At 41.8% G+C, this 72,089-nt stretch overlaps 1 protein-coding gene across 6 annotated transcripts; it reads right to left on the bottom strand.

Annotated features, from left to right (window-relative positions):
- Nucleotides 1-23,305: 23,305 nt before the first annotated feature.
- On the bottom strand, nucleotides 23,306-68,431 carry LOC118641460 (zinc finger protein with KRAB and SCAN domains 1). Of its 6 annotated transcripts, XM_036278750.1 has the most exons (7): nucleotides 68,301-68,431; nucleotides 59,662-60,181; nucleotides 58,390-58,543; nucleotides 56,345-56,436; nucleotides 55,940-56,066; nucleotides 52,778-53,596; nucleotides 23,306-24,336 (listed from the first exon to the last, which is right to left on the bottom strand). In XM_036278750.1, exons 2-7 carry the CDS (start codon nucleotides 60,085-60,087, stop codon nucleotides 23,729-23,731), a joined length of 2,226 nt encoding a protein of 741 aa, XP_036134643.1. In that variant the 5' UTR covers nucleotides 60,088-60,181; nucleotides 68,301-68,431; the 3' UTR covers nucleotides 23,306-23,728. The 6 variants fall into 6 exon arrangements, with proteins under 6 accessions (XP_036134643.1, XP_036134639.1, XP_036134640.1 ...); XM_036278744.1 differs by lacking the exon at nucleotides 23,306-24,336 and having other exon boundaries at nucleotides 52,635-53,596; XM_036278746.1 differs by lacking the exons at nucleotides 52,778-53,596; nucleotides 55,940-56,066; nucleotides 56,345-56,436; ... (1 more) ...; nucleotides 59,662-60,181; nucleotides 68,301-68,431 and adding exons at nucleotides 25,995-26,184; nucleotides 26,471-26,949; nucleotides 36,004-36,055 and having other exon boundaries at nucleotides 23,306-24,567.
- Between the last annotated feature and the right edge of the window lie 3,658 nt (nucleotides 68,432-72,089).

Below are 72,089 nucleotides of genomic sequence, written 5' to 3'. Positions count from 1 at the left end.
GAGAAACCATTTTTGGTGGGAATGTAAAAAGGTTTGGCAGTTTATTATAAAGTTGAATATACACATACAATGTGACCCAGTAGTCCCAATCCTAGGTATTGATTGACCCTAGAGAAATGTAATTATGGTCACACAAAAACCTGTACACTGATATTATAGCAGCTTTATTCATAATCTCCAAAAACTGGATACAAGTCAATTGTCCAAGTGGTATATTGTACAATGAAGTTATTTAGCAATAAAATGGAAGGAGCTATTGACACTTGCAACAGCTTGGATGAATATAAAAGGCATTATGCTGAATTAAAGAAACCAGTCTCAAAAAGTTACATACTGTATTATCTCATTTACATGACTTTTTAAAAAATTGATTTTTAGAGAGAGAGAAAAACATCAATTTGTTTTTTCACTTATTTATATATTCATTGGATGCTTCTTGTATGTGCCCTGACCAGAGATAGAACCTGCAACCTTGGTATGTCTGGACCATGCTCTAACCAACTGAGCTACCCAGCCAGGGTAAATATATATGACTTTCTTGACAAAACAAAACTATAATGACTCAGCAGTTGCCAGGAGTGAAGAGTGGAGGGAGGCTGTGATGGTAAGAGGCTAGCAGGAGGGAGTTTTTGATGGAATAGTTCTGTATCGTGATTGGGTTGGGGTTCTACAAATATATGCATGTGTTAAAAATTCAAACTGGAAAACTCACTTTGCACAATAATTTTTAAAGGCATGATCAAGTTTAGGAACCTGGGACTTACATCTCTCTGGTCAGGTGGCAGTCCTCAAGAATGCTTGGATGGAAGTAGAAAGGAACAATCCTTTCACTTTCCTGGTCTGCAAACCCATTCCTTTCATGTCATGTGTGAATGCTGGCTATAACATGCAGCCCCTTTTACAACATATGAGCCCCCTGAACTCTGGCAGCCAAAGACCTGGAGCTCCCTTTTTAAACCTATCACATCATTGCCAGACAAGCTGACTTAAGTGCATGTACTGGGCGGATGTGGGGGCACAGCCCCAGATAAGAGCACTCACTACTTAGAACAGCGGGACTTCCAGTACCTTCAACCACTGCAAGTCAGTTTACTAAAGCAGAAATAATGGCTCTACTGGCCAAGCTGGAGACCCTCAGAGGAGACAGGGTTGAAGGGTGAAAAGAGGGGAGGGAGTCAGTTTTATGGTGGAGAAACATCAGGTGTACTGATCCCAGTTTCAAGAAGGACAGCTGGAGCAGGTCTGGGAAAGAGAGGGGGCGGTTGGGAGAGGAGAGGTCCTTCAAGAAAAGAGGTGGATAACCCTGTTTAGGATCAGATTGGAAAAGGACTTATGTGGCAAGCTGAGGACTGGTCTTTTTCCTACAGTACTGGGAATTCAAAGGAGTTTGTAAGCATGTTGATTGAGTGAAAAACATCAGGATGCTTAGTTATATCTGAGTCCCACCATACAGTGTGCCTGAAAACAAAGACACTGGGGTCTGAGGCTATGTAGATAGAATGTGGGAGGGACATACGTGGAGAATCATGCTTGGTTTGGCTACCACACTCATAGGGCATTAGAGTTGGCAGTACGCAGAGGTGTGAGAGTGCTCAAGAAAAACGGAGAAAGGCTATGCCAGAAAAGTGATGAGGGCTGGACAGGGTCAGGGACCACGGAGGTGAAGCTGGGATGAGAGATGTTTGGTCCAATGCTCACGTTGTCTGGAGGTAAAGGGATGAATTCAGAGAGGTCATTCCTGTCACTGAGCCTTGGGGCTTGGGAGTCTGGGAATGCTGAAAAGGAGACCGGGTGATGGAGCAGACATTTATGCATCATATGAAAGGTTGCACATTCATTTAGTAAATTAATATTTATTGAGCAGCTGTCTAGATACAGCTTGCAGGTACAGCAGGGAACAAAACAGTCTCTGGAGCCTCTGTTCAAGTGGGGACAATACAGGTAAGCAAAGATGAGAAGGTAAAGTAGTAGAAAGTAAGGTCAAAGAGGTAAGGGTATGTGGTGGTTTCATGTGTCAACCTGGCCAGGTTACAATCCTCTGACATTCAATCTAGATGTAGCTGTGATGTGTATTTAGTTAATGAGAAAATTACTTGATTTTAAGTCAATGAGATCATCCTAGGAATCTGGGTGGGACCGATTCAATCAGTTGAAAGGCCTTAGGAGATCTTTCCCAGAAGAAAGTCTGTTGGCAGCAGTTTCAGCTTGAGCCAGGAAGCACAAGCCTGCCTTCCTGGTGGTCTGCCCCCATCAGCTAAGCCACTTCCTTGTAATGAACCCCTTAGTCTGTCTATTTCCTCTGATGCAGTGGGGCATGCTATGTAAGGCAATGTCAGCCACTGTCAGGAGTTATACCTGTTCCCTGAGTGAGCTAGAGTCATGGGAGGGTTTAAGCAGAGTGACCATGGTCTCACTTCCATCGACAAGTGCTCACTCTGACACCAAGGAGTCATGTTGAGAGCAGAAAGGAAAGGTCTGGATTAGGAATGAAACTGATGTGCCCTAAAGATGGGCTGTTACTTTGCTGTGGGTAGAAAGGCAACAGGGACTCAGTATTTTTAATTATTTATTTTGAGTAAGCAAATAGTATAATGAACTCAAAATGTGATCAAGTTCTGGTGGAACTGAGACAAACTAATGGGTTCAGACCCTTTACCTCATGGGAGATTACCTATGAAGTCATTTCTTATTTCTCTGGACCTCATAATCCATTTTCAATATGCTATTTTACCAGAATCCTAAACAGGTTCTCTGATGGTCCTCTAAACTGCTAGTGAAACTTGTTTCGTTTTGTTTTTTTCATCCTCATCTGAGGACATTTTTTTCATTTTTTGTTCAGATAGAGTGGGAGGGAGAGAGAGGAAGAGAGAGAGAGAGCGAGAAACATCGACGTGAAAGGTACACATCGAATGGCTGCTACCTGCACTACCCAACCGGGGCCGGGGACAAACTGCAACCAAGATACATGCCCTTAGCGGGAACCGAACCCAGGTCCCTCTGAACCGCAGGCCGATGCTCTAACTGCTGAGCCAAACCAGCCAGGGCTTGAAACTTGTTTTATAAAGAGATGGTCCATATATGTATGGAGCAAACATGTGGGTTATTGACTCAAATATTCTTGGCTTTGCCCCTTGACTTGCTGTGAGTGACCCTTTGACAAATTACTCACCTTCTCTAAGCCTCAGTTTTCACTTCTACAAACAGTAGTTACTTCATAGCGTTTTGTGAGGCTTAAATGAGAGCATGCCAGTAAATGCTTACATAGAGACTGCACAAGGTATGTGCTCAGGAAACATTATTAATCATTTATATCACTAGGAGGACCTACCAGGAGCAATTCATGGTTCAGGGAGATGCCAGACAGGTCCCGTGGTATCTTCCTAGACAGAAATGACAACCCTCAAACAATTTTTAAAGAGTGTCTACAAACTCTCAGATTAATATTATAAGAGTAATTTTTAGTTTAGATATATTTTTGAACTACCATAAAATATCTTTTGTCTTTAACATACTCTAAATTTCCTTAAAAATGGACTCCATAGTTGCAGAATATGATTCAAACATCTCTTCAAGCCTTTTTTTTTTTATAAAAAAAAAATAGTATTTATTGCATACACCAAATAAAACATACTTTTTAGTGATATAAAAATGTGGTAAAATAGCCCTGGCCGGTTTGGCTCAGCGGTTAAAGGGTCAGCCTGCGGTCCAGAGAGACCCGGGTTCGGTTCCCGCTAAGGGCATGTACTTCGGTTGCAGTTTGTCCCCGGCCCTGGTTGGTCGTGCGGGTGGCAACCACTCGATGTGTCCCTTCACGTCGATGTTTCTCTCTCTCTCTCCCTTCCTCTCTCTCCCTCCCACTCTATCTGTACAAAAAATGGAAAAATATCCTCGGGTGAGGATAAAAAAAAAAAAAAAAAGAAAAAAAAATGTGGTAAAATATAGTTAAATTTTACTATTTTAAGTGTATAATTCAGGGACATTAAGTACATTCATAATATTGGAGTCTTTTTGATACATCAAACTTACAAGGTTTTCCTGAAGTTTGGGTGACTATATGCCCGATGTAGGATGCCTCCCATTTTATAACAAGTACAGGGCCCCTCTTTGGTGTGGAGATCCTAAATTATAACAACCTGATATAACATATATACTGTACATAACATAAAATCCTAACTGTGCTCGAAGGCTCTCTCAAGGTTTCCTTTTAGATGAACACTCAAGTGCTTGGTAAGATCCCTTCTGAGACAGAAGATTCTCTCACACTGACCACATGCATAGGGCCTCTCTCTCTAGTGTGGCCACTCTGATCATTGATAAGGCTTCAGCTCTCTCACATATATGGCATTGATAAGGTTTCTCTATATAGCGTGGACACTCTGGTGTCTGCTGAGATCCTTGCTAAAGTGGAATGCCTTCTTACACTTTCATAAGGTTGTAAGGACACAATCACCTGTTAGTCTTCACACTGATATGTGAGAAAATCTGAACTTTTTTTAAATCCTCAACTGATAAAGTGAGAACAAAGAAGAGAAAGAGAGAGAGAGAAACATTGATGTGAGAGAGACACATCAATTGGTTGCCTCCTGCACAATGCCAACCAGGGCCAGGACTGAACTGCAACCGAGGTACATGCCCTTGACTGGAATTGAATCCTCGACTCTTTGGTCTGTGGTCCAACACTCTAACTGCTGAGCCACACTGACCAGGGTGAGAAAATTCAAACTTTGACAAAAACTTCTGTCACAGTGTTTGAATTAAGAAAGGTGTTTCTCCAGTGTGAACAGCCTGGTGTTTGATGATATCCCTACTCAGACAGGTTTTCTCACACTGATCACAAGCACGGGAATTCTCTCTGATGTGAGTATTTTGGTGTGTGATAAGGTTTGAACTTTTGCTTTTCCACAGTCATTGCATTTATAAAGTTTCTCTCCAGTGTGGATTTTCTGATGTGCAATAACACTTCATGGCTGGTAGAAATTTTTTTCCACAATGAATCCATGTGTGAGGTTTCTTCCCAGTGTGCACCCTATAATGTGTGATCAGACTTGATTTCTGATAGAAGGTTTTCCCACAGTTATTGCTTTGATGAGGTTTCTCTCCAGTGTGGAACTTCCGATGTTTAGTGAGATCTGTGCTAAAACAAAAGGTGTTCTCACAATGATGACAGGAGTAAGCTTTCTCTCTGGTTTGTTTCTTATGTTGAGAAAGCTGTGAGCAATTCCTGAAGGCTTTTCCACACTCAGAACATTTATATGGTTTCTCTCTAGATGAATTCTCTGATGTATGTTGAGGTGAGAGTTCTATCTTAAGGGTTTTACACAGTCACTGCACTTATATGTCATCTCCTCAGTATGGATTTTTTGATGATGAGTAGGGGCAGAGCTCCCAATGAATGTGTTCCCACATTCAGTACACACAGAGGGCCTCCAGTATGTTTTTCTCATGTGCATTGTAAGATGGCATTTCTGATGGTAGGTTTTGCCACAGTCACTGTATACATAGGACTTCTTTTTTTTTTTAATCCTCACCTGACAATATTTTTCCATTTATCTTTAGATAGAGTGGGAGGGAGGAAGGGAGGGACGGAGGGAGAGAGAGAGAGAGAAACATCAATGTGAGAGAGACACAACCGATGTACCGCAACTGAGGTACGTACCCTTGGCTGGAATCAAAACCAGAACCCTTTGGTTTTGGGGCCAATGCTCCAGCCGCTGAGCCAAACCAACCAGGGCTACACAGGATTTCTTTACCCTGGAGATTTTCTGATGATTACCAATGGCTGAGCAACCCAATTTATATTTCTTACAAGATCTTTCTCATTGTAGAATGTTGACATTTCTGTCAACTTTCGTATGGTGATAGGCTTTTTCCAGTGGGGGTTTCCATTTTTCCTTTTCTTTATTGATTTTAGAGAGAGAGAAAGGGAGAGGGAGAGAGAGATAGAAACATCCATGAGAGAGAACATCGACTGACTGCCTTCTGCATGCCCCTCACTGGGGATTTGGCCCACAACCTGGGCTTGTGCCCTGACCAGGAATCGAACCAGTGGGTCAAAGCTCAACCACTAAGCCACACCAACCGGGCTCCAGTGGGATTTTCTGGGGATGACTGTTGCTCTGCTAGAACATAGCCTACAGGATGGGATACTTTTTCTCTCTCTCTCTCTTGTGTAATTTTGCTGCTCTGTTTCTTAACAGCTCATAGATTTATAAGACTCAACAAATCTTCTGTTCATATTTGCTGTTTCACTATCACCCCATCATGGAATACTCAGCCCATTCTTGGTTGTTCACTTTGGACTAAGACAATAAATAGAAGACAAATGTCATTAATCTCTGTGGTCAGGAAAAGAAACATTCTACAAAATGTCTGCAATGATCTACATGGCCCTTAGGCAAATAAGCAGGCAGCCTAGGTGTTGCAGGCAGACAGAGCCTCATTGAGAATTCTAGTCCCACCACTTAATTGGAGGCCTTGAGTCTGTTTTTTCATGTGTGAAATAGGGATATAAAAAAAATAAGGATAGCCCTGGCCGGTTTGGCTCAGCAGTTAGAGTGTCGGCCCGCGGACCATAGAGTCCCAGGTACGATTCACGCTAAGGGCACATACTTCGGTTGCAATTTGTCACTGGCACTGGTTGGGGTCGTGTGGGTGGCAGCCAGTCAATGTATCTCTCTCACATTGATGTTTCTCTCTCTCTCCCACTCTATCTGAAGATAAATGCAAAAATGTCCTCAGGTGAAGGTAAAAAAATAATAATAAGGATATGTCCTGGCCGGTTTGGCTCAGCGGTTAGAGTGTTGGCTCCACTGTCCTGAGTCACAGATTAGATTCCTAGTCAAGGGCATGTACCTGAGTTGTAGATTTGATCTGCAGCTCTGATAGGGGTCGTGCTGGAGGCAACCAATCCGTGTCTCTCTCACATTGATGTTTCTCTCACATTGATGTTTCTCTCTCTCCCCTTCCCTCTCTTCCAATCTCTAGAAATCAATGGAAAAATATTCTTGGGTTAAAATTAACAAAAAAAAGAGGGAGGAATATGGTCAATTTTATGTAATGTATATTTTACAATTGAAAAAATAATCAAAATGTAAAAATAAATTGGTTCTGATATTACTTGAAATGTAACAATAGGAGTCAAAATTGGTTTATTCAACCTGGCTGATGTGGCTCTGTGGTTAGAGTATCTGCCTGTGCACTGAAGGGTCTTGAGTTCAATTCCCAGTTAAGGGCACGTACCTGGGTTGCAGGTTTGATCTCCACCTCGGTCGGGGTGCATGCAGAAGGCAACCAATCACGATGTGTCTCTCTCACATCAGTCTCTCTCTCTTTCTCTCTCTTTATCACCTCCTTCCTCCTCCCTTCCATTCTCTCTAAAAAATCAATGGAGCCCTGGCTGGTTTGGCTCAGCAGTTAGAGTATCAGCCCACGGACCAGAGAGTCCCGGGTTTGGTTCCCACTAAGGGCACATATCTCAGTTGCAGTTTGTCCCTGGCCCTGGTTGGGGTTGTGTGGGTGGCAACCAGTCAATGTATTTCTTTCACATTGATGTTTCTCTTTCTCTTCTCCCTCTCTCCCTCCTGCCATATCTGAAGATGAATGCAAAAATGTCCTCAGATAAGGAAAAAAAAAATCAATGGAAAAAATCTTTGTGTGAGGATTAACAAAAAATTGCTTTATGCCCTGGCCGGTTTGGCTCAGCGATTAGAGCGTCGGCCTGCGGTCCGGAGAGACCCGGGTTCGGTTCCCGCTAAGGGCACGTACTTCGGTTGCAGTTTGTCCCCGGCCCTGGTTGGTCGTGCGGGTGGCAGCCACTCGATGTGTCCCTTCACATCGATGTTTCTGTCTCTCTCTCCCTTCCTCTCTCTCCCTCCCACTCTATCTGAACAAAAAATGGAAAAATATCCTCGGGTGAGGATAAAAAAAAATTGCTTTATTCATTTAGAATCTCATTTATGAATACTTGAACTATATATTTTAAGTCATTGTGGATAGACTAGCTAGGATGAATTTAAGACATTATATAGAATTATGGAGACAGCTGTTTAAATTCTTTCTTATCATCTGAAGATAGGTCAGACCCTTCTGTCTTCTAGTAGCTGACAATCTCCACCAAAGAGAATTCTGGAGATGGGTTGCAAGGAAAGAATAGCTGTGCTCTTTAATCCTCACATTTTTAGGCTAGCACTTTGAGGTTATTCTAGAAGAACTTATAAAGTCACATCATATTTCCTGGGATGCACAAAGCTACCACCTCATCAGCAAATACACATTTTACTGAGTTTCCTCAATTCACCAGATCATACTTTTTACTTTAAAAAGTAAAGGGGTGAAGGCATTGCTGCCCACTCATGCTGAGGGTAGGATTACCAAATAAGGTACATAATATCCAGTTAAATTTCAGATAAACATTGAATTTTTTTTTTTTTTATTCTCACCCAAGGACTTTTTTTTTTTTTTTTTTGCATTTATCCTCAAATAAAGTGGGAAGGAGAGAGGGAGGAAGAGAGAGAGAGAGAAAAAAAAACATCGATGTAAGAGAGACACATTGAGTGGTTGCCACCCACAGAACCCCAACTGGGGCTGGGGACAAACTGCAACCAAGGTACGTGCCCTTAGCAGGAACCAAACCCGGGTCCCTCCAGACCGCGAGCCGACACTCCAACCGCTGAGCCAAACCGACCAGGGCTGAATAATTTTTTTAGTATAAGAAGTATGTCTCATATATTGTTTGTCTGGAATCCAAATGTAACTGTAATCTTGTGCTTTATTTGCTGAATCTGCAGCCTTAGCCAGGGGTTCAGTGTACATGTGTGTGCGCGAACTTGTGTATCTATATGTGATATGGGGGGATACTCACAAGCATTTTCAGACCAACCCAGCCTCAAAGACTCCTGGGGACAATGTCCTTTCCAGTCTTCCAGGAATCCTCATTCTCTCTTTTTTCAAAATATATTTTTATTGATTTCAGAGAGAGGAAAGGAGGAGAGAGAGATAGAAACATCAATGAGAGAAACATTGATCGGCTGCCTCCTGCACAGTCCCCCACTGGGGATTGAACCCACAACCTTGGCATGTGCCCTGACTGGGAATTGAACTACTGACCTCCTGGTGTATGGGTCAACGCTCAACCACTGAGCCACACTGGCTGAGCTCACTCTCTTATTAAAATTATTTTTCCTGTAGAGTTGGGGAGCGGGGGAGAGAAACATTGATTTGTTGTTCCACTCATTAATGCATTCATTGGTTGATTCTTGTATGTGCCCTGACTGGGGATTGAACCTGTAACCTTAGCATATTGCGATAATTCTCTAACCAACTGAGCTAGCTGGCCAGGGCCCCTCATTCACTCTCTTGCAGCCAAACAGGCACTGGCTTCCTAACCATGGAAGGTGGGCACTAGGATTGGAGCAGTGCTTAGTATACCAGGTTCCCCCAATTGTTACATGATTTCTCTGAATGGCCACAACAGAATTGAGTACTAGTTGCCTACAGAAGTCACTGGTTTAAGCCCTGCTGGTGTGGCCCAGTGGTTGAGCGTCGACCCATGCACTAAGAAGTCGCTGGTTCGATTCCTGATCAGGGCACATGCCCAAGTTGTGGGCCAGATCCCCAGTGTGGGGTATGCAGGAGGCAGCCAATTGATGTTCTCTCTCATGGATGTTTTTATCTCTCTCTCCCTCTCCCTTCCTCTCTCTCTAAAATCAATAAAGGAAAAAAAATTTGTTAAAAAGAAGCCACTGGTTTAATAATGCACCATTATTGCCTTCCCCTTCTCCCCTTTCTCTCTCTCCCTTCTCCCTCACCCCTGTTTCCTCAAGTCACCTCCTTAAATAAACTCTATGCCCCTAAGTTCTTGTCCAAGAGGACTTGGAGAAATCCAAGCTATGAGTTGGTACTAAATTGGCCCTAGAAATCGAGCTCTCAGATCAGAGTCTAGAATATGTCATTTGCTGGTCAGATGGTTAAAAAAAAAAAAGGAGCCTGGTAATAAGTGCAGTAATGATAACACCTGGCTTGCTATAGCATGGCAATTACTAAGATACTCACTAAATATGGCAAGGGATGAAGCACAGGTAGAAGGGGAAGCATTAGCTTATGCGATAGTTCTGTAACTTGAACATTATTGGGATAGTGGCAATTAGAAGAACTGCAGAGTTTTTCTCTCTCTCTAGCTTTGAAGAGAGAAAATAATATGCTCAGGTCAGCCAACTACCAATTCAGGGCATGTTGTGAAAGCCAGAAATCCTCCCATGGAGGATTTAAAGAGATCCTCATCTTCTGCAGCAAGAGCAAACTGGCTTGAAAATCACGCACGGGATTGAATTGTAAGGGTGGCAGAACTACAATGACAGCTATGTGCAACCCTCGCCAAGTCATTTATGGCAAAATTCTGGGCCCTGATTGATTGAGTAAGGCTGGGATCCTGATATATGAGACATTTGGGTATGCGTGTTTGAGTACCTCAAACCCTAAATTCTTTTGAACCCTCTGGTCTAACAAAAGCATCTCTTTCCCTATTGCTGTAGGAGAGCAGCCTCATTTTGTTTGGAGACCATGCAAAGATCTCATCTGAGGCAGGTGCCTCTGAAGATAATGCTTGTGCCCTGGCCAGTTTGGCTCAGCGGTTAGAGCGTTGGCCTGCAGTCCAGAAAAGACCTGGGTTCGGTTCCCCCTAAGGGCATGTACCTCGGTTGCAGTTTGTCCCCGACCCTGGTTGGTTGTGTGGGTGGCAGCCACTCGATGTGTCCCTTTCACGTCGATGTTTCTCTCTCTCTCTCTTCCTCTCTCTCCCTCCCACTCTACCTGAACAAAAATGGAAATTTGTCCTTGGGTGAAGATAAAAAAAAAAAAAAAAAGATAATGCTTGTGATCCTCAAAATCTGTCCCCACCTCCTTCAATATGTGTAGACAAATAGCTGGGGTCAGGTGTCAGCATAGTCAAATGGAAAACAGTCCCTGCTGCAAGAAAAACATGATTTGCTCACTGAGAATGTTGCAGAACCTGGGTAAAAGTATTCGTAGGAACCAGAGGAGTATGTGTGAGAGTGAATCTTGAGGTAGTGGACTTGATAGTGGTGATGGTGGTGGTGGTGTGCTGAATATAAATCTGAGATAAAGCCTGGCTGGTGTAGTTCAGTGGATTGAGCATCGTCCTACGGATTGAGAGGTCTCAGTTCGATTCCCAGTCAGGGTACATGCCCGGGTTGTGGGCTCAATCCCCAGTAGGGGATGTGCAGGATGCAGCCCATTGATGTTTCTCTCTCACATTGATGTTTCTATCTCTCTCTCCCTTCCTCTCTCTCTCTAAAAAAAAACAAACCCAAAAACTTATTTTAAAAAAGATTAAAAAATAATAATAAATTGAGATAGGGAGAGAATATTGACATAGAAGCATTTTTCCATGCCTCAGGTTTCAATGTCCTGGCAAAGACTCCAAGCGATAGCATGTGATAGGTAGAATAATGGCCCCCAGAGATGTTTAGATCCTAATTTCTGAAACTTGTGACTAAGGCTGCAGTTGGAATTAAGATTGCTAATAAGCTGAGTTCAAGATGGGGAGATCATCCTTTTTTTTTTTTTTTTAAATCATTTAACATTTTTTTCAATTACAGTTGACAAACATTATTATATTAGTTTCAGGTGTATATCCCAGTGATTAGACATTATATAACTCACTAAGTGATCATCCGATAAATGTTGCACTCATCTGACACCATACATAGCTATTGGAATATTATCTACTCCATTCCTCATGCCGTATTTTACATCCCGATGACTATTCTGTAACAACCAATTTGTACTTCTTAATCTCTTTACCTTTTCATCCATTCCTCCAATCCCACTCCTATCTGGCAACTGTCAAAACATTCTCTGTATATGAGTCTGTTTCTGTTCTGCTTGTTCATTTATTTTATTTTTATTTATTTTTAAAACAAAGGCTTTATTTTCTTTATTGATTTTAGAGAAAGAGGAAGGGAGAGGGAGAGAGAGACAGAAACATCGATGAATGTGAACATCGATTGGCCACCTCCTGCATGCCTCCCACTGGGGATTTGGCCCACAACCTGGGCATGTGCCCTGACTGGGAATTGAACTGGTGACTTCTTGGTGCATGGGTCAACACTCAACCACTGAGCCACACCGGCCGGGCCAATTTGTACTTCTTAATCCCTTCACCCTTTTCACTTATTGTTCTCTTCACCTTTTTGGCCATCCCCCTCCAACCCTCTTCCCATCTGGCAACCATCAAAAAGTTTTCTGTATCTATGAGTTCGTTTCTATTCTGCTTTTTTATTTTCTTTGTAGATTCAATTGTTGATAGATATGTATTTATTGCATTTTATTGTTCATATTTTTTATCTTCTTCAAGAAGACCCTTCAACATTTCATATAATACTGGTTTGGTGGTGATGAACTCCTTTAGCTTTTTCTTGTCTGGGAAACTTTTTACATGTCCATTGCTTCTAAATGATGGCTTTCAGGATAGAGTAATCTGTGTTGTAGGTCCTTGCTTTTCATCACTTTGAATATTTCTTGCCACTCACTTCTGGCCTGCAAAGTTTCTTTTGAAAAATCATCTGACAGTCTTTTTTTTTTTTAATTAATTAATTTATTTTTGTTATAGATGTTTCTCCTTTTTCCCCCACTGATTTCCCCCTCCCTGCCCTCTCCCCAACTTTGTTGTCCATGTCCATTGTTCATGAATACATGTATGTAAGTTCTGTGGTTTATCTCCCCCTCTTCTGGGGATAGTCAGTCTGTACCTCACTTCCATGTCTCTGGGGCTACCCTGTTCCTCAGACTGTTATGTTCATTATATTCCACAAATAAGTGAGATCATATGATACTTGTCTTTCTCTGTTTGGCTTGTTTCGCTTAGGATGACACTTTCCACGTCCCTCCATGTCGTCATCTGAGAGTCTTATGGGAACTCTCTTGTAGGTAACTAACTGCTTTTCTCTTGCTGCTTTTAGGATTCTCTCTTTGTCTTTAACCTTTTGCATTTTGATTATGATGTGTCTTGGTGTGGGCCTCTGAATTCATCTTGTTTGGGACTCTCTGTGCTTCCTGGACTAGTATGTCTGTTTCCTTCACCAAGTTAGGGAAGTTTTCTGTCATTATTTTTTCAAATAGGTTTTCAGTTTCTTGCTTGCTCCCATCTCCTTCTGGCACCCCCACGATGCGAATGTTGGTATGCTTGAAGTTGTCCCAGAGGCTTATTACACTATCTTTTTTTGGGGATTAATTTTTCTTTTTCTGTAGTGATCGAGTGTTTTTTGCTTCCTTATATTCTAATAATGGTTTGATTCCTGGCTTCACCTACTCTACTATTGATTCCCTGTAAATTATCCTTTATTTCAGTTAGTGTATCCTTCATTTCTGACTGGTCCTTTTGTATGCTCTTCAGATCCTCACTAAGTTCACTGAGCATCCTTCTAACCAGTGTTTTGAACTCTGCATCTATTAGATTGCTTATCTACACTTCATTTGGTTCTTTTCCCGGAGTTTTGTTCTGTCCTTTCATTTGGGAAATGTACCCTTACCTCCTCATTTTGGCTGCCTCCCTGTGTTTGTTTCTATGTATTAGGTAGAGTTTCTATGTCTCTTAGGCTTCATAGGGTGGCCTATTATAGTAGGTGTCCTGTAGGGTTTAGTGGCACAGCCTTTCTGATCACTTCAGCTGGGCCCTTGAGGTGCACCCCTTGTGTGGACTGTATACCTTTCTGTTGTAATTAAGTCTTGATTGCTGTTGGCACATCAATGGGAGGTATTTACTCAGGCTGATCAGCTGCAAGAACCAGCTGTGCCCACTGACCACTGACTTCTGATTACCTTGGATGATCAGCTATGCTGGGCCCCACCACACAGAGTAAGACTTACTTCAGCAGGGTTCTTGCACCCACTGAGTCCACTCCTTGAGTGTGTCGCTTGTGGAGGTGGTTGGGTGGTGGTGCTTCAGCGTGGTCTGAGGCTGCCCACTGGGTGTGCTGGCTTTGGGGCAAGGTCAGACACTGCCTGTATTCTGCCCAGGGCCACTCAGCATAAGCTACAAAGCAATCTGCAAATGGCTACTTCTTGTGCTGGGCTTGGAGGTGCCCAGGCAAAACCAAGTTGTGAACCAAGGCTGGCTGCTTCTAGTGCCAGGCCTGGGGCCACTTAGTGAGTTGTATGGGGCTCATTGAGGCCAGATGCTGCTTGTTTGAAGGAATTTAGGAAAATCTGAAGCAGAAGCCAAAGCAGGCCAATTCTATGATAAAGCCACTAGGCCTGAAAATTGGGTGGGGCAGGGCCTCAGGGAATCACCAGGGTGGGGCGAACAGTGTGAGCCAGGTTGCTGGAGTGCCAGATATGGCACCCATCTGCCTGCCCTGTAGGGGAAGTGCTCGCCAAAGGAACAACAGCCTCCGCCAGCAGGTCTGTCCAGGAGAAAACTGCCTCCCCCGCTCTCTCCCTGATGCCAAACAACTCAGTTCTTCCCCATATGTCTCTGTTGTCTTTCAAGCTACCTCCCCAATGCTGGAGTCTGGAAGGGGTGGGTCCGAGTAGTCTGTGCTTAGCCCTTTAAGAGGAACTGCCTGTGGCTCCAGAAGCCTCAGCCTCCCTCAGCTTCAGTTCCCACTGTTTTATGTTTTTTTTTATTTTGAATCCTAACCCAAGAATATTTTTCCATTTATTTTCAGATAGAGTGGAAGGAGGAGGAGAAGTAGGAGGAGAGAGGGAGAGAGAGAGGGAGAGAGAGAGAGAGAGAGAGAGAGAGAGAGAGAGAGAGAGATGAGAGAGACACACTAACTGGTTGCCTCCTGCAGAACCCTGACCAGGGCCAGGGATGAACTGCAATCAAGGTATGTTCCCTTGACTGGAATCAAACCTGTGACACTTTTGTCCACAGGCTAACATTCTAACCATTGAGCCAAACCAGCCAGGGCAATTCCCACTGGTTTTTACAGCCAGAAGTTATGAGGACTTCTCTTCCTGGCACTGGAACCCTGAGCAGGGGGGCCTGGTGTGGGACAGAGACCCCTCATTACTCAGAGAGAACCTTCCAGCCAAGGTATCCCTCCTGATTTTTATCCACCACACATGGGTGTGGCACCAGCCTTTCCGTGTCCCCACCCCTCCTACCAGTCTTGATATGGCTTCTTTAATTTTGTAGTTGTAGGGATTCCATTCAGCTTAATCTCAGGTGGTTTTGAATGATGGTTGTGCTATACTTTAGTTGTAATTTTGATGTGGTTGTGGGAGGAGGGGAGTACCATGTTTACCTATGCTTCCATCTTGACTAGAAGTTCTATTTTGTTTTTAATTTTTTAGATTCAATTATTGATAGATATGTATTTATTGCCATTTTGTTTATCATATTTTTACTCTTTCAAAAATTCTTCTTCTTAAAGATCCTTTAACATTTCATATAATACTGGTTTGGTGGTGATGGACATCTTTAACTTTTCCTTGTCTGGGAAGCTCTTTATCTGTCCTCCAATTCTAAGTGATAGCTTTGCTGGATAGAGTAATCTTCATTGTAGGTCTTTATTTTCATTACTTTGAATATTTCTTTCCACTCTCTTCTGGCCTGCAAAGTTTCTATTGAGAAATCAGCTGCTATTCTTTTTTTTTTTTTTTCCTTTTGAGAGTATGTTTATTAAAGCTAGAGACAGTGAAACAAGGAAGGGCTTAGGATAGAAGAAGCAGCAGGAAAGAGCCTATGCAGGGCTGCTTTGGTTCCTTAGAAATGTTATAGGAAAGAAATGAGCCTAGGCACAGCTGCTTTGGCTCACTGAGAAGTCAGAGAAAAGGGGGCCTTGGAGACAGTTTCAGAGGGTTATCCTGCAACGAGCCTCTGCTGCCCATTACTCACTCCTCTGGTTGCAAGTCTCATGGGATTCCTAAGAGTTTAGGAAATGCACACCTGAGAGGAAAGAAGAGGGGGAAGGAAAAGATATGGGCATGCTCCCAGGAGGGAGAACATACCTCAACTGACAGTCTTATGGGAGCTCCCTTGTAGATAACTAACTGCTTTTCTCTTGCTGCTTTTAGGATTCTCTCTTTGTCTTTAACATTTTGCATTTTAATTATGATGTATCTTGGTGTGGGTCTCTGGGTTTTTCTTATTTGGGACTCTCTGTGCTTCCCGGACTTGTATGTCTATTTCCTTCACCAGGTTAAGGGAGTTTTCTGTCATTATTTTTCAAATAGGTTTTCAATTTCTTGCTCTCGCTCTCTTCTCCTTCTGACACCCCTATGATGTGAATGTTGGTATGCTTGAAGTTGTCCCAGAGGCTCCTTACACTATCCTAATTTTACTGGATCCCTTTTTTTTTTTTTAATCCTCACCTGAGGACATTTTTACATTCCTGTTCAGATAGAGGGAGGGAGAGGGAAGAAGAAGAAGGAGAAGGAGAAGAAGAAAACAAAGAAGAAGAAAAGGAAGAAGAAGAAGAAGGAGAAGGAGGAGGAGGAGAAGTAGGAAGAGGAGGAGAAGGAGAAAGAGGAGGAGGAGGAGGAAGAGGAGGAGGGGAGGAGGAGGAGGAGGGAGGAGGAGGAGAAGGAGGAGGAAGAAGAAGAAGAGAGAGAAAGAAACAGCAACACGAAAGGGACACATTGAGTGGCTGCCCCCTGCATGTCCCCATCCAGGGCTGGGGATGAATTGAAACCGAGGTACGTGCCCTTGACCAGAATTGAACCTGTGACTCATTGATTCACAGGCTGATGCTCTAACCACTGAGAAAACTGGCCAGGGCTGGATTTTTTTTATTTTTATTTTTTGCTGTTCTAACTGGGTGTTTTTTGCTTCCTTATATTCCAAATTACTGATTTGATTCATGGCTTCATCTACTCTACTGTTGATTCCCTGTAAATTATTCTTTATTTTAGTTAGTGCCTCTTTCATTTCTGACTGGTCCTTTTTTATGCCTTTGAAGTTCTGAGTTCAGTGAACTTTTTTTTTTTTTCTTTTCCTCTCTACCCTTCTCCCCTCCCCTCTCCTTCACTGAACATTCTTATAACCAGTGTTTTGAACACTGCATCTAGTAGATGGCTTATCTCCATTTTGTTTAGTTCTTTTTCTGGTGTTTTGTTCTTTTCTTTTGGGACATGTTTTTTTTTTTTTTTTGGTCTCCTCACTTTGGCAGCCTCCCTGTTTGTTTCTGTGTATTAGGTAGAGCTTCTGCATCTCCCAGGCTAGGTAGAGTGCTCTAATGTAGCAGGTGTTCTGTAGGGTCTAGTGGCACAGCCTCCTCAATCACCAAAGCTAGGCACTCGAGGTGCGAACCCCCCTTCCCATGTGGGCTGTGTACACCCTACTATTGTAGTTGAGCCTTGATTGCTGTTGGCATGTTAATGGGAGGGATTTACCCCCAGGACTATTGGCTGCAAAGACTGGCTGTGTCCATTGTGCATGATCAGCTGTGGAGGGGCCAACCCCATGGAGCAGGACTTACTTTAGTGAGGCTCTAGTACCTGCTGAGTCTGCTCCTTGAATGTGTTGCTTGTGGAGGTAGTTGGGTGGTGCTTCAACATGGTCTGAAGCTGTGTGCTGGCTCTGGGGCCTCTTGGGAGGTGCAGGCCAAGGTCAGCCACCACCTGTGTTCTGCCCTGGGCCACCCAGCATGAGCTACAAAGTGATCTGCAGATGGCTGATACTTGTGCTGGGCTTGGAGGTGCCCAGGAGAGGCCAAGCTGCAAACCAAGGCCAACTGCAGTTAGTGCCAGCATTGGGGTCACTTAGCAAGATGTACAGGGCTTGCTGAGGCAGATGGCTTGTTTGAGAGACTTTAGGGAAGTCTGAAGCATGAGCCAAGACAGGCCATTGTATGGAAAAGCCACTGAAAACACCATAGGTGGGCCTTAAAGTTGGGTGGCGCAGTGTCTCAGGGAATCACCAGGACAGGACAAACAGTGTGAGCCAGGTTGATGGAGTCTCAGATATGGGGCCCACCTGCTGGCACTGTGGGGGAAGGGCTCATCAAAGGAACAATGGCCTCTGCCAGCACTTCTGTCTGGGAGAAAGCTGCTCCCTAGATCTTGCGCTGATGCTGGATAATTCAGTTCCTACATATCTCTGGTGTCTTTCAAGGTGCTGCCTCAGTGCTGGAGCTCTGAGGGAGTAAGTCCGTGCACAGGCCCTTTAAGAGGAAAGCCTGGGACTCCAGCAGCCTGTCTCCTTCATTCAGCCTCAATCTCCGCTGGTTTTTACAGCCAGATGTTATGGAGACCTCTCTTACTTGCCCTGGAACCCTGGGCTGGAGAGTCTGGTGTGGGGCTGGGACCCCTCAGTCCTCAAGAGAGCATCTCTGCAGCTGAGATATCCCTCCCAATTTTTATCCATCATATGTGAGTGTACAGCTCATTCCACATCTCTGCCCCTCCTACCAGTCTCAATGTGGATCCTTCTTTAATTCCCTGGTTGTAGGACTTCCATTCAGCCAGCTTTCAGGCATTTCTGAATGATGGTTGTTCTGCAGTTTACGTGTAATTTTGATGTGGTTGTGGGAGGATGCAAATACCATGTTTACTATGTTTACCTATGCCATCATCTTGACTGGAAGTACTTATTAGCTAAATTTGATGTTACAATTTGTAAATTTAATGTGTATAGTGCATTATTGTAATACATTTATATATTGTAATATGACTGACATCAAAGCTGTTTTCACATTACATCATTATAGTACACTGTTACTGACTATATTCATTATTCTGTGCATTATTTTTTTTTATCCTCACCCGAGGATATTTTTCCATCTTTTGTACAGATAGAGTGGGAGGGAGAGAGAGGAAGGGAGAGAGAGAGAAACATCGATGTGAAGGGACACATCGAGTGGCTGCCACCCACCCGATCAACCAGGGCCGGGGACAAACTGCAACCGAAGTACGTGCCCTTAGCGGGAACCGAACCCGGGTCTCTCCGGACCGCAGGCCGACGCTCTAACCGCTGAGCCAAACCGGCCAGGGCTGTGCATTAGTTCTTAATGGCTTATTTACTACTTCAGATGGCTCCAATGTAATCAAAAGGGTCCTTATAAGTGGAAGAGGCAGGCAGAAGAGTCAGAGGGAAATGTGACTACTTACGCGTGGTTAGAGAGATGCAATTTTGCTGGCCTGAAAGATGGAGGAAGGAGTGGAGATGAGGGCTATGAGTCAAAGAATGTGCTCTAGAGGCTGGAAAAGGCAAGGAATAAGATTCTTCCCAGAAACTCCACAAAGAGATACAGCCCTGCTACCAGCTTGATTGTAGCCCATTGAGACCCATGTTGGAATTCTAAGCTACAAATCATAAAAGTTGTGTTGTTTCAAGCCACCAAGTTTGTGGTAATTTGTTACAGCAACAATAGTAAACTAATACAATCTTAATACACTTCTTAGATGGCTTATTAAAACTTGAACATAAATGGTGGCCCATAATAAATGATGTAGAGATGCTGGAACTAATTAGTAGAGAATTGAGAAAAGAGGCAGCAGGCTCATGATCAAATGAATTTATTACAAGTAACCAGAGAACCCAAGTATGTTACTCGGAGAGCCCAAAGAACTCCCTGTACACTAAGACAATAAGTGGTAGTAATGAGGGGAGCATAGATATTGCTGAAAGTTCAGTGGTGGCTGTCTCTAGGCTAGGATTCATAGGAGATGCTGTCATGGAACTGAGCCTTAGTGTCAATGGGGATGACTGATTTCTAGGAAAACTAATATGGTGAGCAACAAGGCTGGAATGGCAACTAGGGTATCTTGACTCACAGTAATCTGTGGTAATGGCTAATTCCTGGTGTTCCTAGGAAGGATTGAAAGTCAACAGGGTAATACTTGACTTGTATAAACAAAAAAATCAAGACCTGGTGAGAAGGTTGAGATCATTGCAATGGGAAATTTTCCAGATCTGAGCCAGTTCTCAGATCCAGAATCATCAATTGAAGGGGAGAATTTGGTTTCTTTGAGGAAAAAACTTACAATTCCACAACTATATGCAATAAATATTTCCCCAAAGAGTTTTGTGGCTGTTTACTAGGGTAGTATACTAGGGAAAGGGAATGCCCAGACCTTTGAGGCTACTGGATACAGTGTCTGAGATGACACACATCTAGAGGGTCTAAAACTCCCATCATTGCCACCCAGACAGAGGTCAGCTGATAAATGGAGTCCTGACCCAAATCTATCTCAGTGGGCCCAGAGATCCACCCCTGGTTCTGTTCCTGAGATAAATGGGTTGGATATAATTCAGCAGAGGGATGGCTGTTTAGCACACTGGTTCCTAACATGTAGCCTAAGTCATTATAGTAGAAAGGGCCAGGTGGAATCCATGAAATTCCCTTTTACCTAGGCAAGAGAGTAAATCAGAATAGGGCATACTGCATGGACTCGCTTAGCCCTGCCCTCAAAGATTTAATTAAATTCTCCTGTATAAAACAGATGAATTGTGGTTGATGATTGTTGTCTGCCCTAAGTTTAATCACAACTGTTGTACTATCTTTACTGGAACAGAGCAACATGGCCTATGGCTCTTGGTATGCACCTAGTGATCTGGTGAATGCATTCTTCCCATCCCCATCAATAAAGAGGGTCAAAGGCAGTTTACAATTAATTGGGAAGGAGAACAGAATATGTTCAATTTCTTGATCCCTGGGCCTGATCAATCCTCTTGCTACTTCACACAGGGACCTTGATTTTCTGGATATTCTGTGGAATATTATTCTAATGATGACATCATAATAATCAGATCTGGTGAAAAGAAAAGCAGTAAGTATACTGGGATCCCTTAGTAAAACATACATTACCAGAGGATAGGAGATAAACCCTACAAAGATTCAAGGGCCTTCTATATCAGTTTTTTTTTTTTTAATCCTCATTTTCAGATAGACTGGGAAGGAGAGAGGGAGGAAGAGAGAGAAACATTGATGTGGGAGAGACACGTCGACTGGTCGCCACCCACACAACCCCAACCGGGACCAGGGACAAACTGTAACTAAGGTACATGCCCATAGCAGGAACCGAACCCAGATCTCTCTGATCCACGGGCCAACACTCTAACCACTGAGCCAAACCGGACAGGGCTATATCGGTTTTTAAGGATCCAAATATCTGAGGCATGCTGGGAAATTCTAAGGTAAGGAGCAAAGTATTGCATCTTGCCCTCACTACTAAGAAAAAGAGTGTTTGGATAGCCTCCTTGGATTTTGGAGGTAAACATGTACACTTTCAAATGTGGCCCAGAATCATATAGCCAAAGTGCCATATGACCTGTAAGATTCATATGGTGTTAGGGGTATCTGTGGTAGGTGGAAAATGTTCTGTGAGGTCTTTAAGCCCCAACAGGAGCGTGCCAACAGAATTATAGAGCAAGGACATCCCTTCTGCAGCAAAGGATATTTTAGTTTGAAAAGCAGCTCCTGGCCCAGCTGGTGTGACTCAGTGGTTGAGCGTCGACCCATGCACCAAGAGGTCGCCGGTTCCATTCCCAGTCAGGGCAAATGACCAGGGTGCAGGCCCAATCCCCAGTGTGGGGCATGCAAGAGACAACCAATCAACGTTCTTACTCATTGATGTTTCTCTCTCTCGAAAAGCAACAAAGGGAAAAAAAATTGTTTAAAAAAAAAAAAGCAGCTCCTGGGATACTACTGACCATGAGACACCAAGTGACCATGTAACTGGAGCTGTTGATCACAGCTGAGTATTCTCTGATTCACCAAGTCATTAGATAGGGTGGACACAGCAACAATCCATCATATGAAGGAAATGTCACATTTGGGGTCAGGCATGAGCAGGTCAGGAAGTCACAGGTTATGTAAGCAGGAGGCTCTCACCCATCACCTGCCTTTGCTGAACTGACCCTTCCCTCTGCTTGTACCTGTGGACTCATTAAAGGCTCCCTTAGACTTGGTGGAATAAACTGCAGTCTGTTTCACAGTGGGGTCAGGCTCAGAAGGCATTGTTGCTTCACTATGTCCTTCCTCAGGAGTGGCCCTAGGGCCAGTGTGAGAAATCTGGTGGGCAGAGCTGTAAGCAGTTTATCTGGCACCAACTTTGTGGCGACAAGTGGCCTGAGATAAAGATATCACGGCCTCCTAGGATGCTGCAAACAGCTTGTCTAGACATGGGGCCTGCAAAGAATAAGGTTGAAAGTCTGAAGACAAGATCTGTGGAAGACTTCAGCTTAAGAATGGACGGACCCATGGGAGCCAAAACCTAGTGTGTAGATATTTGTGTCATACATCAATGCCCCTCGGAAAGTAAACACTGCACAGTCCATATGAGGAGAACAAGAGGCAGTACAGAGGTGGGACCCATTCACCTCTCACCAAAGTAGGATGAGGCAGGTCTTCAGGCTTAGCAGGCTCTTCCTTCATTTTCCTCACGTGAATTAGCTCCAGGAGGCTACCGATAATCAACTTCTTCTGCCTAATCACTAAATTCTCTGTGGTCTTCAATTATGATTATATATAAACGGAAGAGCTCACATGAGTTAAGATGCTGGCAGGACACCCAGATCATCAGCAAGCTACTGGAACAAGTAAGAACATTTCATATTTTAAGCACAATTAACTTTTTTTTTCTTTTCAGTAACAACTCCTTCCCTAATACATTTGGCTGGTGCATAAAGACTTGCTACCTGTAGTTTAATTTGATCCCAGGATGGCATACAGGCAGTTCCCAGAGATCAGACAGAACTGGTACTAGACATGACACTTTCTTGCTGTCTCTAATCCTGGCATATCGGGTTTGCCTGTACACTATGGCTGCAGCAGTAGACACTAGTGACTACTAGTAAGAGGTGAAAAAAAAAACCTCAGAATATTAAGATAAGCAAGTGATAAGAGGAAGGAGTGAAGTAGTTGGGTTTCTAGGTAACAGGAGGACCTAATGGCCAAATGACTTTTTATAAGGTGGAGAGAAGCACCTTAAGAAATCAAAAAGACTGCAGTCAGAAGGAAAAGATGGGACAGATTTAAGGTAATCAAATTGTATATTACTGATTTCTGGAGTTTAGAAGAAAGCTGCTCAGGGAGAATCAAATTTTCACAGACTTTGGCAGAGACAGAATATACACACCCAAAATGCACAGGAGGTTGACAAAGTGTTCTCAGTGATTAAAAAAAGGGGGGGGGGGCTCAGTATGTAGGGGAAAAAAGCACAATTTAGACCAAGATGCAGCTACTCTACACACTACTGCAATTTCCTAATACACATATTCATTTATAAGTACTAAATATTCTATTTACCCCAAATCCAAATTTCCCAAAAGCTAACCCAGTAGGAATAATTTTTTCTCTTTAGAATAGTGATCAACATACCATTTATTATAATAGTCCTGAAGTGTTACAAGATGTTAAATTTATTCTGTATGAGATTAGATTGTGTTCAAATGGCTCAATTCTTTACAAATCACGATTCTTAAATGTATGTTAAAACAGTTAAACAGTCATAATGTTTTTTCCATAATTATACTCAATACACATCATTTTAACTCTACAAAAGGCAATGCTGGCATTGTTAATGGGACCTGAAGTGTGGTGAGGGGATCCTGCCCATTAAGCTGCCAAGTGAAGAATCCACCACACCCTCCAGGACCTTCCTACCTACTGTGCCACCGCTCTCACCCCTCTAGTGTCCTTCGATGTTGCGTGAAACAAAATCTACCACTGAAGTTTGTTATAATTACCTGGCTTCTCCCTAGCACTCATATTCTAAAGTTAAAAAACAAAACAAAAAAACACTCAGAGAGCATACTTGACAGTTAAAGCACTTCTCCCTCTCCAGTGTGGACTCTCTGATGTTTGGAAAGATTTGACTTACTACAGAAGGTTTTTCCACAATTATTACACCAATAGGGCTTTTCCCCGGTATGGATTCTATGATGTTTATTAAAATTGGAGCTGTGGTTGAAGGCTTTTCCACACTCCTTACATTTATATGGCTTTTCTCCAGTGTGGAGTCTCTGATGAGAACTAAGACCTGCATGCTGACTAAAGCTCTTCCCACATTCATTACATTGATAAGGTTTCTCCCCAGTGTGTATTCGATAGTGTCGAATGAGGCTGCCTTTACCACTGAAAGCTTTCCCACAATCTTTACACTGATATGGTGCCTCTTCAGTGTGCATTCGCTGATGTTTAAGGAGATCTGAGCTCTGACCGAAGGCTTTTCCACACTTACAGTCATAGGGCCGGTCCACCAAGTGTGTTCTGTAATGAAGGGTAAGGTTTGAGCTGTGACTGAAGGCTTTCCCACATTTGGTGCATACATAGGGTTTCTCACCAGTGTGTGTTCTCCGGTGTTTAGTAAGATTTGAGCTATTACTAAAGGCTTTTCCACACTCAGCACATATGTAACGTCTCTCTCCTGGGGCAGGTTTAGTGGGCATTAATTCTCTACCTTTCTTGGAACCTTTGTCTAGGAGAGGGATTTTTGTTCCTTTTTCTTTTTCAAGGTTTACCCACTGCCTTTCTAACCTGGCCTCAAATTTATTGGCAATAACCATGGGAGTAATATCCTTTTTGAATTCTTCTGCATGAGACTCTTCAGAACTTTTCTGCATATATGTTGATTCCTCATTCTGGGTGTTCAACTTACAATCTGAAACAATAAGTAGAATAACGACATGTGAGTTGTTTCCTGTTCCAAGAAGAAACTGTTAAAGGACAAAGAGAATCATCAGGTGACATTGATGGGTTTTGAAGAGTAACCAAATATTGCTCTATGAGAGGTCACAATATCACAATGATATAAATGAGCCATCATCAAATCTAGTTTACAATACCAGATTTTCACACAAGCCCCTACCAGAAGCTATTATGGTATGAAGAGTACATGGCTTTTTCTGCCAGGAGGAGAACTTCATAGAGGGCATAAGGCAAAACCAAGCATATTGGGATAACAGCAAAGGGAGAATGGATGATGCTCAGGCAGAATGAAACAAGTTAAGAAAGATTGCTGAAGGGTCAAATTTCATTAGGGACAAAAAGAATAATTAAGGGAGAAGAGGCTAGTGGCAAACTCAGAAAAATCTATCTGCTCACAGAAGCTGAATATAAAAGCAATAAAAGAGAATGTTCAGTCCATTTATAATTATTCTACAAAACCCAGATCCTTCTTAATTTGAATGAAAGCACTTAACTCCCACCAGGGTTCAACTCATCATTTAATCTACAATGGCTATGTCTGGTAATTCTTGTAATAACACTGTTGAAACCAGTCTGAAGCAGTACATCTTTTTAGAGCATTTCACTAGGCAGTCACACTGCTAAAAGTCCATCTAACTATCCATACATGGAAATAGGGAGTAAGAAGTTTCTTCTGAAAAAATGGGCTCCTCTTGAGCATGGTCATCCCTCCATGAGTACAGAAGCCCCAATCGACCAAGGTACTTTCCTCTAACCCCTTTTTCCGTGTCCCTCTGTCTCCTGACCATCTATTTCCCTCTTCTGCCAGCAGTAACCACTTAGCTGCTTCCAGGCTCAACCCCTACTCACTGTCTGCTGATGACTACAGCAGTTGGAGCTAAAATCTCTTCACTCTCCATGATGAGCAATCACTTGGCTACTCATACAGGCTTCCCTTCAAGTTGCCATGAACTATGCCATGTGTGGGATATAAGTATGTAACTCAAAATTTTTGAGTAGCCTAATGAGGCAGAGGTTGAAAAAGAATTAATCAGGGACCATTTTCACATAACCCAAAGCTGATTATAACAGGTTCACCAAATCATTAACAAGTGAACAAGCACCATCTCTTATTGGTTCAATCAACCTGTTCACACGGCCATAAACAGTCCCTTTATTAAAATCACTTCAACTTACCTTATTAAAGTATAACATCTGTTCCCATGCTAGTACCCCAAATGAATCCCACCTGAGGGAGAGGACAAAACTCATTCTGCCTAGTTAGCCAAATCAGTCAAGTTAATCTTGGGGGTTACCTCACAACCAATAATTAGAATTAGTCTGTTTCTTCAACCACAAAGGCCTGGGGTACCAAGTGGGGGCCTGGCAGATGGTTCCTACCTTGATTCTGTCTCAGATCTGGAGTGAAATCCTGCTCTTCACCAGTCTCTTGGATATACAGGGGTCCCCAAGATTCATATTTGGGACTTGTCTCCACAGACTGTGGTTGTGTGCTCAGGGATTCCTTTGCCTTCTCTGAAGAGGACCTCTTCTCCCACACTTGTTTCTGTTCATTTGGAGGATGCGAAACCTAGAGACAATTAGGAATGGCTGGTTTTGTGCACAGCTCACTTTAAGGACTAGAATGAATGAAAATCTCAGGAGAGCTATGTAGAATCTCTAAGAAAAAAGAAAAAAAAAACACCCTCTGTTCGATTCTAAAGGCTAAAGCTAGTGTAGAATAGGAAAAAGAGGAGGAAAGATGGTCTAACTCAGCAGAAACTTCCATTCATATTCATAGTATGGACAAACCCATTCCTGCCTGGAATGGTATGCTCCCAATCTCAGAGGATTAACAAAGGTTTCCCCCAGCCTACCGGCTGTCCTGGTTCATCCAGTTCTCGCTCCAGGTCTTCTAGGAGAGTGACAGCCTCTTCAGCGCTCTCTGGACAGTGCTCCTGTACCCAGGCCTGCAGCTCCCGGGGCAGGATGGTCAGGAATTGCTCCAGCACCAGCAGCTCCAGGATCTGTTCCTTGGTGTGGATCTCTGGCCTCAGCCACTCACAGCAGAGCACCCGAAGCTGGCTCAGGGCCTCCCGGGGTCCAGGTGTGTCATGGTATCCAAACTGCCTGAAGCGCTGGCGGAATATCTCCAGGCTAGGAAAGCACTTTTCTTTCTCCTCCTCCTCGACTTTCACAATCACAGGCTCCACCTGCTCCCGTGGAGGCCTAGGGCCCAGACCTGTGGCCATGCCCTGTACCTTGGTCATCAAATGCACTCCAGAAACAGCCTCACTAAAGATGGGGCTCTGTGTAGCAGGAATATTGGTTCCTTTGGGTTTCTGGTTCTTTAGGGCTACAGGTTCAACCCAAGAAAATATGGTTACCATAAAATTACCAATAAGTATTTTTTTATTTTGGTTGTTACAGCCACACTTTTAGCACAAGAAACTGTGAACCAAAGAGTCATGGGTTCGGTCCCTGGCCCTGATCAGGGTTGAGTGGGAGGCAACCAATCAATGTGTCCCTCTCGCATCGATGTTTCTCTCTCTCTCCCTCCCTCCCACTCTATCTGAAGAGAGGTGGAAAAATATCCTTGGGTGAAGATAAAAAAAAAAACACACACACACACAAAATAAAATGTTGATATAATTAGTGCTGTAATTTTGGGCTTCATTTATCCCATTTTAAGACATACTCAAGTTTTTAAATGCCCTTTACCTTTTGCTTTCACAGAAAGGCAAGTGGCATGACAGAGATTAGACTAAAATTAACATACATTCTTAGAGAAGTACTTATTTTGATGACATATGTGTTGCTGATAAGAAATTGAGGAAAAATATGAAATCATAATAAATGATACAAAAAGTGTTTAAAAGTATTTTTTCCTTTTAAATTTTAAATATTCCAAATATTTCAGTCAGTCGATATATTAGAATACCAAAAATATCTGTAGTAAACATAATTACTTCTATTTTCTTCATCTACCAAAAAAGTGAAGTCCATTCATTTAACATTTACTAAATATTCGCTATGGGCTTGGAGCTAGGCTGCAGTGATGAGTAAGACACATAAACCCCTACCCTCACAGAGCTCTTCAGTCAGTGGGGGAGATGGAAAATAAGTAAACAGACAATAGAAGTAGTCTATCATAATTGGCACTCATTAAATATATTCTGAAAGACAGCTACATAAATTAGTAAATCTTACATGTTGTGACTGGCCTTCCAAGCATGTTTTCAAACTTTAAGCAGCACTTTTCAGTTTGGTTATCCTGGATTTGGATAATCTAGAGCAGGAAAACTCCAGCAGTCTCATTAAAGAGCCAAACAGATAAAAATCTACATGGCTGTTTGTTATATGAAATTATATTGATAATAAAGGTAGACATCATAGAAAGGATTCATAAATAGCTTATATAAGTTGAAGATGAGGGAATAGAAGTTGCAGATAATCTAAATCTAAGGCATTTAGAAACTTGAGTATGCTAACTTCTAACATGCATATTAATTTCCATGGCTCTGGCTTGATAGAACTTGAAATATCAAGTCTCACCCCCCACGACCCCAACACTATACACATACTCACAATGAAGAAAAAAGGACATAACATTAACAGTGACATTTCTGAATTATAGAACTAGAATTTTTTTTTTTAAATCCTCACCCGAGGACATTTTTTCGTTTTTTTGTTCAGATAGAGTGGGGGGGTGGGGTGGAGAGAGAAACATTGATGTGAAAGGAACACATCAAGTGGTTGCCACCAACACGACCCAACCAGGGCCGCGGACAAACTGCAACCAAGGTACATGCCCTTAGTGGGAACCAAGCCGAGGTCTCTCTGGACCGCAGGCTGACGCTCTAACTGCTGAGCCAAACTGGCCAGGGCAGGATTTAATTTTTTTTAATTTTTAAAAAATTTCTATAATGGGTATCACAGTACTTCTATATCAGAAAAATCATAAAGTCTTTAAAGTAATCATAAGCAATCTTTCAACAAAATAGGTTTTACTACTAATGCCCAACATTCAGAGCCTTCAAAAAAAACCCAAACCCAGGAAAACAAAAAAGCAGCAATTACAGCCCAGGCAGAACCCTCCCCCAACAAATGTACATTTATGTTATAGCTTTTATATTAGGTGTTTAGATTCACACATTTAGTGAATACATATTAAAAACATGTATTGTATATATGACTGTTCCCCTTCCTTAATTTTTATAATTTTTAAAAATATGAAGTGGGATTCTAGTAATAGAACCTCAATATGTAACCTTGCTTTTATGAAAAATTCAATAAATATTAGAATTCGAGGGATGCCAGTACTTGGACTGTCCTCCACTGTACCAAATCTGAAGCATTCTACGACATGCCAACAGGTGTCCCGACAGGGTGAACCAGAATCAGTACCATCTACTTCCTAATGCTGTGCTACACACCCAATTCGCGGCTGGAACTCCCAAGTTCAGGATTACTTGAAAAGTGAGCCTGAAAGAAGCACTGCCACCCAGTCTCCTAAAATAAAGGCACTAGTACCAAAGACTAAAATAACAGATGTAGTAGTGCTGGGAGCATTTCTTAGATATGCTTAAAAGTAGACCTCAGTGTTGGAATAACTACATAACTGGTTACAAAATTTCACACTCCAGCCGGAGGAGGGCAACCCAACAACAGAAAAGACACTGGAACCTGTTTGGGCTGCTCAGCTTCTGGGATCCAGCTGGGAAACTCAACAAGACACTAGGAGTTAGAGCACAGGTAGCATTAAACAAAGTGTCCTATATCACACTCATGTTCATCGGTTCCCAGAACTTGCAAGGCCACAAACATGCCACTGTATCACATGATTACCTCTTCAAAACATATATAGTGCCAATAAAGAAGAAAAAGTTTCCCCTAGATGATTCTTCTGCCTGCTGCTCGATGGGCTAGCTCACTAGCTAAGTGTTATTCCAGTGCATCAGTTCTGTAGTGCCCAAAATTCAAATTCATGTTTCAGCAGGACTACAAATGAATGGCAGGCTGGGCACTTGGCCCCCTTCCTCTTTGCCACATTCATTTTCCTTGGATATTTAATCCAATCATGTGGCTTTAATTACCATCTGTGTAATCACAACTGTCAATTTATCTCCAGCCTGGAGTCCAGGCTTACATGACCAACTACCCACTTGACATTGCCACCAGCCTGTCCAATGGCATCTCAAGCTTAACATGTCCAAAACTGTACTTCCTATCTTTCCCCTCGAAGCTGCTCCTCTCAATTAATGGCAGCTCCATTGTTCTGTTTTCTTGGACCAAAAAACTTGGTCATCCCTGATTCCTCTTTTACATTCTATATACAATTCATAAGCAAATCCCGTTAGTGCCACATCAAAGAGAAGAGTTTAACCACTTCTCACCTTCAACACTGCTGTCCCAGCCTATCACTTCTTGCCCGCAGTACTGCAATAGCCTCCTAATTGCTTCCACCCTTACCCCCTAGTCCATTCTCAACACAGCAGCCAGAGAGATCCTGTTAAAGTCTGATCACGTCACTCTGCTCATACCTCTCAAGGCTTTGTGTGTCATACAGAGTAAAAGCCAAAGAAATCATGACTCAGCCCATTGCCTGTGACCTCATCTTATACTTCTCTCTCTCTGATCATTCTACCTCAGCCACTGTTCCCTGGATGTGTGAGGCACACTCCCACCTCAGAGCCTTTGTCCAAGCTGCCCCCTTTAACACTTCCTGCAGATGACACACTTCTTCCAGATTATGTATGCTTGGCTCCTTCACCTCCTCCAGGGTGTACTCAGATGTCACCTTCTGGCTGAAGCACCCCCTGCCCACCCTGTTTTAAACTGCACACTATCCTCCCTCACCCCAGAACTCCTTATCCTCCTACTCTTTTCTTCTACATCACTTACCGCCATATAAATGCTAGAAACTTTATTTTATTATTTTTTCCAAACTATCCACCTCCTTCCTTGAATATCAACTCTTGCGGGCAGGGACTTTCATGTTTTTTTTCACTGCTATATTTATTTCAGACATCTAGAATACACTTAGTACTTTGCGGGTACTTAAATATTTATGGAAAAAATGTGATACATGGATCTTTGGGGATACTTTTAAGGAGTAAAAAATGTAAAATTGGGTTTTGAAAAATACCAATACAAATTTAAATGAAAAAATATGGTAAGAACTCATGTTTAGTGTAATATAGACAGAGGCTGAGACAGAATTAGATAAGTGTGTGTACATGGGTTACTATGGAGACATTTATTTCTTAGCCCTGTCTTCTGTGAAGGTCCAGAAGCAATGACATCCTGGTAGCAATCAGCACATGCAATGCCCAGGTCTTGGTTTCTAAATATCATGGTTTGTAATAAATGTCTTGGTTTCTAATAAAAAAAAGAGGTGGAGAAATTATTGCTTCTATGTTGGGGAATATACAAGCTGAGCCTGGAGCATCTTGTAATGCCAGAGAGTATTAAAAACAAACAAACAAAAAACAGTGAGGAATGGCCCTGGCCAGTTTGGCTCAGCCTATGGACCAAAGAGTCTTGGGTTCAATTCCAGTCACAGGTACATACCTCGGTTTCGGTTTGGTCCCTGGCCCCAGTCGGGGTTGTGCAAGAGGCAGCCAGTAGATGTGTCTCTCTCTCTTTCTCCCTCCCTCCCTCCCACTCTGTCTGAAAATAAATGGAAAATATCCTTGGGTGAGGATTTAAATAACAACAACAGTGAAGCATGTTAAAGGAATACAGAAACCAGCATATAAAAGCTCCTAAAAGTCACAGCTGAAACAATTTGAGCAACAAATTAAATAATGTAGTACTTGGATTATAACTTTAAGTGTAAAATAAATATCCGTAAGTTCGTACTGATGTATAAAAAGGTGACTGAGCCCTGGCCGGTTTGGCTCAGTGGTTGGAGCGTCGGCCTGTGGTACAGAGAGACCCGGGTTCGGTTCCCGCTAAGGGCACGTACCTGGGTTGCCGTTTGTCCCCGGCCCTGGTTGGTTGTGTGGGTGGCAGCCACTCGATGTGTCCCTTCACATCGATGTTTCTGTCTCTCTCTCTCTTCCTCTCTCTCCCTCCCGCTCTATCTGAACAAAAAATGGAAAAATGTCCTCGGGTGAGGATAAAAAAAAAGAAAAAGAAAAAGGTGACTGAATAAACTGGGGACAAAACACAAATCTCCCATACAGAATTAGTCCAATTAATTTATGTAGATACTCCCCTCAAGAAGGTGGAGCTTAAGTCTACACCCCTTGAGTTTAAGCTACACATACTGACTTGCTTTCAAAAAGGGGTTGGGGGAAAGTAACTTCAGTGGAGAAACCTGACAAACATTACCCTCAGCCATTTGATCAAAAGTAACATCATCAGCCCGGGTGGTGTGCCTCAGGGTTGAGCGTTGACCCATGCACCAAGAGGTCACTGGTTTGATTCCCGGTCAGGGCACATGCCCAGGTTGTGGGCCAAATCCCCAGTGAGGGGCATGCAGGAGGCAGCCAAATGAAGTTCGCTCTCATTAATGTTTCTATCTTTCCATTTCCCTTCCTCTCTCTCTCTCAAATCAATAAAGAAAAAAAAAAAGTAACAACATCGTCTGTGTGTGTATCCATACCCCCCCCCCCACACACAATGGAATACTATTCTGCCATAGAAAAGATGAAATATTGCCATCTGTGACAACGTGGCCGGATCGTGAGGATATTATGCTAAGTGAAATAAGTCAGCCAGAAAAGGATAGTACCTGTATGCCTTCACTCACATATGGAATTAAAAAAAAAGTAACAAATGAATAAACAAAAAACCCAAACTTATAGATACAGACATCATAACAGTAGTTACCAGAAGAGGAAGGGCAAAATTGGTAAAGGGGGGGGGTGTGTCAAAATATATGGTAATTACTGGAAACTAAACTTTTGGTGTGGGGAGCATAAAATAGAGATATTGAATTATGATGTTGTAACCTGAAATTTATGTTACTAACCAATACTACGTCAATGAAAACAAATAAAATTTTTTAAAAGACCAGGATCATCAGTGTTAAGTCATGTGCCTTGATATGAGAAGAGCATTTCACTTCTGTGGTCTTCCTCTTCAAAAACCCATAACCCCAGTCTTATCATGAGAAAAACCCAAATTGAGGGACATTCTACAAAAAGAACTGACCAGTAGTCCTCAAAACTGTCAAGTTAAAAAACAAGAAAAAACTGAGAAACTGTCATTGACCAAAGGGCACTAAGTAGACATGAAGATTAATGTAATGTGGTATTCTAGATGGGACCTGGGACAGAAAAAGGGCATTAGAGAAAACTAGTAAAATTTAAATAAACTATGGAGCTTAGTTAATTGTGATGTACCAATGTTGGTTCCTTAGTTCTGACAAATGTACACAGTAATGTAAAATGTTAACAAGAACTGGGTGAGAGGTAAATGAGGAATCACTGTATTATCTCTGAGCTTTTGTAGAAATTGAAAACTATTCTAAAATTATTTAAATAAAAAATATGAGGTATTGGAGCAAACAAGCAGCTTTAGTAAATTATGTTTTAGTTCTATTATGGAGGGGTGATAAAGAGAGATATGGCTGTTAAATTCAACAGGTATGATGTTGAAGCAGACAATTCTTAGAGTTAATTAGACATTTAAAAAGTTGTGAAGACCTTTTCTTTTAAAACTTTTTTTTTTTTAAAGGCACCTGCCTTGTCTCTAGGAGGAACAATATTTCATTTCTGACTCTCTTCCAATAACTGTCAGAATATTGGCCTAATGTAGTAGTTTCTAGCCGATCTATTTCAAACATAACACAAAGCCTATTTTTAATTTTATCAAATACTTTTAGCTTTGAACTAGTTGGCAACATTACAATATTCTTTCGTCCTCTGAAATCACACAGGCCATTTTCCAGTTTGGCAATTCTCTATCCACAGGCTCAAAGGCTATCTGCAGAGGTTTAAAACACAAACCTGCTCATATAACCCAGCTGTTTAAAATTACTTAACTTTTTGCATGGTAAACAAATCCCAATCTGGCCTCTGCCTCCTCTTTCAGTCATCACTCCCTTTCTCATTCCCTATGCTCACTCAATGCCCAATTCTTTTTTTTTTTATACTTATTTTTTCTTTATTGATGTTAGAGACAGAGAGGAAGGGGGAGGGAGAGAGAGAAACATCGATGAGAGAGAACATCGACTGGCTGCCCCCTGCCTGCCCTCCACTGGGGATTTGGCCCACAACCTGGGCATGTGCCCTGACCTGGAATCGAACTGGCAACCTTTTGGTGCATGGGTCAATGCTCAACCACTGAGCCATACCGGCTGGGCTCAATGCCCAATTCTTATGTCAGGCTTCTATTCATCTTTCAAGTCTCAGCTCAACAACTAATCCATGAAAAGGTGCTCCCACCTCTCAGACTGGCAAATATTAAAAAACAAATCTGATAATGCTCTACATTTTTTTTTTTTTCTTCACCTGAGGAAAGCCAGTCCCATTTGGTCATGTTGAGTTTGTCTAAAGGTTCATTTAGGGATACCCTCCAGGCCATGGCTTCTGAATTCTTCTTAATAAAGTGCTCATAAAATAAAAAAGCATATGGATAGAAAATGGAGGCTTCATTACTAACTCACATTGTCTTCAAGCACAGTGAACTGCTTTATTATTATTTTTTATCCTCACTGGAGGACATTTTTGCATTCATTTTCAGGTAGAGCGGGAGGGAGAGAGGGAGGAAGACAGAGAGAGAAAAAAACATCCACATGAGAGAGACACATTGAGTGGTTGCCACCCACACGGCCCCAACCGGGGCCTGGGGACAAAAGACCAACCAAAACCGAGGTACGTGCCCTTAGTGGAAACAAACCTGGGACTCTCTGGTCCGTGGGCCGACGCTCTAACCGCGAAGCCAAACTGGCCAGGGCTAGGCTATCCTGAATTTAAGCTAAAGAGATCCATCAATGCCCTGGCCAGGTAGCTCAGTTGGTTAAAGTGTCATCCTGATACCCATGGTTGCAGGCTCAATCCTCCCTCAAGGCATATATACAATAATCAATTAATGCAAAAATAAGTGGAACAATAGATTTTTTTTTCCTCTCTCCCTTCCCCTCTCTCTCAAATAATTTTTTAAAAAAGCTTTAATGAGCTCCATTAAGCAAAAGTTCATGGGCTACTATAAGTAGAAGGCTCTTGTTGTGTTCCAAGTTTGTCCCCCTCTCCCCTTTATGCCAGTTTCCCAAAGCATGTATATCCTTATGAAAGTGCCCCCAATCCGTTCTGGAACAAGATAAGGCATGAATAAATCAAATTATCATTGTTTCTAACAATTTAATGCTAGAATGCCTTTAACAAACCCAAAGTCTATACCTAAAAACTCCCAGGCAGGCAAATTTTATCATTTCTGAGGCACAGAACTGTCAGACAGTAATTATTAATGAGTTTTTCTTGAAACTGAACCAAACGGTGCATAATTTTTTACCTTCTATTTTCACAGATACTAGTTCAGTACTAGACAACACTTACTTTCTCCATAGTAGCCCTACAATGCCTGAAAATAATTGTCTTGCCTCTCAACTCTTTTCTTATTCAGTTGTTTCAACTATCCCTTAAATAACACAGGTTTCCAAGTACTTCCCCTACCAGATCACTTTTCTCTTGACAAATGGTCTTCTAATATGTGTTTCAAAACTTGAGTAGTGCCCTGTTATTTGAATGCTTTCTTTTTAAAAATTTGTTGATCTGAGAGAGAGAGAGGAAGGGAGGGAGGGAGTGGGAAGGGAGAGAGGGAGGGAACTGGGTGGGAGGGAGAGAGAAAAGGGGGAGGAAGAGAGATAATTTGTTGTCCTACTTATTTATGAATTCATTGGTTGCTTCGTGTGTGTGCCCTGACCAGAGATCCAACCCAAAACCTTGGCTATTGGGAGGACACCCTAACCAACTTGAACTACCCAGCCAGGGCCTTGTGTGCTTTCTAACCTGAACAATGACCAATGGGGCTATTCACTCCCTTGGATCAGACACTACGCAGGACTTCTAAACAGGTTCGATTTCTCAGAGGAGGTCCCAACCCCCTCGGGCGTGTTTCATCAATCAGTCCTGAGTTCGGACCTCCCATTGGGAACCAGGGAAAAAGAGATGGTAGCCCCTGCTTGGCTCAGGGAGCACACACAAAAAAACTACTCTCAAACTGCGAAACAAAGTTTCATTTGTTAAAGCCCTTGGAGGAGAAAAAGGCTTTCCAGGGAGCAAGCGCCTCTGGGGTAGGTAAAGGATACGGGGCTTCCCCACCCCCCACAGCCCTTCCAGGACCGCTCTGGGGGGATCCTCGGAGGCCACAGATGTACACTCACGCCTCCCTCTCCGAATCCTTCCGACCAGGACTCCCTCTTCCGCCCGCCAAGCTAGCCGGGGATCAGGAGGCTCACCATAAGTCAGTCGCCGCAGGCACTGGGACACCTAGACGCGCACCAAGGCGGGCGCAGCCGGAAGTATGTCATGGCCCCGCCCCCGGACAGCCGTGAGCGGCCGCAGCGACCCCTCTAGGAATCCAGGAGATCTCGGTTTCTCGGTTGCGTGTGGTGTCTCCAAAGCTAGCGGAGTCGCTCCCGACTTGAATCGACAGGTATCCTGTCCCGTCCCCGCCCCGCTTTGATTTTTAACTAAGAAAGGTCCGATCTGAAGGCCGAGGCTTCGGGTAGAAAGGAGCAAGTCGAAAGGTGTGAGGTGTGAACAGCGTGCCATTCGACCGAAGAGAATCTGGAGAATTTGTTCTTACCTTAGGTAGAAACAAGGGGAGAATGAAGGACGAAGTAGTCTTAGTTTTCAAATACGTAGTGTGTCATTTGAAAAAGAAGTTTGTATTATGGGACCCTAGAAGACCAATGAGTGGAGCTGACAACAGGTCAATGCAAGGAAGGACTTTCTCAAGAAAGAGTTGTTCAAAAATGGTCACTTCCTGCATCATCTTGCGGTGTTTAGAAGAATTGGGAGAACCCTGGGGATGGAAGGACGGGAGTTTTGCCGAATAAATTTTTGGGGTTAGATGATCTTTAACATCTACAGCTAGCCCCAAACTCCTATTAGTTTTCCCATTTAATGGGGAACATTTTGTTGTTCTTGTTAATCCTTATCAGAGGATATTTTTTTTCCCATTGATTTTTAGAGAGAGTGGGAGGGAGGGTGGGGGAGAGAGAGAGAAAAACATCAATGTGAGAGGACACATCAATTGGTTGCCTCCCACACCCCAACCAGGGCTGGGGATTAAACCTGCAACCCAGGTAAGTGCCCTTGACCAGGAATTGAACACCGAGACCCTTTGGCTTGTGGGCGGATGCCCTAACCATTGAGAAACACCGGCCAGGGCAATGGGAGGAAACTTTTTACAATACTCCTTCGCCATTACCACTTCCTCCACACACCTCCTTTGAGTACTTACTATGGGCCAGGTACTGTGTTAAGTTCTTGGTTTCAGTTCTTTATTGCTGCACAAAACACTACTATTCCCAAACTTAGTACCTTAATAAAACAGTTATTTTTTACATGATCTCACAAATCTGTGGATTGTCTGGGTTGTTCTGCTTCCCTGTGGTGTCAACTGAGGAGCTGGGGTGGCTGGCAGTTGGTGCTGGCCTGCAGACTGGAAGCTCAGCTGGGATGTTGACCTGGGGCCTCAATGCTCCTCCATGTGAGTCTGTCCACATGGCTGCTTGGGCTTTCTCTGTATGATGACTGGGTTCCCTAAGAGGAGTATTTTAACAGGTCAAGGTGGAACTTGTGATGTTTAGGGCCCAGCCTTGGAAGTTATATAGCATCATTTTTCACCACATTCTGTTGTTAAAACAGGTCACTGGGCCAGATTCAAGTGGAAGAAAAACAGATTCTATCTCTTGGTCACACTGCAAAAGAGTACGTGGGAAGGGAGATGATGTGACTATATTTGTTTTTGTTTTTTTTAGTTTAGCAAACATTTATTATTAACGGTCGTTTATAGAGGCAAACACTACAACAGTCTTACTCCATCTTGCCAACGGTCCTGTGAGGTGGGTGCTTTGGTTACCTTGTGTGTGTGTGTGTTTTTTTTTTTTTAATTTTTATTGTTGAATGTATTACAGATAGATGTTCCCCATTGACCCCTCCTCCCCCCTCCTGCCCCCCTCCTGCCTTTTCCCACACTGTTGTCTGTGTCCATTGGTTATGCATATATGCATATAAGTTCTTTGGTTTATTTCTTCCCACCCCCCAACACTACTTCCCTTTGAGGTCTGTCAGTCTAGCAACCAATTTGTACTTCTTAATCCCTTCAACTTTTTCACCCATTCCCCCATCCCCACTCCCATCTGGTAACCAACAAAATGTTCTCTATATCTATGAGAATGTTTCTGTTCTGCTTGTTCATTTTGTTTGTAGATTCAATTGTTGATAGCTATGTATTCATTGCCATTTTGTTTATTCATATTTTTTATCTTTGTCTTCAAAAAGACCCTTCAACATTTCATATAATAATGGTTTGGGGGTGATGAACTCCTTTAGCTTTTCCTTCTCTGGGAAACTCTTTATATGGCCATTGATTCTAAATGACAGCTTTGCAGGAAAGAGTAATCTTGGTTGTAGGTTCTTGCTTTTCATCACTCTGAATATTTCTTGCCACTCCCTTCTGGCCTGCAAAGTTTCTTTTGAGAAATCAGCTGAGTCTTATGGGAACTCCCTTGTAGGTATCTAACTGCTTTTCTCTTGCTGCTTTTAAGATTCTCTCTCTGTCTTGAACCTTTTGCATTTTGATGATGATGTGTCTTGGTGTGGGCCTCTTGGAGTTCATCTTGTTTGGGACTCTCTGTTTCCTGGACTTGTATGTCTGTTTCCTTCACCAAGTTAGGGAAGTTTTCTGCCATTATTGTTTCAAATAGGTTTTCGATTTCTTGTTCCCTCTCTTCTCCTTCCGGCACCCCCAAGATGCGAATGTTGGCACCCTTGAAGTTGTCCCAGAGGCTCCTTACACTCATTTTTTTGGATTCCTTTTTCTTTTTGCTATTCTGATTGGGTGTTTTTTGCTTCCTTATATTCCAAATTGATGGTTTGCTTCTTGGCTTTACCTACTCTACTATTGAATCTGTGTAAATTATTCTTTATTTCAGTTAGTGCCTCCTTCATTTCTGACTGTGCATCCTTCATTTCTGACTGGTCCTTTTTAATGCTCTTGAGGCCCTCACTAAGTTCATTGAGCATCCTTATAAGCAATATTTTGAACTCAGCATCTGTTAGGTTGCTTATCTCCATTTCGCTTAGTTCTTTTCCTGGGGTTTTGTTCTGTTCTTTCATTTGGGACCTGTTTCTTTGTCTCCTCATTTTGGCTGCCTCCCTGTGTTTGTTTCTGTGTATTACTTAACGAGAAGTATGGGGCTATCTGAGACCAGATGCTGCTTGTTTGAAAGAATTTAGGAAACCCTGAAGCAGGATCCAAGACAGGCCAATCCTATGGTTAAACAACTGGCAACAGCTTGGGTGGGCCTGAAAGTTGGGTGGGTGGGGGCTCAGGGAATCACAAGGGCGGGGCTACCAGAGTAAGCCAGGTTGCTGGAGTCCCAGATATGGCGGCTGTCTGCCGCCCCAGGGAAGGGCTCACCAAAGGAACAAAGGCCTCTGACAGCATGTTTGTCCTGGAAAAAGCCCCCGCTTCAGCCCTTGTTCCAATGCCAAACAGCTCAGTTCTTCCCTGTATGTCTCTGGTGCCCCTTGAGCTGCCTCCCCTCTAAGCTTAGAGGGAGAGAGTCCGATAAGTCCATGTGCGGGCCCTTTAAGAGGAGCTGCCTGGGGCTCCAGCCGCCTCAGACTCCCTGAGCTTCAGTTCCCGCTGGTTTTTCCAGCCAGAAGTTATGGGGACTTCTCTTCCTGGCACTGGACCCTGAGCTGGGCACCTGGTGTGGGACGGGGACCCCTCAGTCCTCAGGAAGGACCTTCCCAGCTGAGGTATCCTCCTGATTTTTAGCCGCCACACGTGAGTGTGGGACCAGCCTGTCCGCCTCCACCCCTCCTACCAGTCTGGATGTGGGTGCTGCTTTAATTCCGTAGTTGTAGGACTTCTATTCAGCTCGATTTCAGGCGGTTTTGAATGATGGTTGTTCTGTAGTTTAGTTGTAACTTTGATGTGGTTGTGGGAGGATGCGATACCGCGTTTACCTACTCCGCCATCTTGACCGGAAGTCTGATGTGACTATTTTTGAAAACAATCTACTACACACATTTATCTTGAGTATATCAATCTATGAAATACTATAATTCTGATGATACTTATCCTGTAAAACAGTAAAATCTCTATTTTATAGATCAGGAAACTTGGACTCAGAAAGGCAAGTAACTTTTCCAGTGTCGTACAACTGATATGTGGGAAAATCAGGATTCAAACTTGCCTCTCTTTCTCCAAAGCCTATGCTTTTAAGCTCTATACTTCCTCTACATTGACTGGGGAAAAAAAAAGTAAATGGTTAAAGGAAACAGAATTACTAGGACTGAGGGGAAAAGCAGGAAACCTGCATCTGTTCCCTTAGTCATACATGGGTTGATGCTTTGGTAGTGCTCTATCCAGTCACTTAGTCAAAGGATGTTTGCCTAGTCATGTAACCAGTGAGTTTTGATGCTGGGGCTTGAAGGAATCTTTCCAATTCCAAGCAAAGGGGCCCAGAGTAGCAAAATATTCATGCCAAAAGAAACCTTAAGGACAATGTGATAAAGCTCTTGTTTTTAGATTAAGAAACCAATGCCTAGAGAAGTCAGATCCAAGGCACACTAGTTAGCTAGTTAGTGGCAGAGCTTAGAGTGAAATCCAGATTCTCTAATTCAATGTTGTGTCACTACTATGTCTCAACGGATTTTTAAAGATATCATTAGAAATATCAAGATGTCCATTCAAATCATACAGTATTAAAACAAATTAACCTAGGATGATCCATTATTTTCTTCCATTAATATAACCATGACCATATGACAAGACCACAGAGAACAAAGGAAAAGTTAGCCGAAATGCTCGCTATGATCTGTCACTTGCATTTTCTCTTTAGAATGGTTTTGATTTCCAGAAACCTCATACTCTTCCAATGAATTCATTCAACAAACACCAAGAACCCATAATGTGTTAAGGCACAGGGAAAATGAAAAATACACACTGTTCTTGGCAGACATGATTTATTTTTTCTCTCACAAAATGCATGTAGTTGTTTTTATCCCTTTAAGATATTTGAAAATCACCACATTATTGTCCCAATGATCACCCTGCAGAAAAGAAGAGGGAAAGCTAAGGCCTACAGCAGCCACTGATAGCTTTTCCCCTAGGAACCTTTCCCTTCCCTTCCCTTCCCTTCCCTTCCCTTCCCTTCCCTTCCCTTCCCTTCCCTTCCCTTCCCTTCCCTTCCCTTCCCTTCCCTTCCCTTCCCTTCCCTTCCTTTTCCCCCTTCCCTTCCCTTCCTCCCTTCCTTTTTCCCCTTCCCTTCCCTTCCCTTCCCTTCCCTTCCCTTCCCTTCCCTTCCCTTCCCTTCCCTTCCCTTCCTTTCCTTTCCTAATAAATTAGATGACTTTTTTTTCTCTTTTACTGATTTTAGAGAGAGAGGAAGGAAGAGGGAGAGAAACATTGATGAAAGAGAAGGAGTATCAGTTGGCCACCTCTTGTATGCCCCCCACTGGCATGTGCCCCAACCGACCGGGAATCGAACCGGCAACTTCCTGGTGCATGGGGTCGATGATCAACCACTGAGCCACACTGGCCGGATTCCTTTTTCTTTTTCAAGCCAAATAATCTTTCGAGACAAAAGCGAACTGAGTAATACAGAGAAAATAAAGTGGGAGAGTATGGAGGTCATTTAAATGAAGAACTGTGGGCCCTCAGAGTGCCCAAGGTCAGCTCAGACATTTACATTAAAAAATTCAGAAGCAACTTTCAGACATGATCATGGTCATGGTTCACTCTAAAATGGTTGCTTTCTGGATCTTCCTTCCTTTTGCCATTATGTATTTTTGCTGCCATCACTGTCCTTGGCCAGTAGAGGGTGTTCAAACCTTGATTTCTCTTAGAACAAGGCTGGGCAAGATTCTTGTACATTACAGCTCTGCAAAACGTCCCTGTCTTTCTGGTCGAGTCCACACATACAGCATGTTTGGAAGCTACAAAGACATTTTCTAAAGAAAGTGAAAGAAAAAGAATAGAAATGGAGTGGTGTAGTTAGACGACCTCTCGCCTTAGAACTGAAGCTCTGTTGCTAATGAGCCTTGGGAGATTTGGATATGCAACTTGATTATCTGAAAATGGTATAATAGTATCTGCTCTGACAACTTTAATGTGTTTATATCATGTGAGAGTGAACTAGCTTTGAAACTAGCTATACCAATAGTAAAGGATTTTTAATTTTCAAAACTCTTGGCTACAATATTATTTCTGATCTCTTTGTTTTAATGTAAACCCCACAAGGGATATAGATGTGGCTCCACCTATCACATCCTTACTTCCATTCTGTTCACTCTGGATCAGGCCACCTGCCTTCTCCTTAATAAGAGTGTCATTTCCTGCCCTGGCCGGTTTGGCTCAGCGGTTGGAGCATCGGCCTGCGGTCCAGAGAGACTGGGGTTCGGTTCTCGCTAAGGGCACATACCTCAGTTGCAGTGTGTCCCCGGCCCTGGTTGGGTCCTGTGGGTGGCGACCACTTGATGTGTCCCTTTCACATTGATGTTTCTCTCTCTCTCTCTCTCTCTCTCTCTCCCTCCCTCCCTCCCACTCTATCTGAACAAAAAGTGGAAAAGATGTACTCGGGTGAGGATAAAAAAAAAGTGTCGTTTCCTGCCAAGAGTCTCACAAGAGCACGTTGCTTGTTCCACAGGTTTGTGGAAGAACCCAGAAAAAATCTGCATACTCTCAGAATACAAGATTACAAAGGATATTTGGCCTAGCTCTCCCCCATGCAAGATCCCTTCTTGCTCAGGACCCCTGACTGTCCCCCAGCCATACCTGACTGAATTGGTTCAGCCACCTGCTCTGGCTGGCTCTGCAACAAGATTCTTTCTTCTCCCAATGGCTTCCACTCCTGGTTGTGCAACTTGTACCCTGCACAACCCCAGGGATCACCATTTATCTTATTATTAGAAAGTTATCAGAGAGTTGTATAGTTATCACACTTACCAGCAGAAGGCAGACACGTTTCCTGAGGAAGGGGTGCCTTTTTCTAATTTGCCCAAAATCCTGGTAGCAGCTAGGCAGAGCTGGCTTTATTTATCTGCCTTACTCATTGCTGTATCCTCTTCTAAGATGACAGGCCTTTACATCTTTGAGGGCAGAGACCAAGTTCCCAATGAGGTTTCTCCTCATCAAGCAAAACCCTTGGTTGCACACATGAGGTGGTTTTGCTTTCAGCATCCTGAAGTTAGTCTCTCTTTTATTTTTATTTTGGGGGGAGGGGGGAGGAAGAGAGAGAGGGGAGAGAGAGAGGTGAGAGACACATGGATGGGCTGTCTCCTGCATGACCCCAACTGGGGCTGGGATCAAACCTGCAACCCAGATACATGACCTTGACCACAAATTGAACCTGAGACCCCTCAGTCCTCAGGCTGACACTCTAACTGCTGAGCTAAACTGGCCAGGGCAGTTTGTCTCTCTTTTAAAATGTGGAACTAAATGCAGGGCACATGGCAATAGATAGATAACCTTATAGTCAGCTAAGTGACTCCTTTGTTTAAGAATCTGAAGTGGATGACATCTGAGACTTGGAGGCAGTGGTGGAAACTACTGGCAAAGGGACATGGGTAGTTTGGGACAAGAAAGGCCTCTTAAATCTGTGCAGCAGTTTCCGTCATTTCAGGGAATATTTGATTCCTCAGAGGATTTGGGATTCCAAAAGGAATTGCATCAGCTGAAGAAGGACTGGTGCGGGGAAAAGAATTAAGCAAGGATTGGGGCAATTTGAGAGAATTACAGAGACCACAGAGACCACATGAAATTCTGTCCATAACATCTTGGACTAAAATAGACCCAGAGCCTGGGTCTTCAATTTTTGCAAAGGCCTGATTTTAAGGTTATGTGATTTAGGGACCAATGGGATGGAATACACAGCCAGTGTGTTTCACCTTCAAAAGGGAGACTTTGGTGGGGGTGGGTAAATGAATATTTGGAAGAGAAGAGCTAGAGGCCCATGGAGGAAATAATAATAGCTAATATTTTGGAACACTTATGGTAGGTGCTGTTGTAGGTGTTTTACATGTAATGGCTTTTTTTTTTTTTGGTGCAAAAGCAAAGAGGTTTATTTAGGGGCCATAAAACACAGCAAGTAAGTAGTAAAGAAGTCAATTCTAGGTAAACTGGCTCCAATGCCTGTGTGCATAACCATAGGTGATGTATGGAGGGAGAGTAACTGAGTTCATATAGGACAAGGTACAACAAAGTAGTGAAAAGAACTTGGTTGCTGGTGTCGGACACACCAGGTTTTAAAATCTAACTCTGCCACTTAATGGGTAAGCCACTTCACTTTTTTTTTTTATTTTTTTTTTTATCCTCACTGAGGATATTTTTTCCATTTTTTGTACAGATAGAGTGGGAGGGAGAGTGAGAAACATTGACGTGAAGGGACACATCGAGTGGCTGCCACCCGCACGACCAACCAGGGCCGGGGACAAACTGCAACCGAAGTACGTGCCCTTAGCGGGAACCGAACCCGGGTCTCTCCAGACCGCAGGCCGACGCTCTAATCGCTGAGCCAAACTGGCCAGGGCACTTTCTAGTCCTTAGTTTCCACATCTGTAAAATGAGTCAATTGTCTTCGCAAAGTTGAAATGTGGATTAGAGAAAAATCCATGGTTATTATTCATGAGTGGAGGAAGAGAGGAGTTGAAGGACAGAGTAATGTGAACTGACAGGGTTTCAAGGAAATGGTCAACTATTATAGAAACATAAGGAAGAATGGAGAAAAAATGCTCTGTCAAGAACACTGGGGACCATTTAAGTGGCTAAGATAACAGCTCAGTCACAAAGGCTTGAAGATGGAGGATATCAACAGTGAAGAGATGAAAACAGTGGTTATGGTCCAGTTGGTAGAGGAATTTGGTAGTTAAAAGGAAGGAACATGGTCAAACAAAAGATATTTAAAATTTGGTTTTACTCCATAAAGTTACAGGTTTGTGTTCATTTAATTTTTTCTTTATTGATTTTTTAGAGAGAGAGGGAGAGGAAGAGAAAGATAGAAACATTGATGAGAGAAAATATCAGCTGGCTGCCTCCTGCATGTCCCAACTGGGGATTGGGCCCATAACCTGGATATGTGCCCCGACCAAGAATCGAACCGGTGACCTCTTGGTCGACGCTCAACCACTGAGCAACGCTGGCTAGGCTGTGTTCATTTATTTATTTATTTATTTTTTAATTTTTAATTTTTTTGTGTTCATTTAAACGTGGAACAGATGTTGAGGATGAGGAGCCTGTTGGCACCAGAGCAAGGCTTCATCCCTTGGCAGGCAGGCAGCACGGCACGGGACTCCAGGGGGCAGGAAAGACCAGAAAGTGAAGCACATCTGATGTGGCCCTTGGGAAAGAATACTGAGGAGTATCTGCTGAGAAAGGGTGAGGTGAGGCTGTGGTAGGCATGGGAATTTGGGGATCAGGAGAAACCCAGACTGTGAATCCAAGACTAAGGCAGAGAATGCTTGTCTAGCAGGGATACTATTTGACCATCTATAATATTTTAACTAGAATGGACAGACTGAAAGGTTGAGCTCTTGGTAGGTGTAAACCCTGACCCTTGACTCCTGGACTCTTGTCTGCAGGTCCTGTCAACACCCAGGCCTTTAAACTTGGGACCAGAATCTCTCACGTGGTCCCTTGTTCACAGCAGTAACCACATTGAATAATATACTGGATTCCTGCCATTGTTGTCCATTCTATCCTTCACTTTTGTTCTCCGGAATAACTTTCTAAAATAAATCACTGCACACAAGCCCTCACCTCAGGTTCTGCTCTCTGGAGGAGGCAGGCTAAGATAGACAGGATAGGGTGAATTTCTCCTGAAGCGGGATTTGGTTGTGAAGATACCTGGGTAAAAATTTTTTTCACGTGCCACTTTTTCTTTACTTAAAAAAAATCACACTGAGTTTGTCTCATTATGCAATAACAAAACAAGGTTATTAGGTTAGAGGTCAGTTTAAAGGTCTAAACTCAGATTACATGCCGTATCCACCATTAGGATGTTCAGTTTTCCAAGTCATAAAGTGGTCAAAGGTTATTTTAATGGTTCCATCTAATGAGAAAATTGCTTTGGGGGATCATTAAAAAGCGACTTTATTTTATGGCTTTTCATCCAGTTACACTTTCCAAGAAGCAACCTGGCTAGAGCTCTAAGGTGGTGTTTCATAGGAAGCTCTTGTGAAATTACTTAAAACACGTTCATGTGGATTGTTTGTGGGTTGCAGTTCATTTTTAACTCTGAAATTATATTTTCTTTACTCCAAGCATGCATTTATGCAATCAAGGATGACAAGAAAACCCCCAAAACACACACACATTAAAAAAACACCACAAATAATGTTATCTAGAGATGATAATTTATTGTTTTACCATGACCCAGGAGAGCAACAACATGAAGAGAATATTTATTACAAATCCCCACAATTTTCTTCCCAACTTCACTACTCTAATTTCTTTGTCGGATACCACTGGCCTCCTAAAATGGACCATTGACTATAAATGTGTATACATTTTACTTTGCTGCCATTTCTCATAATCGGAACCAGTAGATTAAGGTTTAAAATTACTTTCAATTGAGGAGTTCCCTAACTTTAAAAAACAAAAATCACTTTTGTTCTAAGATTCCATTATTTACTGAAAGAAGCCTTTCCAGAAATGTTAATGAGGATTTTAAAAGAACAAATTCAATTTAAAAATAATTTATTGAACATCTAGCAAGCATCTGGACTCTTCAAAGACTAGCAAAAAGGCCAGGTTTTAACAGCAATAAGTTAATCCTGCAGGTATACAAAGATGTCTCTTCCTTTTGTCTAATTTATTCTCAACTAAAACCAAGAACTGACAAAACAGGAAAGGTTTGTTCTATCCAGTCTATAGATAAACAAAACAATGCCTGAGTTAGCTCTCTATATAGATTTAGGCTTCTCATGTTGAGCTGGTTTTAATAATCTATATTTAACTAAAAGTTAATAAAAATACATGTTCATTTTAAAATAATTGATTTTGCTTGCATATCCCCCCTTACCCCTAAATTTATATATTCATAGAACAAGATTTTCCTGCATACTCATAATCCACTTCCTCCCACCCCCTCCCCCTCATGGATTTGTTTTCCTGTTAAGAACCCCTTCGACTGGCAGAAGCATCTCTAAGTCCTAAATGCTTTGTCCTTGCCAGGGCAGACTAAAACCTTAAAACTATTATCTAGCTGAGGGAGGGGGAAGGCAAGCAAGCACTGATCTCAACACACCCCCAGTTCTCTTTTCTCCCTCCACCAGGCTGCCTCATTACTCTTCCTCCACCAAGAGTGCAGGGCTGTTACAACCTTCTCCCCCACCTCCTTCCCAACACACCTGCTGGTGTTGGGAGACTAAATGATAGCAGCTGCCTAGTCCCTTCCCTGGATCAAAGGAACTTAACACCCAAATCTGAAACCAGAATGAAATCCAAGTTTCAAAACCACCTTTTAATCACTCAGATCTCATTCTTCGTATCTTTTTTTTTTTTTTTGTATATGCCCCTAGCGGGAACTGAACCGCGGACTCTCTGGTCCACAGGCCGACGCTCCAACCGCTGAGCCAAACTGGCCAGGGCTTTCTTCATATCTTAAAACGTTTATCCTCACTGCTTCATGAGTGCTTGCTGAAGGGACAAAATGCAATTTGAAGATCAATTAACTTTGCTGATTATTGGGCAATTTGAAGTGAGTCATGATTTAGTAAATGAAGGTGAGAATTTTTAAGAGATTAAAAGAAATTGTATAAATACCAGACCATTGTTTAGAAGTCAACTTAATGCCCATTCTTTACCGTCCTGTTTCTGGATAAGAGAAAAACATGGAGGTTTGTGGTGTCCACTACTAAAATGAACCAGACAATATGAAACTAAGTTCTCATGTTAAGACAGTCTGTATTATGAGATGTCCAAAGTACTTCCCACACTTTTGTTTGACCTGCAGAACTGGAGATGGCTTACCTCCCTATAACTTCGTTTTACAAAGCTCTGAAAAATAAAATAATTTCATTTTCAGATATAATAAAAAATTAATTTCCTATGCAGCTGTAAAAAAGAAGGATCTCTTATCCTATGCGACAGCATGGAGGGAACTGGAGAGTATTATGTTAAGCAAAATAAGCCAGTCAGAGAAAGACAAGTATCACATGATCTCACTTATATGTGGAATCTAATGTACAAAATAAAATAGATTCAGAAACATGGAAGCATGGAACAGACTGATGAATCTTGGAGGGAAAGGGGATGGGAAGAGATTAACCAAAGAACTTATATGCATACATGCATAACCCATGGACACAGACAATAGTACAGTGAAGGCCTGGGGGTGGGGAGTGGGGTGGATGGGAACACTGGGGTAAAAGGGGGGACATCTGTAATGATTACAATAATAAAGATAAATTAAAAAAAACTAATCTGAATAGCAAAATTACTGCTTTTAAATGTACAGTAGTATGTCCATTCTAAAAACAAAACCTAAATCTGTTAAGAAAACTTTTCAAATATTTTATTAAATTCTCCAGTAGTTGAAAAACAACCTTTTATGAAAAGACCTATTTATACCACTTTATTTCCTTTTCTCTGATTCTACATTTCACTTTGCAATCTGCAGACCTTCATTCAGTTTCCCAGATGGGGAACTCCAGCCCCCTCATATTTTTGAGAACTTGCTCAGAGTGGGTCACACAGAAATATGGCTCCTCTGGCAAGTATTGATGTCACTGTTTGACTACAGTTTAATACTTATTCCAATTCACACAATTCTTCCATGAGGATGGTAGGATGAACCTGGTTAGCTAGCTTTAGATGAATACAGCATGACCAGACTTTGGAATAAAAGGTGATCAACTTTAGGATAAAAATTTTTCCCCAGCTATAAATCTTCACGAGCCCTCTCTTCTAATCACCATAAAAAAACAGGGGAAATGGGAGTGGGAAAGATACACAGCACAGCAAATAGGGATACTGCAAAATGCTTATCAGAGAACTTCCTATAATGCCAGAAACTGGATGCATCTATGCCTATCTTGGCATTTTCCTATCCCAAATTTTCTAAGCATAAACATTTAAGAGTTAGTGGGGGACGCAGGACTATGGTTTATAGAATCCAGTCAACTTAAGTGGTCCCACTGGCGTTCCCAGCACTTTCCCTACTCTCAATTCATTGAGAAGACCCTCTTTCTCCCCCTGACAAGCTCAGAGAACCCTATCTCTTTGCTTAAATGGTGACCTGGCAGCTAAGAGATTAATTTCCTGGCTTTGAAGAGAAAACTCAGGAAGCTGCAGATGTTTATAGGAATTATTTCATCTTAGTGACCTATTAACCTGTCTCTTAACACATCTACTAATTTCTCTTCTGATTTGATAAGCACCAAACTATGGTTTTATTCTCATATTCCCTCCTCCTTAGTTCTATAAACTGTTTTTTTGTGTGTGTCTATAATCACATCAACTTCTTTACTACTTGCTCCAAAACTTTGCTCTTTTGAAGTGATATGTTCTGTGAAATAGATTAAAATAAAATACATTATTTGCTTACAGAGACTATACAGAACAGCAACAGGGGCTGGAGATACAAAACACAGACACTAACATCAAGGTCATACAAAATATATAGAAGTACCCAACACTGACAATTTTTGTAAGAAGTTGCACATTTTGCTATTTCCCCACATTTTTTTCTTCTGTGGATCCTCTGGAGTTAAGATTGAATGTCCTCTGCAGTGTTTCTGAAATTCATTAGGACTGGAACATACTGATGAATCCCTTTTCTGTCCAAAACAATGAGTGCTATACATGAAAGGTCTCCTCACATATAATAATAAAGTTTATTTACAGTGTAAGCTTTCTGATGCTAAGGGCTGAGATGTGATTATAGGCTTTGCCATATTACCACATACAATAGATTCCCTTCTGGAATGAATTATCTGATGTACCTAAGATGTGAATTGTCTCTGATGACAAACATATTGATCTCTCTGTACATATTTAGCATAGTTTTTTATGCCTTTAATAAAATATTAAGTGCCTTCCATATAAAGATGCCTCATACATCTCTATTCCCAGGCTTTCTTTCGCCTTGCCTGCCAGGCCAGAGTAGAAACAAATACCCCACATCTTGAAGAACTTTACTTCTCTTCCTGGCAAGGTTAAGGTATTGTTTTAAAAAGTCCTTCAAAAAACTTCCATTAGGTCAACTAACATGCTACTGGTTAACTATGGAGTAAACTCTTAACAGACTTCAGCCAGTCAAGAACTTCTGAATGACTATCCTAAACACTAATTAGACGTTATAAGCCTTTTGACCATGAGCCAATTACACTTTGCATGGAGCAGCTGAAAAATGCAAAGCAAATGGTTTTAATCAACAGTTGTAGCCTGCTTTCTTCAGGAAACATCTTCGAGTAGTTGCTTCAAAGATGGCATCTGCTGAAGATCTGAAGCAACCAGTGGCTATCCCACAGAGTACAATATCCCAGAAAAGTGGGAATTAAATGTGGGGGCACAGGTTATTTTAACTTTAAAAAAAAAAAAAAAAAAGATGGGTAAATTTCATCATGTTCTGGCTAAAAAAAAAAAAAAGCCAATGTGGAACCAACCAAAGTTCTTTCCTTCTTAAGAACAGTCAGTGCTTTGGTCAGTGCCTGGACTTAAGCAGCTCACTGCTTTCAGTTGCTTCCCAGCAGCAAGTCTTTGCTCAAAAGCACCAAAGGTTTTCTGCACAACCATTGCTGTGGCTTACTTTGAAGAAAATCCTAAAAGCATTTCTTCTACTTTCACGTTACTATAAAATATTCCTTAGGTATGTTTCTGGAGTATTTTTCTAAATTGAATGAATAGAAATATTCTGATCACCAGCTGACTTCCTTGAAGTTTCCCCAGGCAACATTGATGAAACTGCTTAGAAACTATAGAGAAGCTGTAGTTGGTCCAAGTTATAGATATAGAGAGGCCAAAGAATTACTGCTGTGCAGATTTTAGTTTGGTTTGCAACTGAGGCAACAGCTGCCCCCACCTCACTGGCTCCCCATAAAGCCACACTATTTCACAGGCTTGAGCTGTTGGTTAGCAAACAAAATGATGAGTTTTAGTTCTGTTTCTTGATGGAAAACCTCAATCGCTATGTGGGGGTTTCCTGTTACAGGGATAATCTTCAGGTATGTTCTTATTCTATGTGTCTGTTACCGGAGGGCTGTCCACAATCTTTCGCATGCTCTCAGGAGCAGAGTCATCTCTACCCAAGTCTCTGATGACTACCTACGTATCCCCCATACTTGGGTCTCCTGTATGTGTATCTGAAAAGTCTCTGTCATTAGCTTCCAGGCAGCTAATTGCAACCTCCCGCACAGATGATGGAATATTGAAGTTTTATAACCTCACCCCAGTCTTTAGCGAGGAGAAAGAGAAAAGAAACTGTAGTATGACTGATATAACCAACCACATCTTAGCAAGTTGGTGAACTTCGCAGAGCAACTAACACATTTGGTAATGGCCAGCTAATGATGTCAAATGCTTTTGTGAAGTGTCTGGAAAGTGTGAGGGAAAATGTTTCCCTACATCTTCCTTTTTCTGAAAAGCAACAAAAATTATGTAGTCTGAACTATATTTAAAGTTACACATGATTCAGAAAGTGCCCAAAGCCTCGTGTTGTTCAGCAGCTGACTGAAGAAAATTCTGGCTAAGATCTTTGCCATAGAGAGATGTCAAAAATGGCCTTAGTAAGTTTTTGTACTTTTCTTATGATGATGATAATGGAGTCATTTCTGATATTCCATGGTATTTACTCACTGATCCATGTTTAGATAGTCTATGCAGACAGTTAATCAGTGCCTTTCTTTTATATTTAGAACAAAAACATTATTAAGACCCTGGAGCTTTAGCATGCCTCAGGCTCTGAATGTCCTCTTGAAAAGCTGGGCCAGGCTACCATGTTTCAGGTACTCAAAATTCACAGGGCTTCATTGTAAGTGCAAAAGTCCTGTTAGAATCAGGCCACTTTTGTGTTCAGTACTGTGTCCAGTGCTGTCAGGGATATAAATACATCTCCTGTCAATCAAAGCATTGTTTTTGGGGAGTGATGAAAGCTTTCATAGATGAAACAATGAAGGATTAAAAGACAGTATATAATCAAGTGCTAACTTGTGGAGAAATGCATTTCAGAGTGCGATTAGTGCTTTAGAGATTTCTTCCAGAAGGGAGAGAAGTGTTTTGAATCGCTGTTGCCATTTCAGTAGAATTTATCTCAGCGATGAGGATAAAACCATCTACATTTGCGGCAGTCCTTTGGAACTGTAGACTGGTGCACATACCCTCTCTTTCAGGAAGAGATAGAAATCTTTGGTTTGATACTGATAAGCACAGTCCTAGATTTCTATACCTTTGGTAGGCTACCAGTGATCATATATGATAACTTATCATATATATAACTAGTTTCAGCAGCATGTCCCAATGTAGTTTTTGTCTTAACTGTCCCTCTTTTTTGAGAAATAAGGTAGAGCAAGATGCTGGCTAACTAGGGCTTGTTTGCAGCAAGCAGCTTTTGACTTCAGTATCATTTCTACAGAGCCAATCTTAATCTTTCAATTCTATACTGTGGTTGCTGAGAGTCGAATAGTGCCTTAAAGGTATCCTCATTACTGAAAAGCTTGACATTTTCTGTGTGTGCTTTTATCACACATGAAAATATGTGGCTTATCCATTTAACTAGCTTTTCCCTACAGGGCTGTATGGAAGAATTACATGCCCACACACTATGCAAAGGCAGCACACTGCTAATCTAACTATAAGGATCCTTAAAAGTGTGATTTTTCTTTTTTAATCTGTTGAGGATGTTTTTTCCCTTCCATGAGCACGTCTCTGAAATAATTTTAGAAACAAAAGGGGGAAATGGCTTGTTGACAAATTCTCACTTTACACACAGCTTTTCAGGAATGCTCCAAATGCATCAAGAGAGGCTGGGCTATACTCAGAGGCTCGCTCCCTTGTATGGATTCTGTGATGCAGAGTGAGGGTCGAGCTCCGGGTGAAGGCCTTGCCACACTTAGTGCACTTATAGGGCTTTTCTCGAGTGTGAATTCGCCGATGCAAAATAAGGTATGAGTTTCGGTTGAAAGCTTTTCCACATTCGCTACATTCATAAGGTTTCTCTCCTGTGTGGATTCTCTGATGTTTTGTAAGGTCTGAGCTCTGGCTGAAGGCCTTCCCACACTCATTACATTCATAAGGTTTCTCTCCAGAGTGAATTCGCTGATGTAGAATGAGATTTGAACTATGACTGAAGGCTTTGCCACACTCATTACATTCATGAGGTTTCTCTCCCGTGTGGATTCTCTGATGCAGTACAAGATTTGAGTTCAGACTGAAGGCTTTCCCACACTCACTGCATTCATAGGGCTTTTCTCCAGTGTGGATGATTTTATGGCGAATAAGGCTTGAACTCCTTGTGAAGCATTTACCACACTCATCACATCTATGAGACTTCGTTCCTGTCGGAACTTCTTCAGAGGTGTGAAAGTTTGAACTCAGACTGAAGCTTCTTCCCAATCCTTTACCCTTCTCCCTGGGACCTCTCTCTCCTGTAGTTGGTTTCTTTTCTTTGACTGTAGTTGGCCCTGAATCTTTCTTTTCTTTTCCAGTTTTCTCTTCAGGATTCTTCTGCTGCCTTTCTGCTGTTCTGCCCTGCTGTTCACGTTTTTCTCCAAAATCTTTCTGGATTCTTCCTCTTGTCTCGCCACGTGATGCTGAGTCTCCTCTGACTTCAGCCTTGGAAGTCGACTCCTTATTCTCATTCCTGTTTTCACAACCTGATACAATAAATAGAAAATACAAATAGCACCTTTTTATTTTGAATCTATAGGTTAATGAAGTGACATCGTTTTCTAGGAAGCTCCTACATGTCTGCAAAATGACCTCACAAAGATAAAACAGAAGAAAAATAAGAAAAAAAATAGAGAAAATGGAATAAAGTTGAAAAATGAGAGGGCAGGAGGAGTGGAAAGGACAAGAGGGAGTGTGTGGAGAGGACGGGAATGAACAGACCTACTGGAGAATGAGCAGTGGGACAGAAACAGTTAAAAGTGAAGGGATGAAGAATTAAGAAACATAAGAAGCAACAATTCACAGTTCTATTATTTGGTTACCCAATAATTAATCTGAAAAAACAAATATGCATTTAAAAACTCATGTTGTTCATAATGTAAGAATTTATGAGCTTGAAAAGAGAATGGACAGGTCTTTCCTAGAAAATAATAAGTGGTATTAGCAGAAATAAAGGAAAAACAAAAACGATTCTATTCTGTGAAATTTTTTTATCAACAAGGAGATGGTTAATGGACAAAACAAAGAGCTCTGAACAAGGCAGGTTACATGGACCTTCAGACATAGGACATACTTTCTCTCCACCAGGGAGAATGGGGAGACCTGACAGAGACGAAGGTGAAGAAGTTGGTTTGGGCATTAGAAAACATAATAAAAACCTTCACTGAAAGACAACTGAGAATAGAAAAGAAAATGAAAACAATTCTAGCTTGCCCATAAAGGAGACACTAGACAACAAAATTTTAAAAATGTATAGCTGATCCTCTCACTTTAGCAATCGGCATATTAAAACATTGGAATATTTTTATTGTAGACTGCTATATTTACTTTGTTTCAAGTAGAGATTAAAAATTGTTCAACAAATATATATTATTTTATATATGTTTATATATATCCCAACTCTAGTCTTTTTTTTTATCCTCACCCGAGGGCATTTTTGCATTTATCTTCAGATAGAGCGGGAGGGAGAGGAGGAGGAAGAGAGAGAGGGAAACACCGATGTGAAAAAGACACATCGACTGGTTGCTACTCAAACGACCCCGATCAGGGCCAGGGACAAACTGAAACCAAGGTACATGCCCTTAGTGGGACCTGAACCCGGGTCTTTCTGGTCCGCAGGCTGACACTCTAACTGCAGAACCAAACCGGCCAGGGCTCAATGCTAGTGTTTATTTGGCCTTAAGAAACTTGTCCATAGACAGGCCCTTGAATGTAACTCTTGAGGGAGCTGAATAATATTTAATCCCTGACTTTAGTGATGAAATTGCCATAAATACTAAACCAATTGTAAGAAAGATGAAATTGGTCTACTTCTTTTTAATTCCAAGCCCAGGTCCTTGACTATAGTTACCAGATTAAACCCCATTTTTTAAAAAAGTTATTTTGGAATAGGTAATATCCAGCTTATAAACACGGATCTTTCTGTGCTTTAATTTTCATCTAATCCAAAGTGTAAGTACCAAGAAACCACAAACCCCAGTTTTCCCTATGGTTCAAAGAAAAACCTGAGGTTTCTTTAGTAATATCCTTTTTTAAGGAAGTTTCCTTTCATTTGCCCTCTCTCTGTCTTTCCCAGGAAGAGGCCTCACTGTGGACTTCACTGTGACAGGACTTAAATTTGAGTGCTTCTCTGCAGTATTGTTTCTCAGGGGTTGAGATCTAGCAGAGACAAATGGGAATGTCTGTTAACTGTTTGTTTATCTTATATAGTTAATGCCTCTTAGAATGTCTTTGTTCTTACTATACACCCAGGAACCAGAGCTCTTCATAGATTACTATTAGGTTTGGAAATCAGGAATCCTGATCACAAGGGAGGTACAGGCGCAAGTTCATAGACTTATGTAAAGATGTCACAGAGCATAGCCTACAGGACAAAGACAGAAAGTCCACGAAAGGATGCTTGCTTGGTAGGTCCAGGAATGTAGTCCCAGGTTAGGATTAGAACCAATGATCAGTTCTCACTTGGCCCTCACCACCAGGAAATACAGATACTCCCCCAATAGAGGCACCTAAATTGTAACCCTTAGGGAATGGGGCAGAATCGTCCCAAATAATGGAGTGGTAGAAGAGGTAAGGTCTCAGATATAAGAGTATTTCTTATTTCAAACAGCAAAAATGACCTATACATTAAAAAAAAAAAAAAAAAAAATCTACTTGAAATTGTACCAGACTTTTGGAGTTAAATGTTCTCATTCTCTATCTGGTTTGAAGAAAGGAGCTCAGTAGTTTCTAAATCCTTGTCAACACTCAATTGAACGTGTCAGAGATCCCACAACTAACAAAAAAAGGCAAAATAATCTTATCAGACAATAACCCTGCATCAGTCTTACCCTGGGAAAACACGTTCCCATAATTCTCCTGCCTGTTGTCCCTATTGAGATTCCTCCGAGCCAGGTTCTGACATCCCCATTCCTCCAGGATGAGGGACACGGCCATGTCCTCGATCTTCACCATTGCCTGAAATAATATGAGATTCCCACACTCAGTTCCCCCAAACCTCAGGGACAAACCCACTGCCCAAAACTGGAGTTAGGGACAGAGTTTACTACAAACCTACAGGATGCTGGGAAAGAAAAGGTGACCCTGCCAGGCTCTGGGGGGTTGAGTGGTGGGTGGGTCTACCCTGTGAGCAGGAACATCAAGAATTGAGTGTCCTGGGTAGAGACGGTTAAAAGACCTCCAGGAAGAGAGGCAGATATGAGGGACTCAGGAGGGCAGAGGGGCCCACGGCTCACCTGGGAATCTGCCGTGAATAGTGCAGATGCCATCGCCTGGTCTCTGGGATTCCCCTCATGATGAGGGGCAGGAACGTGGGTGGCAGGGACAGCTGAGGGAGGAGAAAGGAGCTGTGAGTAAAACCAACTCTGCTCTGGGCCTCCCCTCAAAGAAGGGCCCAGTGGCTCTCTTTTTCCTGCACCAGCATGTTCAATGTTCAACTACAGAACAGATAACTAGGGGGAATTAAAAAAAAAAAGCATGACCTCCATTTTCCCAAGACTTCTATTCTAAAGCAGGACAAGAAATTATATAAAAGGATCCTTAAAATCACCTGGTCCAACCCCTATGTTTAAAAGAAGGGGAAACTAAGGCCCTGAGAGGGTAAATAACTTGTCCAAAATCACAGAGTTTAGAATGGCAGAGCCAAATCTAGAACCCACGTTCCTACTCTGAACTACAGAAACGGGTAACCTTCAGCCATCATTCAATCCTGGCTCAAAATGTAATTTTCTCCATCTGAGAAACAAGTAATAGGACATCAGAATCGCATTTAGTTGTAAAAAAATACAAGGAAGAAAGGGAGTCCTTGTACTTTTGGGTAAGTTTTGTCATTTTTTGTCTACTTTTCTCTCACTTATCCATGTTTTGATAAAATATATACATGGTTGAAATGTTAATGAAACATTTATAAATATATAAAGGTATGCATAGTTTGACACTCATCTAATAAAAGATATCTATAATATGTCACATAATCATATTAACTGCAATGGATAAGAATAATTAGAAAGCCTGGCTGGTGTGGCTCACTGGTTGAACCTTGACCCATGCACCAAGAGGTCGTGGGTTCGATTCCCAGTCAGGGCACATGCCCAGGTTGTGGGCCAAATCCCCAGCTGGGGGCATACAGGAGGCGGCCAATCGATGTTCTCTTTCATCGATGTTTATGTCTCTCTCTTCCTCTCCCTCGAAAATCAATTAAAAAAATAATTAAAAAAAAAAATTAGAAAAAATTTTAAATGTAAAATTAAAATCCTTTCTTGACAAGTAATATTAGAGAAATTAATTTGAAACTGAATTACTAAACTTGTAACTATAACAGACAGTACAATAATAAAATAAGTCAAAACAAAATGTCCGAAAAGATTAAGTACCTGGCACTTTAACCTTCTGGGAGTTAGGAAACATTTTGGAAGATGAACAGTACAAAGAGGAAATTGAGAATAAATGCATATGCCTCAATTCATTAAAGAACTATTTACTAAGTAACAACTGTATGTAACAGAGTCTCTAAAACTGTTACTCTGGTAACCTGAAGATCTGCTCTGGCACTTAAAACCATGAATACCCTCCTTTTCAATTTCCTGATTTCACTCCTTGTAGAGAGCGGACAACTTATATACCCTAGAAGGTCATAAATGGGATTGGGTGGACAGTGGTGGGTTAAACATCACAGTGTACTGGTTTACACAGATTCCTCCAGCATATGAATGCTGGCTATCCTCCAGAATGCACAGAAGAGAATGCTTCCTTAAGCTCTAATAATTAAACTGATTTTTATTTATATGACCCTGAAATGATGCTTTCCCTCATGTTCCTCCACCAAAACTAAAAAATTTCCATCATTTCCCATTGTTTGAAAATTCTGAAAGTAACCCAGAAAAAGTGATGCTATGCAATATTTTTATACGTTTTAAATAAATAAATTTAAAAATGGATTATAAAGTAATTTATGATATACTATAGTGTTTCAAAATCCAAGCTGAAAGTATATCACCTCTTCCCAGCACTTTCCTATAAAAAAAAATGTGTTAGATACCAGAATGCTAACAATGCAATAAACAATGTAACGTCTACTCAAGTTCATTATGCACATTTCATCTATTTAACTCCTGAGATTGGTTTGTAAATTATACTTCCCTTCCTATTTAGTAATGACAATAATGTATAATAACAAAGAAAAAAGTACACTCTTTTATTACAGGCACTTAGGAACACAGAAGAGGCACACCCACCCTGAACAGTTTGCTTCTTTTCCCCCACGAGAAACCTTGCTCCTTACCCCGTGACTGTAAGAGGCGGGGTTTCCGAGATGAATGCTTGAAATGGGACTGGGTGGCCTCATGATGAAGATCAAAGCTCGAGGACTCCTGTATAGGATCCAGAGGCACCATTCCCCTTGCCAGCATCTCAGGTCCATGAACTTGACCTGGGACCTGAGGACAAACAGATTGGGCTTGTGGGTAAATCACTTTTTAACAAAGACTTTAAATGAACAAAAAGAAAACAAATATACCAGGATGCAGGGAAGAGAGGCCAGAATACTTTGTTTTTTTTTTTATCCTCATCCGAGGACATTTTTGCATTTATCTTCAGATAGAACGGGAGGGGGGGGGGAGAGAGAGAGAGAGAGAGACATCGATGTGAGAGAGACACATTGAGTGGTTGCCACCCACATGACCTCAACTGGGGCCAGGGACAAACTGCAACTGAGGTACGTGCCCTTAGCAGGAATCGAACCTGGGACTCTCTGGTCCATGGGCTGATGCTCTAACCGCTGAGCTAAACTGGCCGGGCCAGAATACTTTTTAATATTCAGCCCAGCCGGTGTGGCTTAGTGGTTGAGCATTGACTCATGTACCAGGAGGCTGCCACTTCAATTCCTGGTCAGGGCACATGCCCAGGATGTGGGCCCGACCCCCAATGGGGGGCATCCAAGAGGAGGCCAATCGATGTTTCTCTCTCTCTCTTCCCCTCACCCTTCCTTTCTCTCTAAAATCAATAAAGGAGCCCTGGCAGTTTGGCTCAGCAGTTAGAGCGTTGGCCTGCAGACCAGAGAGTCCCGGGTTTGTTTACCACTAAGGGCATGTGCCTCGGTTGCGGTTCTGTGCCCGGCCCCGGTTGGGATTGCGTGGGTGGCAACCAGTTGATGTGTCTCTCTCACACTGATGTTTCTCTCTCTCTCTTCCTTCCTCTCTCCCTCCTGCTCTATCTGAAGATAAATGCAAAAACGTCCTCAGGTGAGGATTAAAAAAAAAAAAATCAACAAAGGAAAAAAAAAAATTCAAGCAAAGCAGGAAGAATAACCACTACAGACTACTAACACTAACTTACATTAGTAGCTTATATATTAGTTTATTTTGTATATATAACATTATATATGCATATATAACATATATAGTTATTATATATTATATAGGTAGTATCTTATATATTACTACTACTACTAGTCTAATACTGAGACTGCTAATACTAGCTTTAAATCAGTAATTTTCTCTTTGCTCCAGTCTCAAAGTCCACGTCCTATTCACACATAAGTTTCACCTCTTCTCACCTGCTGTCCTGATAAATCAAGCTCCAAATCTTCCAGAAGAGACACGGCCTCCTCCCCACTATCAGGACGGTATTCCTGCAGCCAGACTTGAAGCTCCTTGGGCAGGATGGAAAGGAACTGCTCCAGCACCAGCAGCTCCAGGATCTGCTCCTTGGTGTTTATTTCTGGTCGTAGCCACTGATGACAAAGTTCCTTCAGTCGACTCAGAGCCTCTCGAGGCCCAAAAGTGTTCTGATAACAGAAGTGCCTGAAACGTTGGCGGAAGATCTCTGGGTCAGGTGGAGGAGTCTCCTGCAGGCTGGAATCCTGACCCCACATATGGTCTTCCTCATCTTCCTCTTCTACCTTCACTATTACGATACCATCCTTCTCCTGGGCAGCCTGGGGGGACAGACCAGTGGCTTCCCTTGATTCAGCAGTCATCATTCAGGCTCAGGGAACCGACTTGATCCAAATAAGAGTCTGTCCTCTCCTTTCCGTCCTAGGAGATGTTCTCTGATTATCTGTTTCTGTATGATTCCTGAAGTATTAAAAAGTTATTAGTACCTTTATGAAAAGTGACCTGTGCTACTAACACTTCATACAAGGCACTAAGAATGCCTCTGAATAAAGTAAAGGGGGGAAAAACACCTCCAGATTCACACTGTTTTTACTGTCACCTTATACATTCAAGTTTGCCTCCAACAGGCAAATTCTACCCTCAGAGTATTTGCCTGAGTCTGAGCACCTTACTTCCAGGAGGACAGCAGGCTATGACATCATGCCTTTACAGTGCTTAACCTAGTGAGAGCTAAATGTCAGCAGGGTAGAGGCAAGAGACTTCAAGCAGTACACACGCAATCTTATTTCATCCCACAACATTCCTAGCATGTAGGCACAACTGCTAGTACCATTTTACAGAAGACATGAGTCTTAGATCATTTAAGTAATTTGCTCATCAGCAGGTGGCTACCTACCTAGTAAAGTCAACATTCACACCAAATTTGAAGCCCCAGAATTGCTAACCTACAATCTAGCTATTTCTATTATTTGTATGGGTACTTTGGTCTGTCGAAAGGGAAGAGGGAACTCCCTATTTCCCCACACAGAGGGCTGCCAAGGTGCCCTTATTTACTTCTTCACTTTTAGGTATTGTGATGTTTCCTGGTTTATCTGACAACAGTTTGTAGAATAATGAATTATTTTATCTAGTTTGTAGAATAATGGATTATTGTATCACCTTTTGATTAGTTTGTAAGAACAGGTGATTTAAGGTCATGGAAAATGGAAAAGTACTAACTGAATCTCAAGACAAGTAGGGGACTTGGGGAGTAGATGTAATGGGTGAAGGGGTCAAATGGTACAAACTTCTGGTTATAAATTAAATAAGTCCTGGGGATGTAATATACAGCATGGTGACTAAAGTTAGTAATACTGTATATTGCACATTTGCAAGTTGCTGAGAGTAGATCTTTAAAATTTTCATCACTAGAAAAATTCTGTTTAATTATGGTAACAGATGTTAACTAGATTTATTGTGGCGGTCATTTCACAATAAATACAAATACTGAATCTTTATGTTGTACACCTGGAACTAATATAATGTTATATGTCAATTATATCTCAAAAAAAACAACAACCCCAAAACAAAAAACCAAAAACACGAGAAAAGCAGCTTCAAAGGTTTTCACAGAGAAACTACAATTACGGAAAATACTGATGACACCAACACACATGAACGAGAAAATGGCACAGCTGAAGTTTCTATTTAGAGCAAGGTTTTACTCGGCTAGATTACGAGGCAAAAACCAAAGTTGATCTAAACAACAAGTAAACCAATCAGTGAGAAAATAGCTTGCTTTAAAAAGAAAAAGGGGAGGGGATTTGAGGAAAGAACTACTATGAGTACAGATGTATGTTGGAAAACATACATTATTATGTAATTTTAACTGCCAAAAATGATTAATTATTCTTATTATGTACACATTTTAAAAACTTGGAAATATTTTCTAATCTGTTTAAAAATCTTCCAAATGAGAAATTTTAGTGGGTCTTAAGCCAGTTTATTAAAAATATAAAACACCTTTTGATTAGTTTGTAAGAACAGGTGATTTAAGGTCATGGAAAATGGAAATGTACTAGTTGAATTTCAACTCCAAAAATTTAGCATGGTTGGTGGGTGAATTACTAAACAGAGTCAGTCAACAATGTGTTTCTTCCATCTGAATTGACAAATCTTTGTGAAGTATCTTTTTCATTTCTACAACCATCAAATGAAGCATCAAATTCAAGTTTTAGAGACAGAGTATCCAATTGCTATATCACAATGAGTTAAGCCAAGAGTTTTAAACTAGAGAAGCATTTTTAATTGCATGGCTCTCAATAAAAAAAAAAAAGCAAACAAAACTATTAGTAATTTTGGTGACAAAGGGATCATGTACATTTAAAGTGCAAAGGTTATTTTTAGAGAGCACAATTTAGTGTATTTGTTGTTTTATTATACAAAATATTGGTATAATAGTACACGTATGTAATTTTTAGTTTTTAATTGATAAGAATGTGTGACCATAAAAGTTTAGAGATGAACATTTTAATTACAAAGAATATGATTTTAGCCCTGGCCAGTTTGGCTCAGCAGTTGGAGTGTCGGCCTGTGGACCAGAGAGTCCTGGGTTCAGTTCCCGCTAGGGGCACGTACAAAAAAAACAACAACACTAAAAAACATGATTTTAATCTGAAATCACAGGATTAGTTTTTCTATCTCATTTTTTGGTCCTTAATTAAAAACAGAAATCCTTATTAAACTAGCATTGTTATTTATTAATAACAATAAAGAACATTACATTAAAAAAGTTTTCTACTTAAATGTAAAGGAAATGGGAATTAGGTCATTTCTCCAATAACACTAAACTAGTAAAAAGTCCGATTGCAAACTGCCTTCTAGCTCTTCCCTTTGATTCCTTCAGACCTGTTCTGTACCCCACCCTGCCTGCTGTGGTAATATTTTGTTTTTCAACTTCGGAGCAGTTTTCCCAACAAAGTCCTTATAGCTACAATTATTCAATTTCCTAAACATTTCTGCATATCCACAATATGCAAGGTATTCTGCTAAACCGAGGGGAATAAAAAGATGAGAGACAGCTCTGGCTGGTGTGGCTCAGCGGCTAGAGCGTCAGCCCTCAGACCAGAGTCCCAGGTTCAAGTCCAGCCAAGGGCACGTACCTCAGTTGTGGTTCATCCCTGGCCCCAGTTGGGGGTCGTGCAGGTGGCAACCAATGGATGTCTCTCTCTCACAATGATGTTTCTCTCTCTCTCTCCCTCCCACTCTGCCTGAAGATAAATGTAAAAATATTCTCAGGTGAGGATTAAAAAAACAAAACAAAACAAAGAAGATGAGAGACATATAGCCCTGGCCGGTTTGGCTAAGCAGTTAGAGCATTGGCCCATGGACCAAAGAGTTGTGGGTTCAATTCCAGTTAAGGGCACATACCTCAGTTGTGGTTCAGTTGCTGGCCCTGGTTGAGGTCATGTGGGAGGCAGTCAGTGGATGTGTCTCTCTCACATCAATGTCTGTCTGTCTGTCTGTCTCTCTCTCTCTCTCTCTCTCCTTCTCTTTCTCTTTCTCTCCCTCCCTCCCTTAGTCTCACTCTATCTGATAATCAATGGAAAAAATATCCTCAGGTGAAGATTGGAAAAAAAAAGATGAGAAACATGATTCCTATTTTTATTTTCACACAAATAATTACAGTACAAAATAGAATGTGCCAACTGTTCTAAAGAGGTTTCAACAGGAGTGCCAGAGGAGCTCTGAGAAGTAACCTATGCATTAGTAACTGATGCATTAATAAGGCACCTTCTAGGAAGAGGCCCTCCTGAACCTGGGGCATCAGTACAGCCAAGACCTCTAAAGATGCTACAGAAAAAGGCAGCAAATAGGTAGTCCAAGAGATCAACCCTTTGGCTAGCTTAACCCAACTACAGGCTAAATAATTCCTGTAAGCCTTAGTTTCTTTCTTTTTATTCTAAAAAGTCAAAAGAAAGACTATCTTTTCCTGCTGTGTCCCACAATTATTTTCTACCACCCTAATTCAAGCTCCTTATCTCCTGGCTAGTATAGTGCCACAGCCCCACACAGTTTCTCTAGCTTCAATTTCCCTCTGTTCCAATAAGAAAAATATATCAAGATCAATACAGTATCGCCAAAGTATGCTTCTGGTCATTATCTCCTACCTGTCAATTATTGTCATGGAATCCTCAATATCTACTAATTTAGCGTTCGAATAATCCACCACACTGTACTTTTCCATTTTTACCTCCTACTACTTTTCTTAGTAATGATCCCTTGTATTTCAGTCTATTTGGCCCATTAATATTCCCTAAGCATAGGGGATGATTCTCTATCTTCATCCCTTTGGCTGTAACAAATTCCTACCATATCAACCACAGTAGTCAAACTTTTTATTTTTTATCCTCACCCAAGGACATTTTTCCATTTTTTGTTCAGATAGAGTGGGAGGGAGAAAGAGGAAGAGAGAGAGAAACATCGACGTGAAAGGGACACATGGAGTGGCTGCTACCTGCACGACCAACCAGGGCCGGGGACAAACTACAACCGAGGTACGCACCCTTAGGGGGAACCAAATCTGGGTCTCTCAGGACCACAGGCCGACGCTCCAACCGCTGAGCAAAACCGGCCAGGGCGTCAAATTTTTAATCACCTTTCAAGATGTATGTCTCCTGACATTTTCAAATTAAATACCTTCCTTCTTTAAACACCCTTAGTACTTTGTTCGTATCTTAAGGTGTTTATATTCCCCTTGTATTATCATTATTTGGGTTGCAGTTCCTATTCTCTACCTCCCATCTTAAGCCCCTCAAGGACAAGGATTCTTGTCTTCTTTGTACTTATCTCCTACAGCACCTGGCAGAGTTTAATTCTGTTAAGCTGAATAAAAGAAATAAGAACTATTTAGACAAATACAGTTCCCCTTGCCATCTTCTTATTGCCTTTAATGGCAATTAGTGACCAGATATCTACTAATATCACTCAGGCTCAGAATCTCACCTTCCTTTACTCTTCTCTAACATTCATTCAGTCTCCAAGCACCAAAGAGAAGCAAGTCTTTGTTCATACTTATTTTTCTATCTAGTTCCATGAAGTTCAGCTTCCTCCCTTTGGTTCACTGCCTTCATTTTTTTCCCACACTTCCCTCACCTCCTACCTTTCAGATTATTCTTCCTAAAATTCTATAGGCTTGCAGTCAACAACCTCTAGTACTTGGTCCCAGTTTCCCCTGAAACTTCATTTCCCTACAATTTCTCCCCCTCCCTTGCATGAATCTTTTCCATCCAGAAAAATGAGTTTATCAGCCTTTCCTAAATATGCCTTGTATTCTGAATGCCATCCTCTCCTCACATAATACTCAATGCCCACTTATCATCAGAACTAAGCTAAAATGCCCCTTGCCACTCATCGCTGTTCAACTGAAGAAGCCTCTCGTAGGCATAACAGTAAGAGTCAATACTTACTGAGTGCTTTCTGGGTACCAGGTATTACATTAAGCATTTCACACAACAATCTTAGGAGGTAGGTATAATTATCATCTCACTTAAGGTTTGCTGATGTTAAATAACATACCCAAGATTACACAGCATCGAAAGGTACGACCAGGATTTGAAATTAGGTTTGAGGAACTGCTCAGTTCAAACTCTTAACTATCATACCACTCACTCTGTCCCAACATGTGGGGTAAGGAAGGACTTCTGTGTGCATACAGATTCTAAGAGGAAGGCCTAGGAAGGATGACCACTCAGGAATAAGCCTTATCTGACATCCAGCTTTCACTAGGGAGTTATGCAACAAGAGACACAGAAGATGTAAATGGGAATTATTTAAAATCAAGCGGGTAGGGCCTTCAAACTGGGTAACTGAACAGAACTAGGGCAGTAACTAGCCCAGCAATCAGAAATCTTTTTATGAAAATTCTATACTGTCTTAGCTATATTAAGGAGAAGAAAAGGAATCTTGATTTGTGCCCACACCTAGGTCAGAGTTTTAAAGAGTAAGATGCTCTTTAGTGGGACTTAATAGGAAGAGACTCTGAAAAGGAAGTGAGACCTAAATGGACAGATATTCCCTCATCCCCATCCCCCATTTCTCTATTCCTATTCTGGGCAAGAGAAAAGTCACAACAGCAGTGGAAAGGCTGGGTTTTATTTTAGTTTTCCCAGATGATGCGAGCACAGCTTTTCTCCTCTCTAAACTCCTAGCCCTAATGGTCTGCACCAAACATTTGCTATTAAGTTCTTATGCTATTTCTATTTCTGTCATTTTTCATGCCTTCCCTCCTCAACTGGACTATTGTTAAGGATATGCTTCTTTGTACCTTTTAGACCACTTAGGATTTCTTGCAAGCCTTCATTTAAAAAAAAAAAAAATACTTCACTGAATTTACAATGTTACTATTATTATTTTTTTGCCCATTCATACAGCATTTAATGTTGTCCTCAAATTGGCCACTTGGAAGAGTTTCATGGAGCTACTCTACCACTTACCAGCTAATAATTTTAAGCCAATTAATCTCTCTATGCATGTTTACTACTTGTATAGTGGGGATAATAAACAGTATTTGCCTTATAGAGTTGTTGTGAGGATTAAATGAGCTAACATATGAAAAGCACTTTAAAAAGTGTCTGGCATTTAGTAGACACGACAGAAGTACTTTAATTTTTTTTCAATAAACATAAGGTATGTAACTTGTACTTTCCAATTTTCAGCCTACTTAAAATACTAAGAAATAGGCGGAATCCTTCCATAGTGAAAGCAGCACAGGTTGGAACACTTGAATTCTAGTTACACATCCCTGAGTTATTTAACCTCTCTGGCATTCAGCATCCTTATCTGTTAAATTGGGGGAAGGAGGGAACTGGGAGGAGAATACTACCTCTGGGGTCCCTCTAAGCTGAAAAACATTCTGACATTCTATCTGATTTAGATAAGATTACCCCCAGCAATTGGTTTTCACTAAGGATAAATACAAACAATTTTCTTACAAAAAGGGCTTGGAGTTACAAGTTCACTTTATTCCACAGGCTATTTTCTAAACAGGCCATTATTTTTTCCAGGGTATATTGTAGTCTTCAAAGTTTAAACAAACTGCCCCCTCCCCCCATTTTTGAACAGAACTATAAACCGTTTTAAACTATAAAAAAGTTACCTTTAAAAGACAGCTAGCTACACAAAGGATATTGATACCATCCCAAAATGAAAAGGTAAGATTTAAAACTATGTATTTAGATGCAATAAAAAGAAAAATAATTTAAATGCTTAAATCAAGTAGAGAATAAGCAAAAGATTATGGTATTAGGTAGGTAGCTTCCCTGTTTGTATTTTAAGACTGGTGAAAACTGCCTGAAATAATGAACAAGAACGTTGCATAGTAATTCAGTGAATACAACTTAGAGAAACATGCTGGAACAAACTGTCCTTATGGTTCTCTATGTAATGAAGCTATTTCAGTTGGCCAACATATATAGTAACAGTGCTTTGTTGATCAGGTTACAATGAATTATCCACAATTCAATTCAACAAGTATTTATTGACCACCTCCAAATCCGCCTAGCATTGGCCTGTACAATAAATGCCTTCTTTGGTCCCAGGCCATGTAACAGGCCCTCTCTGTAATGAAAGTATCTTATTGTGTGTACTGGAGGCCCTGCAGGGAGGGGTGGGGGTGGGGGGCACTGTCAGGGTAAATTGTAGCTGAATTTTTCAATTACATTGATTAATGTTAAATTTCAAAATTGGAAAGACCTTTAGAGAAAACCTAGTTAATTTTATTAATGACAAAACAGAATTTGCGAAACGTCTTGTCTTATCCAAGGTCACTCAGGTAATCAGTCTCTTAATCACCCGGTGAAATTTCCACAAATTTTCTTCACTCTCACTCACGCCAAGTCAAGCAGAGTAGCGACTCAGAACCGAAAAAATACACCTAATCTTCCTGACAGCTTATTTCTAAAGCCTTCAAAATATTCCGTAAGGCTGAGAAAGAGTGAGTGGGATGTACACAATATCTGCTGCACCTGAATCACTTCTTTATCCACTCTAAGCTTCAACTACTCTTGAATCACCATTCGGGGAAAGGGTGGAGTGAGGATAAGCAGTGATCTGGAAACACGTATGCTGCACTTCAAAACGTGCCCATTTCTCGGCCTTCCGCATTTTTCACCTTAAGGTTCTGATGGACCCCGGAAAAAAAAAAAACTCTCACTGGAATCAAAGCAAATGGCGACTAAAGAAGAGCAGAAAAATCAGACTGGGGTCGTGAGTTTGCTCGCGACCCTGTTCTCAGAAACGTCAAGACAATGTTGACACTGTGGGCGAGGGGCCCGGAAGGGGCCCGCACCCGGCTTCTCCTCAGTCCCCGAGCATCCCCGGTCACTAGACCCTCGCCCCCTCCCCGCCTGGACCCGGGGTGGGGTGGGGTGGGGCGGGTCCCTGGGGGACAGCACTTTCTACAGCCAGGCCTGGGGAGGGACCAGGGACTTTCTCACATTCCGGCAGGGCCGCCTGGAGGGACCCTGGGGCCGCAGCCCACCCTCACGCACACCCCCCTGCGGCCCCGCCCGCCCTCCAAAGAGGCCGGCCCAAGTCTCACCGTGAGCCCCGGGAGCGGCCTTGGGGCGCTGGGAGAGAAAGGGAAGCTGACTCTGGGGCTCAGAACGGCCGAAGGGTGCTGCACAAGGACCTAGGCCCTCCCGACGCCTCGACACAGACACAATGAGTCACAAAGGCCGGAAGTGTGTCAGCACCTCGCCTTCCGGGACTGCGCTGCGCTTCCGGGTTCTCTCTAGGAGTGCGGGAGGACTTTGCTACTCGGTTCCTGAATCGCCGTGCTCGGCGCCGGTTCTCCGGCCCGTGATGGAGTCTACCCTCTGCTTGTGCGCCCGAGTTAATGGGGGAACCGACGAGAAGGGAATTCAGGCTTTATGAAATTCAACAGACTGTGCAGCTCAGATACCAATTCATATGAAAATTCGAATTCTCCTTTCCTCCATCTCGGGTAGTCCTTGTAATAATTACAGTTATTATCAAGCATAATTTAGTAATTGTATGTCTGTGGCAGAGGAACTGAAACAAGGGTGTAGACAGAAGAAGATCAAAGTGAAGCCAGGGGTGGCTGGTTTCACAAAACTGCCTTGGTAAGATTCTCTTGGAGATGTCTGCCAATTGAGTGGGTGGTGTTTTAAAAAACTTGGCAGTGAACAAAGGACGTTTTTCCACAACCAACTTAGTTTTAAGGTTCTGTGTTTTGCTTATGTGGCATATGCTATTATAGCAGTTTAAATGGAATTTTCATAGTAATAACAGACACGTTTACCTTCAAGGTGCTTTGACAATCTACAATTATGGCCTTCACCTTTATCTGGCAGCAGTTAAGTTGCTCCACCTTATGTGCGAGGGTGACCATGGCTTTAAATGGTTGTGACTTTACCCATTCCAAGACAAGTTCATGGAGAGACTAAACTCAGAAGCTTGGTAGCATGACTAAAATTGCTTGGGGGAGATTATTTTCTAAAAAAATACTTGAAAACTAAAAAGCAGTTACAGTATCATTAAATGAAAATTGCAAAATGGGAAAAAGAATCATCTGTAATCTCTCCAGCCTAACCCAACTATGATGGCTTTCATTTTATGCCTTTCCTATCTGTCTTCATATATTGTTATATATATTTAACTTATTAAACATAATTCAAAACTATAATTGTATTGGATAGGTGGCTGTTGTGCTTGAAGTACTTACCATATTAATGCTATATGACCACTTTTTGGACCACAGCTGATTGGATTAGGTCTGGGCACCTGATGGAAGCACAAATGACTATGTGCTGACCATTGGAACTATAGAAGTGGCCTTGCTTGAGAGCTCTGACTAATGGAACAATAGATCCCCTTTCTTGGGGAGTTTAAATGTGAAACATACAGAAAACCGGGGGCAAGCAGAAATCAGTAAGCAGAAGCCATTAGGTGATAGAAACCATGAAGCCATGGAAGTCATGAGTAAGCAGAGGCTTGAGAGAAAACAAACTGAGCTATAAAAACAAAGACAGGTGCACCACATGGCAGAGCAGAGTACACAGAAGGAGCCCAGCCACCTAGTACTTAGGGCCCACAGCATAACGGAGGTGACAGCCTGAATAATCTTCAGGCCCCAATGTTCATTTTCTGGATTACTTGACTTTGCTGAAAATGCCATATGTCCTGTCTCCCTAATTTTCCTGCATGTCCCCAGAGTAATCCCCTGCCCAGCAAAATAATCTAATTTTGTTCCTTGTCACCTGGAAAAGCCCAATGTGATTAATGTGAAAATCATATGTGAAAAATCATAATGTGAAAACACTTAATAGTGTATCATTAACATTTTAAACTTTGCTACACAAAATGGATACTTATCATTTTAATAGCTATATAGTATTCTACTGAGTAGCTGTACCATTAATTGTTTAATAATTCTTTTATTTCTAGATGTGTAGAATACTTTCAAAGTTTGCAAGTTTACAATATATTTAAATGAAGATTTTTGTACACGTGTCTTTTGGCTTATTTAATTAGGACAGATTTTGACTGAGTTAATAGGTATGAACTTAAACAAATACGTGTGTGTGTGTGTATCCATATTTCTTCTCCAAAGAGATTTAATTCATATCATTGTCCTGCAGCAAAGTTATTTACACCAGAAGGGTGGGAAATATCCTCCCATTGGCTTAATTTATTGGATCGCATCAGAATTATGGCAAAATTTATTTATTTATTTGTAGCCATTTATCACCTATCAGGGATTATGCTTGATTTTGGAGGATTCAAAAGGGACATTGCTCTGGTCTACAAGAAGTTTACAGTGACCAATGTGTGGGTCACCAAAATGCAAAGTGAAATGATACATAATCCTTTACCAAATAAACACACTTCTCTGCCCTGGTTGCAAGTTTTCCAGAGCAGATTTAAAGGTTCTGTGTGGCCCCTCTTCTGAAGGTTACTCTTTGCTAGTGGAAAATGGGGTTGTCTCAAGGTCAGCTGTGTTGCAGTTTCTCCTCCTGCTGCCCCTAAGTGCCACTGCTTTTTGCTGTCTTCTCTGAGTCCTCTGGCTTGGAAAGCTTTTTCTTCACTTTTTAGACCTATGAAACATCCATATTACAAGACTGTTGTGCACAATAGATGTAATCCTAAATTTCTGAATCAACAAGGAAGATTATAATAGTGAAAACTGGAATCAACGTCAAAGTGAATATTCAGCGTTTTTAGGTCTCTCAGCCATTAGGAATTTATTCCTAACCAGCTCTCTGATGCCCTCTCCAAGCCCTTTGTTTCATCCAGATCCTTCTTATATCTCCTTTCTTCTAGTATCCTAACAATCTCTTACAGCTTTTATTCAACTGAACCTTGATTTCTCTTTTTATGTATCTTGATTTATGTCCCCAGTCCACCCAAACCCACCCCTCAAATGCACACAGGGGCCAGGCAGCCAATGGCTGGGATAAATTTAATTGTTACCTGAGTGTGAAGTGAGACTGGGGATACCCACCCATCTGTTGAGCCCATTCTCTGGTTGAGGGAGAAAATCACTCTTCAGGCTATTGTTGCCATGTGCCAGAATTACCAGATAGGCTAATTTTTCCAAGGGGAGAAGGAAATGGGATTTTTAGATGAAATTCCTCCATTTTTAAATGGCACTCAGCAAACAAGGGGCACCCTCACACAGGGCACGTGCATACATGCACTCCCTCTGAGTTGGGAACAGACAGGTTTGTAGGTAGGTGGTGTGTGCTGCCTCTTGTCTAAAGAGCCCCATGGCCAAGGGGACTTTCCTTTCTTAAACAAGTTCCCTCAAGGGGTTTCCCTAAACAAAGAACCATCTGCCTGTGAAATGAATGCTGATCCTCCTCAACAGTATGGAGGTACAGTTGCAATTTCTTCTCTTTCAATAAATAGACTTTTTCCCTCCCACATTGCATGAGGGAATTGTGCATCCTGGAGGGGGACCCACTAGGCCCTCAGTGAGGACATTGATAGATGTGGCTGGTTTGTGTGTGTGTGTGTGTGTGTGTGTTTATTTTTAAAAAGTTTTTTTATTTTTTATTTTTTATTGATTCTAGAGAGAGGAAGGGTGAGGAAGAGAGAGAGAGAAACATCAACGAGAGAGAGCATCATTGGCTGCCTCCTGCATGGCCCCCACTGGAGATTTGGCCTACAACCTGGGCATGTGCCCTGACCGGGAATCGATCTGGCAACCTCTTGGTGCATGGGTCCACACTCAACTGCTGAGCCACACCAGCTGGGCTGGGTATTTTTTTGTTTGTTTGTTTTAGACGTAACTTTTTATTTATTAAAAAAATTTTTTTTCTTTATTGATGTTAGAGACAGAGAGGAAGGGAGAGGGAGAGAGAAA

The sequence above is a fragment of the Molossus molossus genome, unplaced genomic scaffold (genome assembly GCF_014108415.1).
Source record: "Molossus molossus isolate mMolMol1 unplaced genomic scaffold, mMolMol1.p scaffold_m16_p_3, whole genome shotgun sequence".
Taxonomy (NCBI): Eukaryota; Metazoa; Chordata; class Mammalia; order Chiroptera; family Molossidae; genus Molossus; species Molossus molossus.
The sequence above is the reverse complement of the archived record's forward strand: the minus strand, read 5'-3'. Positions and strand labels throughout refer to the sequence as shown.

Coding starts and splice junctions, on each gene's coding strand:
- LOC118641460 (XM_036278750.1), bottom strand. CDS start 60,087: ATGATGACTGCTGAATCAAGGGAAGCCACTGGTCTGTCCCCCCAGGCT. Junction 56,067..56,344: donor TATTCACGGCAGATTCCCAG/GTGAGCCGTGGG, acceptor ATATTATTTCAG/GCAATGGTGAAGATCGAGGA. Junction 24,337..52,777: donor TCTGCATCACAGAATCCATA/CAAGGGAGCGAG, acceptor CTAAACCTGCCC/CAGGAGAGAGACGTTACATA.